This window comes from Microcaecilia unicolor, chromosome 4, assembly GCF_901765095.1.
Source record: "Microcaecilia unicolor chromosome 4, aMicUni1.1, whole genome shotgun sequence".
Lineage (NCBI taxonomy): Eukaryota > Metazoa > Chordata > Amphibia > Gymnophiona > Siphonopidae > Microcaecilia > Microcaecilia unicolor.
Genome location: NC_044034.1, coordinates 5,377,433 through 5,449,521, shown reverse-complemented (window position 1 = coordinate 5,449,521; position 72,089 = coordinate 5,377,433). Strand labels below are relative to the sequence as shown.

The window sequence follows — 72,089 nt, the reverse complement described above, 5'->3', positions numbered from 1 at the left end:
ACAGTATATCCTGCCATGACACATTCACTTAACTACTTCTTAGGCATTTATTTGCTCAAATATTTATTTGAATGATTTATTTTCCTGCATTCTTGTGTAGCTATGTACTGTTATGTTTCATACTCTGTTTCTCTCTTTATTTTATTATTATGGATTTGATGTATTAGCACTCTGTTGTTTTATATTACTATTTTTTTCTGTTTTGGAGGATAGGGGAGGAGGGGGGGTTGGGGGTTATGAGGGGTTGTAGATGAAAACGGTAATGGATGTTCACGAGTTACTTTTGTTTAACTGGATTATGTTGTATTTCCTTGGGAAGCATGGAGATCAGATTTGCATCACTTACTCTCTCCAACTATACATTTTGTTCATACTTGTATTTGTGGTGACATCCAATAAAGATGAATATTTAAAAAGAAAAAAAACTATGGGAACTTAGCTGCTCTCTCTTTCTAAACTAGCTACAGAAATCCCGCAAATTTCTCAACCTGCACTTCCCCAGCTGTAAAGGACTAAAACACAAGCTGATGCATGCCACCACCTTCTCTTACATGAACACGAAGTTATGGAATGCACTTCCTACAGACCTGAAAACAATCGACGAAATAACTATCTTTCGCAAATCTCTAAAGACATATTTCTTCAACAAAGCCTACAATGAGAACCAATAACCTCACTAATCCACCTCAACAACCCACTCAGTTATGAAAGTCCACCTTCTACATCTACCCTAATCACTCCCTTCCTTCTTCTCTCTTCCCTTACTTAATTTCTACACCATACTAACTATATCCGATATCCTGGATTGACAATGCTAACAAAACTATGTAAGCCACATTGAGCCTGCAAATAGGTGGGAAAATGTGGGATACAAATGCAATAAATAATAATAATAAAATAATAAATCCCTCTCCACGCTCCCTACTTGGCTTGTGTAGATCTAGCCCAGTCTCTTTCTGATCCTTCAGCACCTGCTGTCTCAGAGCTACAGCTTGTACCCTATCCTGCCTCCCCTACAACCAGATAAACCCTTCCCTGACCTCTGGCATAACCCACTCCACTCCATCCCCCGCAAACATATTCAATGGGTTGGATGATAACAAAAACTCATGGATAATAAAAATACAGAAAGCATTATCCTTTATAATTAAAATCTCACCTACCTGTAGAAGCTCTCTACTGTACTGATTACAAATCACCTGGTACAGTTGGCCACATAAGGTGTTTTTAAAGTGCACGATGACCACTTCACAGGAAGGCTTTAATTCTCAAAGAAAAGCAACTCGACAGAAATCCAAGCCAGTCATGACTGATTCTCAACACTGCAGAGATAAGGATGAGATTGTGCAGAATGTCCTCCGCATGAGTGCCTGAAACACAATCTCCGTCGTTTACTTGGTCTTCAGTTCCAGAAGTATTGATAATATATAATAACAGACAACTGGGGCGCTGACTCTGCAGGGAGTGTCCTCAACTCCCTGGATTTCTAGACCTAGAGGGATTTGCTTTCTATACTGACTGTTCGGTGTATTTTCCTTTCCTTACAGAAATTGTGTGCTTTGCTGGAAAGTTCAGTGTTTACAAAACCAACTTAAGGACGTGACACTGCAAGAATAAGAAATGTCCAGAGTGAATAATTTCTAGGACTACAAGCTTCAATCAGCCTTCCTCCCCCTCTCCCAATAGTCCAAAAATCTACTGTATATGGTTAAAACAGCAAAACTTCTCCCCATCTGGCTAATAACCTACCTGGACTATAAAGTTTTCTTTGCACAGATATAACTGGATAAGAAACAGGACAGGGTTTTTTAAGTTCATACAATTTTTACTGTCTACTACTACTACTATTAAACATTTCTATAGCGCTACTAGACTTACGCAGTGCTGTACAAATTAACATGAAAAGACAGTCCCTGCTCAACAGAGCTTACAATCTAAATTGGACAGACGAACAGACAGCTAGGGGTGGGGAAATTGCAGTGGTAGGGGTGATAAGTGAGGGTGTTGAGTAAGAGAGTCATGGTTAGGAGTCGAAAGCAGTAGCAAAGAGGTGGGCTTTAAGCCTAGACTTGAAGACAGCCAGAGACTGAGCCTGACGTACTGGCTCAGGGAGTCTATTCCAGGCATAGGGAGCAGCGAGATAGAAGGAACGGAGCCGGGAGTTAGCAGTGGGGGAGAAGGGGGACGACAGGAGACATTTACCCAGCAAACGGAGTTCATGGGGAGGAGTGTAGGGAGAGATGAGAGCGGAAAGGTACTGAGGAGCTGCGGAGTGGATGAACTTGTAGGTCAAAAGGAGAAGTTTGAACCGTATGCGGAAGCGGATAGGGAGCCAGTGAAGCGACTTGAGGAGAGGGCTAACGTGAGTATAGCGACTCTGGCGGAATATAAGATATGATACAGAAAAACATCTGATAATCCCCCAAACAGTTTTATTCCTTCAGTTAACCCCCACATTCCAAAACGCCTGCTCATAAAGCACAGAAAGAATTTCAAAGGAAACACAGCAATACAAAATGTAAAAACATAACAGGAGATGGATGCAGATGCAGCCAAAACCTTCATGAAGATTGTGTATACACCATTAATGGCTGCCATGTTTTTGTTACAAGAAACAAACTGTTCTTCTCTGCAGCAACTTTTTCATATTGATGTACTAAGCATACCGTGTTCCACCTAAAGGTAATGCTGAACATGCTAGCATCCTTCCAATTACCAAGGGCTTTTCCACATTATGGTCTGACTCTGTTGCCTTTTACTAGCATTACTCAGGGCTTAGTACCTAGTTTGTGGAAGAAGGCCACTGTTCGCCCATTCTCAAGAAACTCACTTTAGATCCATTAGACTATCCTGCTTATTTTTGAAGGAGAAGGGCGGCCATCTTCCGACACAAATCGGCAGATGGCCGGCCTTCTCCTAAGGCCGGCCAAATCGGTTTAATCAAAAGCTGATTTTGGCTGGCTTCAACTGCTTTCCGTCGCAGGGCCGGCCAAAGTTCAAGGGGGCGTGTCGGCAGTGTACCGAGGGCGGGACAGGGGCATGGTTAAGAGATGGCCATCTTCAGCCAATAACAGAAAAAAGAAGGCCGGCCCTGACAGGCATTTGGCCGACTTTACTTGGTCCCTTTTTGTTCACGACCAAGCCTTGAAAAGGTGCCCAAACTGACCAGATGACCACCAGAGGGAATTGGGGATCACCTCTCCTTACTCCCCCAGTGGTCACCAACCCCCTCCCACCCAAAAAAATATTTAAAAACATTTTTTTGCCGGCCTCTATGCCAGCCTCAAATGTCATACCCAGCTCCATCACAGCAGTATGCAGGTCCCTGGAGCAGTTTTTAGTGGGTACTGCAGTGCACTTCAGGCAGGCGGACCTAGGCCCACCCCCCCTACCTGTTACACTTGTGGTGGTAAATGGAAGCCCTCCAAAACCCACTGTACCCACATCTAGGTGCCCGCCGTTACCCTTTAAGGGCTGTGGCAGTGGTGTACAGTTGCGGGGAGTGGGTTTGGGGGGGGGGGGGGTTTGGGGGGCTCAGCACCCAAGGTAAGGGAGCTATCCTCCTGGGAGCAATTTGTGAAGTCCACTGCAGTGCCCCCTAGGGTGCCCGAGTGGTGTCCTGGCATGTTAGGGGGACCAGTACACTACAAATGCTGGATCCTCCCATGACCAAATGGCTTGGATTTGGCCGGTTTTGAGATGGCTGCCATTAGTTTCTATTATCGACGAAAACCAATGTCGGCCATCTCTAAGGGCGGCCCAAATGTTGAGATTTGGCCAGCCCCGACTGTATTATCGAAACGAAAGGTGGCCGCCCATCTTGTTTCGCCCATAATACAGTTAGGTACGCTGCTTTACGGGGCCGTCATTACAGATGGTCGCCCTTATAGATGGGCACCCCCATTTGATTATGCCCTTCCACGCTAGCTATTGCCCACTATCTAACTTCTGTTTACGATCGAAATTGACATAAAAATTGTATTCTCTCTGCTTTCCTCCCATATAGAAGATACTTTTGTCCTACATCCCTTTCAGGCTGGTTTCAGACCGAAACCTAGTACAGAAGCAGTTATAACCTATCTGCTTTGTGGTCATTCTGATCTCGATTCTAATCAGATTGCATTCCTTGTCTCCTTAAATCTTTCATCTGCCTTCGACTTTGTTGATCATTCTCTTCTTCTATCTCATTTGTCAGAAATTGGTTTGGGAGGAAAAGTCCTCAAGTGGTTTACATCCTTCCTTAGCAAACATTACTTTCCAGTCACTACCCCCTCATCTACTTCCCCTACGCTTCCCCTCCTTTTGCTATCTTGGTCTCACTTTTGATTTTTCACTTTCTTTCCATGCACAAATTTCTAATCTGTTAAAGGTGGGATTTCATGCCATGCGAAAAATTCATTCACTTCGCTCTATTCTTGATTTCCAGGCTAGTTCATGCTAATTTAAGATTCTCTGGCTAGCTTATAAAGTTTACTACCTTGGTGCCTCTACCTATTTGAGCAAACAGAAGAAAGACGTGGAAGAATGACCATGGACTCCAGAGACAGAAAGGACAATCTTGTACTTAGGGAGATTTATTGATCAAAGACTCGACGCAGACTGATTTATTTTGAATACACCAATTCTGAAGATTTAGAAATTCTTTTATTAAGAAGACCACTGATGCAGGCCTTTCAGGCAGAAACAAAGCGTTGTGTTGAGTCTTTGATCAATAAATCTCCCTAAGTACAAGATTGTCCTTTCCGTCTCTGGAGTCTCCCACTTCTTTCTTCTGTTTGTATACTTTTCGTGGGACTTTGAGTTCTCTGCTTTTGCGGGGTTTTTTATTGCCCCTATTTGTCATCACACAATCCCTTCTACCCCCACTAGAACGCTATGTTCCCTCGATTCCCATTGAATGGTTCTTCCTTTCCCCCATTTTGCTTGTTGGGAATCTACGAGGCACTCTGCTTTTATCTATCTTGTACCCTGTTTGTGGAATGACCTTCCCCCTGGTCTTCATTCTGAACATTCTTGTTCAAAATTTAAAGTGTTAATGAAGACTCATTTTTTTTAAGTATCTGTTGGCCACATGCTTTAGAGCCTTCTGTCCTCCAGCTGCTCTTCTATGAAACCCCATCCCATCCTTCCCTTACCCTTAACCCTATTTTAATCTCCAGACTCCGTTCCTTTTATCTTGCTGCACCATATGCCTGGAATAGACTTCCTGAGCCGGTACGTCAAGCTCCATCTGTGGCTGCCTTCAAATCTAAACTAAAAGCCCACCTTTTTGATGCTGCTTTTAACTCCTAACCCTTACTCGCTTGTTCAGTACCCTTATTTTATCATCCCTACCTTATCTCTTATTTGTCCTGTTTGTCTGTCCTAATTAGATTGTAAGCTCTGTCAAGCAGGGACTGTCTCTTCATGTTCAAGTGTACAGTGCTGCGTACGTCTAGTAGCGCTATAGAAATGATAAGAAGTAGTAGAATGTCACTTTCCTATTTTAATTTGGCATTTCTTTTCATGCTTTAAATCATTTTAATTTGTAATTTGTAAACCACTTTGTCCTACTAGTTAGTAAAAGCGGAATATCTGTGGGGACAAAACAGGCCCAGCTTAAGGCAACTATGCAACACTGTGAGCATGAGTTCCCGGTTAACAGACATAGGCCAATGTTAGTTCCCGAAATGGACACATGCCAATTTTGATTTTACCACACGTCCATTTTTGGCCTTTTTTACAGGCACGCTGAAAAATGGATCGACGCGCGACCAAAACCTGCGCCTACACTACCTCAAGTCATTTTTCAACGCGTCTTTGAACTGCTTTCGGCAAAGTCACCATCAAGGCCTCTTATCTGACAGTTTTCAATGGATGCTTGTTTTACATCATCCCATGACTTCTTAACCATGTAAATAATTTCTTTCAGATTCACCTTTTCCAGAAAGTCTGGAACGTTAGGATTTTCTGATGAAACAAGGGCTGAAATGACCTTGTGTTTGAAGCTCTTGATTATGCCCCGGTCTAGTGGTTGGATTTTAGATGTGGTGTTCAAGGGAAGGTAGAGAACTTGGATTTTCCCATCCCTTGAGATCAGAGAATCTGCTTGGGGAGGGGAGGGGGGGGGGGGTGCAGGGCAGTTATCAAAAAACATGAGTGCCTTTTGCCTAAGCTTCTTTGAATGCAAATGCTTTTGAACAGATGGAACAAATGACTGGTGAAACCATTCATTGAAGAAGGCATTTTTGCTGCTTTTATAAATTACAGGCAATTTTGATTTGTTTAGATGGCTGAAGCAGCGTTGGGTTTTCAAATCGTCCAATCAGCGACAGAGTAGCAGCGCTTGCGCTTCTTTTAAATCCATACTGAACGTAAAATATTCTGTATAAAGCAAAAAGTAGGACAGAAATACGTCTCGCCTCTGTCACACTTGGCCCAGAAAGGAAGCTTGTTGAAGCTACACCGCCAGGTCATTTCCGGTACAGCCTACTGTGTATTTTTGACTACCGCACATTAATTTTATAATTTTGGTAGGTCGGATATTACTGCGTATAAAGCGTACCAGCGGTGCGCCACTGTAGTTACTCCCAGTTTTGAAAACCACTTAAATATTGGGGTTTTTTTTATATAATATTATGAACAGAGTGATTGATTTTAAAGTGTAATTTTATTTCATGTTTACTATCAGTTTAAGTAATTTGTTTTTTTGTTGCTTTATTGTAAACCACCGTGATGCTTCTGGTGAGGTGGTTAATCGAGTGAAATAAAATAAATTGCTCACTTATAGAAATGAATATAATCTTGCCTAGCTCACTTGCAGAATTCAATAAGAATGTAGCAGTAAAAGGTAGTCAACTTCCTTGGCAGCCATTAATGGATTATACGCAGTCTTCGTGAAGGTTTTGGTTGCATCTCCATCCAAATATTATTTATTCTCATCACTAGCAGGTGAATTTTCGAAAGAGAAGGGCGCCCATCTTCTGACACAAATCGGGAGATGGGCGTCCTTCTCGCAAGGTCGACCAAATCGGCATAATCGAAAGCAGATTTTGGGCGCCCTCAACTGTTTTCCGTCGTGGGGATGATCAAAGTTCATGGGGGCATGTCGGCACCGTACCGAAGGCGGGATTGGGGCGTGATTAAGAGATGGGCGTCCTCGGCCGATAATGGAAAAAAGTAGGGCGTCCCTGACGAGCATTTGGCCGACTTTACTTTGTCCCTTTTTTTCATGACCAAGCCTTGAAAAGGTGCCTGAACTGACCAGATGACCGCCAGAGGGAATCGGGGATGACCTCCCCTTACTCCCCCAGTGGTCACCAACCCCCTCCTATCCAAAAACAAACTTAAAAATATTTTCCAGCCTCTATGCCAGCCTCAAATGTCATAACCAGCTCCATAACAGCAGTATGCAGGTCCCTGGAGCAGCTTTAGTGGGTGCAGTGCACTTCAGGCAGGTGGACCCAGGCCCATCCCCCCCACCTCTTACACTTGTGGTGGTAAATGTTGAACCCTCCAAACCCCCCCCCCCAAACCCACTGTACCCACATGTAGATGCCCCCCTCCACCCATAAGTGCTATGGCAGTGGTGTACAGTTGTGGGGAGTGTTTTTTTTTTGGGGGGGGGGCTCAGCTCACAAGGGAAGGGATCTATGGATTTGGGAGCAATTTGTGAAGTCCACTGCAGTGCCCCCTAGGGTGCTCAGTTGGTGTCCTGGCATTTGAGGGGGACCAGTGCACTATGAATGCTGGCTCCTCCCACGACCAAATGGCTTGGATTTGGTCATTTTTGAGATTGGCGTCCTCGGTTTCCATTATAGGCGAAAACCGAGGTCGCCCATCTTTAAGGTTGGTGATCTCAACATTTAGGTCGACCATCTCTAAATGTTAGATTTGGGCGTCCCCGACCATATTATCGAAACGAAAGATGGACACCCATCTTGTTTTGATAATACGGGTTGCCCTGCCCCTTCGCCGGGACGTCCTTAGAGATGGGCACCCTTAGAGATGGTTGTCCCTGTTCGAAAATGCCCCTCCACGTGTTATGCCATATGCAGAGAATATTGTGATAAAGTCGAACCTACCACTGAGTACGTGACCGTCCAAATTCTGTTTTATCACCATTGCTATTCAACATTTCCCTTTCCCCAACAGGACCATGGTATTAGTGGATTTTACTATGCAGATGATGTCTTGTTTGTAGTTTACACTGGCCTTATTCATCTTAGTTATCATTCTGCCTGATATTCAAAAGTATTTAACTGGCCAGGAACGGCACCTGGCCGGTTAAATAACCTCAAGCCCACTATCTGCCGATATTCAGCAGGAGATAACCAGCTATCTCGCACTGAATATCCTGGTCAGCGGCTAGCCCGGTCACCATCTATGCCACATGGCATAGCCAGTTATCGCTCATTTTCAGTGGCTGACCGGTTAGGTTTAGCGGCTAGATAGACCCGCATAAATAGCAGGTCTATCTTTGGCCACTAGAACTTAGCTGGTCAGCCGATGAATATTGGCATAATTGGCTAGGTTTCCGGTGCCAAAAATCCCTCAGAAATTCAATGTTGGTGGCCAGCCCCGGCCCCAGCATTGAATTTCTGGGTTTGCTGGTGACAGCGGGAGTTAGCCAGTATAAATCCCACTGTCTCAATATCAGGGCCATAGTCTTTAGATGTTAATTTCAACTTGGGCAGCCTTTCCCTTTCTTAGAATCCAACATATTTAACTATGTCCAAATAGGCCAGAAGCTCAGCTGCTACATCCTCCACCTCTGGGTCTTTCTCCTGCACTTCTTCTTCCTCCTCAGTTGGTTCATGTCCCCCTCATTTACTTAACTACATAAGTACATAAGTGTTGCCATACTGGGAAAGACCAAAGGTCCATCAAGACCAGTATCTTGTTTCCAACAGTGGTCAATCCAGGTCACAAGTACCTGGCAAGATCCCAAAACAGTACAATGCATTTTATGCTGCTTATCCTAGAAATAAGCAGTGGATTTTCCCCATCCATTTTTTTCAAATATATTTGTACCCCGCGCTTTCCAACTCATGGCAGGCTCAATGCGGCTTACATATTGTATACAGGTACTTATTTGTACCTGGGGCAATGGAGGGTTAAGTGACTTGCCCAGAGTCACAAGGAGCTGCCTGTGCCTGAAGTGGGAATCGAACTCAGTTCCTCAGTTCCCCAGGACCAAAGTCCACCACCCTAACCACTAGGCTTATGGACTTTTCTTTTAGGAAGCCATCCAAACCTTTTTTAAGCTCCGCTAAGCTAACTGCTTTTACCACATTCTCTGGCAATGAATTCCAGAGTTTAATTACACGTTGAGTGAAGAAATATTTTCTCTGAATTGTTTTAAGTTTACTACTTTGTAGCTTCATTGCGCACCCCCCAGTCCTAGTATTTTTGGAAAGAGTAAACAAGCGATTCACGTCTACCCACTCCACTCATTATTTTATATACCTCTATCATATCTCCCCTCAGCTGTCTTTTCTCCAAGCTGAAGAGCCCTAGCTGCTTTAGCCTTTCCTCATAGGGAAGTTGTCCCATCCCCTTTATCATTTTCGTCGCCCTTCTCTGTACCTTTTCTATTCCACTATATCTTTCTTGAGATGCGTAGACCTGAATTGTACACAATATTCAAGGTGTGGTTGAACCATGGAGCGATACAAGGGCATTATAACATCCTCATTTTTATTTTTCATTCCTTTCCTAATAATACCTAACATTTTATTTGCTTTCTTTGCCACTGCAGCACACTGAGTAGAGGGTTTCAAAGTATCGTCAAAGATGACTTCTAGATTCTTTTCCTGGTTGGTGACTCCTAACATGAAACCTTGCATCACGTAGCTATAGTTCGGGTTCCTCTTTCCCACATGCATCACTTTGCACTTGCTCATATTAAACATCATCTGCATTTGGATGCCCAGTCTCCCAATCTCGTAAGGTTGTCTTGCAATTTTTCACAATCTACTTGCGATTTAACAACCTTGAATAAATTTATGTTGTCGGCAAATTTAATTACTTCACTAGATATTTCCATATCTAGATCATTTATAAATATGTTAAAAAGCAGAGGTCCCAACACAGACAGATAGTGGAACCCCACTTACTACCCTTCTCCATTGAGAATACTGACCATTTAACCCTACTCTCTGTTTTCTATCCTTTAACCAGTTTTTAATCCACAATAGAGCACTACCTCCTACCCATGTCTTTCAAATTTTCTCTGGAGTCTTTGATGATGTACTTTGTCAAATGCCTTTTGAAAATCCAGATACACAATCTTGACCGGCTCACCTTTATCCACATGTTTGTTCACCCCTTCAAAGAAGTGTAGTAGATTGGTGAGGCAAGATTTCCATTCACTAAATCCATGTTGGCTTTAGTCTCATTAATGTATGCTTTTGAATATACGCTCTAGTTTTGTTGTTTAAAATAGTCTCTACCATTTTGTACGGAACCAACATCAGGCTTACTGGTCTGTAATTTCCAGGATCACCTCTGGAACCCTTTTTAAAAATCAGCATTACATTGGCCACCATCCAATCTTCTGGTACCATAATTGATTTTAAAGATAAATTACATATTACTAACAATAGTTCTGCAAGTTCTTTTTTCAGTTCTATCAATACTCTACCATCCGGTCCTGGTGATTTGCTGCTCTTCAATTTGTCAAATTGTCCCATTACATTTTCCAGGTTTACAGAGATTTGATTCAGTTTCTCTGGCTCATAAGTACATAAGTAGTGCCATACTGGGAAAGACCAAAGGTCCATCTAGCCCAGCATCCTGTCACCGACAGTGGCCAATCCAGGTCAAGGGCACCTGGCACGCTCCCCAAACGTAAAAACATTCCAGACAAGTTATACCTAAAAATGCGGAATTTTTCCAAGTCCATTTAATAGCGGTCTATGGACTTGTCCTTTAGGAATCTATCTAACCCCTTTTTAAACTCCGTCAAGCTAACCGCCCGTACCACGTTCTCCGGCAACGAATTCCAGAGTCTAATTACACGTTGGGTGAAGAAAAATTTTCTCCGATTCGTTTTAAATTTACCACACTGTAGCTTCAACTCATGCCCTCTAGTCCTAGTATTTTTGGATAGCGTGAACAGTCGCTTCACATCCACCCGATCCATTCCACTCATTATTTTATACACTTCTATCATATCTCCCCTCAGCCGTCTCTTCTCCAAGCTGAAAAGCCCTAGCCTTCTCAGCCTCTCTTCATAGGAAAGTCGTCCCATCCCCACTATCATTTTCGTCGCCCTTCGCTGTACCTTTTCCAATTCTACTATATCTTTTTTGAGATACGGAGACCAGTACTGAACACAATACTCCAGGTGCGGTCGCACCATGGAGCGATACAACGTCAGCAATGAATACCATTTCTGGCACCGGTATGTCTCCCGCATCTTCCTCGGTGAAGACCGAAGCAAAGAATTAATTTAATTTCTCTGCTATGGCCTTGTGAACCCTGAGTGCCCCTTTTATTCCTCGGTCATATAGCGGTCCAACTGATTCTTTTGCCGGCTTCTTGCTTTTAGTATACCTTAAAAAGTTTTTACTCTGCGTTTTTGCCTCCAATGCAATCTCCTTTTCAAAGTCTCTCTTTGCCTTCCTTATCAGCACTTTGCATTTGATTTGCCATTCTTTATGCAGATTCCTATTATTTTCAGTTGGATCCTTCTTCCATGTTCTGAAAGGTTTTCTTTTAGCGCTAATAGGTTCCTTTACTTCCCCTTTTAACCATGCCAGCTGTAGTTTGGTCTTCCTCCTTTTTTAATACACAGAATATGTTTCACCTGGTGTTCTAGGATGGTATTTTTGATGTAAATTTCTAGACCTTCACAGCTGCTCCTCTAAGTTTTTTTTTCACTGTTGTTCTCATTTTATCGATAGTCTCCTTTTTGAAAATTAAATGGTAACGTATTGGATTTCCTGTGTGTACTTACTCCAGAGCTTATTATCAAATCTGATCATGTTATGATCACTGTTATCAAAAGGGCTCAGCACCATTACCTCCTGCACCAGATCATGCGTTCCACTAAGGACTAGGTCTAGAATTGCTCCTCCTCTTGTTGGCTCCTGAACCAGCTGCTCCAGAAAGCAGTCCTTGATTCCATCAAGGAATTTCACCTCTCTAGCATGCACTGATGTTACATTAATCATGCTCTCTTGCATTTCTTGAACTCTTCTCTCCATCAAACCCAGTTCCCCAGGATCAAAGCCCGCTGCACTAACCACTAGGCTACTCCTCCACTAGCAACATTCATGTAGAATAATCTCAAATAGGGAAAGGGAAGTGGATATACCACCTTTTTTGTACCTGGGGCAATGGAGGGTTAAATGACTTGCCCAGAGTCACAAGGAGCTGCAGTGGGAATCGAACTCAGTCCCCCGGGATCAAAGTCCACTGCACTAACCACTAGGCTACTCCTCCACTAGCAACATTCCATGTAGAAACCTACCCTTGCAGATCACCAATGCGGCCGCACAGGCTTCTGTTTCTGTGAGTCTGACGTCCTGCACGTACGTGCAGGACGTCAGACTCACAGAAACAGAAGCCTGCATGGCCGTGTTGCTGATCTGCAAGGGCAGGCTTCTACATGGAATGTTGTAGTGGAATAGCAACATTCCATGTAGAATCTCAAATAGTAGCAACAGAATCTCAGATAATATCAACATTCCATGTAGAATCTCCAATAGTAGCAACATTCCATGTAGAATCTACAAATAGTTTCAACATTCCATGTAGAATCTCAAATAGGGAAAGGGAAGTGGGACTTGATATATCACCTTTTTTGTACCTGGGGCAATGGAGGGTTAAGTGACTTGCCCAGAGTCACAAGGAGCTGAGTGGGAATCAACCCCAGTTCCCCACATAAGCCAGAGGTGGGCACCTTTTTATCCTTTGCGACAAGCGGCCAGTATGTATCTTTCTTTTTCCTTCCTTCCATACTTATAGAGCAGTGTCGCCTTACTGACATTTGGTATCGATGGTATACATCGTGAAGGAATTCAGGAAGACTTGGGGAGAAAAAGTATTGCCTTCCCCTCTGAGATACACAATTCACTACTTCTTCCTATGACTTTTCTGTTGCGTTTTCCTTTCACCCTATATGTCTCTCGCCATATAATGCAGAAGCTGGGACTGCTTCTTCCATAGGAATACCAATTTTGTGGGGGACCTTAATTATCTGAAACTCTCAGTCTAATCTGGCCCATTTTGATCCTTAAAGGGTACCTTTCTGTGGTACAACCAAAACAGTTTGCATATTCTTTAAAGGTACTTTAATGTGTCTTTTCACCAGTTTTTCGTCCATGTCAAATTTGATCCCATTTCTTTGAAATTTTGGTAGTTTTTTCTGCTCTCAGGCAGATATGTTCAACTCCTGTTAAGTATAATTTCTTTCCAACATTCATTGGGTTGGAAAGAATTAAACACTTTATTGAATTTTCTTTATCACTTTAAGAACAGCACCAATTAAAAGCATGTTTCATTTGGGAGACTTAATAAAAATGAATGTTGCTTTTCAATTTTATGGTGTTTTGAGTTTGTAAATATATATTCTGCCAGGCAAAATGTTAATGTTCCTCTGTTGTATGATTTTTCCTCTGAACTTTGAAGCTCTTCAGCATTGTGGAACTGGAGGAATGATTGGAGCCCCTGGAGGAGTTGAAGTTGAGCTACCAGTGGGGATTTCCTCTGTAGATATAAAGCTCACAGCATTGTATTTCTTGTCCAATCGTTCCAGCTCAGAGAACAGAAATTTCCCAGCTCTCATGTCCATACACTGCGGGTATCGTAAGTCAGCCGATTGTTACAGTGATGTTCTGCTTTAATAATACCAAAGGAATCACTCTTCTCATATTTCATGAAAAGACATCCAGTGAAAAGGTAAACTGGGACTGATTGTTCATAAACTTCTTTCATGTTATTTTCTTTGATTAAATAGTAACCGTTGAACGATGCTGCTTTTTTCATAACTCAAGTCATGAGCGGAGCTATAACCCTCTGTTGACATGTTCTCAAGGTCTTGGTCTGAAAATACGGTCTGGTCCGCCCCTTCACGTACCCATTTTCGGAAATAGTCGCCTATGGAGATGGGCGTTCGCGTTCGATTATGCCCCTCCACGTCATCTTTACGACACCTTGTTCCATACTTTGTATCATCCATACAATACTTTGTACCATACTTTGTAAGCCGCACTGAACCTACTTCATGAAATTATGTCATCTCGTTGATACATTGTTCCCAAACCTGTATTACCTCCGTGATACGCTGTACCACACTTTGTAAGCCGCACTGAACCTGCTATTGAGCGGGAAAGAGTGGGGTATAAATGCCACAAATAAAAATGACAGATTTCACTATGGTTCATGCATGCTTCAGTTGCTAAGATTAGTTTTTGAGCTCCTACTCAGATAACACAGAGCAGGAAAAAGATACGGTTATGACCCTGCAGTGCAGGGCTTCCTTGTTGTCATCTAAGAGGGAAACCCCAACGGTCATTGGCTGTCATCCTACTTGTCTAACGGCTGTATATAGTGGAAAAATACATCCTGAGCTTGCTGGGTACAATTTCAAACACTTAGGGGGATCTTTTACTTAGGCGTGCTGGCGTTTTTAACGTGCGCTAAAAATAGGTGCACTAAATGCTAAAGATGCCCATAGGAATACATTGGTGTCACTAGAGTTTAGTGTGTGCTAAAAACGCCAGCGCACCTTAGTAAAAAAAAACTCCTTAGGATATACTTGTATACCTTTGATGGGTGGGGCATAAACCCCTAATAAACTTGAAATCTTATTCATACCTGTAGTCTAAGAAGACTTTGACACTGAAATCAAAAACAAGGAATTGGATTTTCTCTACACATTTGTAGTGACATCAGTGAGAGAAATCTCCTCGTGATTAGTGAAGGGATACTGACAGACTCAGTAATGTGAGCAAGTGCAAAGTGAAGCATGTGGGAAAGAGGAACCCGAATTATAGCTACATCATGCAAGGTTCCACGTTAGGAGTCACTGACCAAGGAAGGGATCTAGGTGTCGTCGTTGATGATATGTTGAAACCTTCTGCTCAGTGTTCTGCTGCGGCTAAGAAAGCAAATATAATGTTAGGTATTATTAGGAAAGGAATGGAAAACAAAAATGGGGATGTTATAATGCCTTTCTATCGCTCCATTGTGTGACTGCACCTCAAATATTGTGTTCAATTCTGGTCGCCGCATCTCAAAAAAGATATAGTGAAATTAGAAAAGGTGCAGAGAAGGGCGACGAAAATGATAAAGGGGATGGGACGACTTCCCTATAAGGAAAGGCTAAAGCGGCTCTTCAGCTTGGAGAAAAGGCGGCTGAGGGGAGATATGATAGAGGTCTATAAAATAATGAGTGGAGTTGAACGGGTAGATGTGAAGCGTCTGTTTACGCTTTCCAAAAACTCTAGGACTAGGGGGCATGCGATGAAGCTACAATGTAGTAAATTTAAAACGAATTGGAGAAAAGTTTTCTTTACTCAATGTGTAATTATTTTCTATTTCTATTTTTCTAAATAGAAATCGTTTTCTATTTCTGTTGATGGCTCTCTCATTCTCCCTGTCTCCTCAGCTCGAAACCTTGGGGTCATCTTTGACTCTTCTCTCTCCTTCTCTGCTCATATCCAGCAGATCGCCAAGACATTTCGTTTCTTTCTTAACAACATCCGTAAAATCCGCCCCTTTTTTTCCGAGCACTCTACCAAACCCCTCATCCACACCCTTGTCACCTCTCGTTTAGAGTACTGCAATCTGCTTCTTGCTGGCCTCCCACTTAGTCACCTCTCCCCTCTCCAGTCGGTTCAAAACTCTGCTGCCCATCTCGTCTTCCGCCAGGGTTGCTTTACTCATACTACCCCTTTCCACAAGACCCTTCACTGGCTCCCTATCCATTTTCACATCCTGTTCAAACTTCTTCTACTAACCTATAAATGTACTCACTCTGCTGCTCCCCAGTATCTCTCCACATTCATCCTTCCCTACACCCCTTCCCGTGCACTTCGCTCCATGGATAAATCCTTCTTATCTGTTCCCTTCTCCACTACTGCCAACTCCAGACTTTGCGCCTTCTGTCTTGCTGCACCCTACGCCTGGAATAAACTTCCTGAGCCCCTATGTCTTGCCCCATCCTTGGCCACCTTTAAATCTAGACTGAAAGCCCACCTCTTTAACATTGCTTTTGACTCGTAACCACTTGTAACCACTCGCCTCCACCTACCCTCCTCTCCTCCTTCCTGTACACATTAACTGATTTGATTTGCTTACTTTTTTTTTGTCTATTAGATTGTAAGCTCTTTGAGCAGGGACTGTCTTTCTTCTATGTTTGTGCAGCGCTGCGTACGCCTTGTAGCGCTATAGAAATGCTAAATAGTAGTAGTAGTAGTAATTAAACTCTAGAATTCGTTGACAGAGAATGTGGTAAAGGCGGTTAGTTTAGTGGAGTTTAAAAAAGGTTTGGATGGCTTCCTAAAGGAAAAGTCCATAGACCGTTATTAAATGGACTTGGGCAAAATCCACTATTTCTGGGATAAGCAGTATAAAATGTTTTGTACATTTTTGGGATCTTGCTGGGTATTTGTGATCTGGATTGGCCACTGTTGTAAACAGGATGCTGGGCTCGATGGACCTTTGGTCTTTCCCAGTATGGCAATACTTATGTAGACTCATGGAGGGTAATTTTCTAACAAGCTGCCTAGATTGAGAAGATGAAAGGTGCCTGTCTGCAGCCTACTTTTTAAGGACCACATAGGGGTCTCTGAGTCTTTATAGAATTGTAGTACAAATAATCATAGATAAATAGTGCCTGTGTTCATTTAACTTGCCAGGAGCAGGCGTAAATTTAAACACATACGATACACATCCATGTATAATTTACAACATATGTGCATAAATCACGCCTGTGTTCACACGCCACGTATAATCTGTCCTAGACCACGGTGAATTTATTACAGGCATTATATGTAAGTATATTAGCATATACGCATGAAAATGACTTCATACAATTACCCTTATAAATGACAATTCTATTGACTAGGTGCTCGTATTTGCATACATGCTATCCAGCTTATAATCGAACGAGAAAAACGCCCAAGTTCCGACCTAAATCGGGAGATGGGCGTTTATCTCACAAAAACGAATAACGCGGTATAATCAAAAGCCGAATTTGGACGCTTTCAACTGCACTCCGTCGCGGATGCGGACAAAGTTGACGGGGGCGTGTCGAAGGCGTGTCGAAGGCGGAACTGGGGCGTGGTTATCGGGCAAACAGAGATGGGCGCCCTTTCGCCGATAATGGAAGAAAAATATGCGATTTTAGCGAGAATTTAGGGCACTTTTCCTGGACCCTGTTTTTCCACGAATAAGGCCCCAAAAAGTGCCCTAAATGACCAGATGACCACTGGAGGGAATCGGGGATGACCTCCCCTGACTTCCCCAGTGGTCACAAACCCCCTCCCAGCACAAAATATGACGTTTCACAACTTTTTATTTTCACCCTCAAATGTCATACCCACCTCCCTGGCAGCAGTATGCAGGTTACTGGAGCACTTATTAGGGGGTGCAGTGGACTTCAGGCAGGTGGACCCAGGCCCATCCCCCCCTACCTGTTACAATTGTGCTGCTTAATGCGTTAGTCATCCAACCCCCCCAAACCCACTGTACCTACATGTAGGTGCCCCCCTTCACCCCTTAGGGCTATAGTAATGGTGTAGACTTGTGGGCAGTGGGTTTTGAGGGGGATTTGGGAGGCTCAACACACAAGGGAAGGGTGCTATGCACCTGGGAGCTCTTTTACCTTTTTTTTTTGTTTTGTAAAAGTGCCCCCTAGGGTGCCCGGTTGGTGTTCTGGCATGTGAGGGGGACTAGTGCACTACGAATCATGGCCCCTCCCACGAACAAATGCCTTGGATGTATTCGTTTTTGAGCTGGGTGCTTTCATTTTCCATTATCACTGAATAACAAAAACGCCCAGCTCACAAATTAGCGAATAACATATGGGCGTCTATTTTTTTCAAAAATACGGTTGGGTCCGCCCCTTCACGGACCCGTTCTCGGAGATAAACGCCCATGGAGATAGGCGTTTTCGTTCAATTATGCCCCTCCATATGTGTTAATCAATTTATTTATTAGGACTTATTTAACACCCTTTTGAAGGAATTCTTTCAAGTTGCTGTACAGCAAGAATAATTCAAACATAAGCAATAGACAATTACCGCAGTAAAAATATTTAAATAACAGTACAAAGTATGGCATAGTATACTACTTACAACGTCAACACAATACACAATAAAATATTTTAATGGACAGGGTGTAAGCAAGGATGGAAGATAGAGTAACAGGAGTAAGAAAGTAAGGGGAATCGTTTTAAAGAAAGTTGTCAGAAAGGTGCTTGAATATTATCTTAGCTAGGGTGGGACTGGATAAACATGTCCCGCTGCAGTATGTGCAGCCTGAGTCAATCTTTGTGTGCGTGAGTGAGACTAACAAGTTAGTTACTTCTTCCATTAAAGGCTTGGTTGAAGAGCCAAACTTTCACCTGCTTCCTGAGGTAGAGATAGTCTTGTGTTGAGCGAAGCCTTTCAGGGAGTTCTTTCCACTCCCTTTATTAATAGCACTCTTTAGAAAGTCATTGTGTCATTAGAACTAGGGTTCGTATCATTACCTTATTATGACTGTGAAGTGCCCTACTGTTCTTTGTATCCTACATTCTGTGACGAAGTACCTCCTTATATTACTTCTGCTTTGACTCATCATTGTTGAAGAATTTTCTTTCAGTTGGCATGAACTGTGCTCATGTGCTTTCTTGACACCTTCCAGATATGTAAGAGAGTAATTTTGTAAGATGTAGTCAAGGTTTATACTTTTAAAATGATAGTGTAGGTGCTTGGAGGATTTGAGGAAGGAAAGAAGTCCACTAACCCATCAATGAATTATGGGTTGGGGGGAGGGGTGTGAAGAGGCACAGCTTAAGTTTTTTATTCATTACTTATGAAGGGTCACTCTTAGAGAAATGTTTCATGCATGCCCAAGGCTAAGAAAGTGCAGAGTTACTGGTCATGGCAACAAAAAAAGCTACGGAGGCTATCGAGTTAGAAACTAGCTGAATGGGAATAGGCAAAGCATAGAGGTAAATGGAGTGCCCTTGGCCTGGATTGGCCGCTGTCATGGAAGGCGGTTAGCTTGGCAGAGTTTAAAAAGGGGTTAGAAGGTTTCCTAAAGGACAAGTCCATAAACCACAATTCCAGGAATAACATGTATAGAATGTTTGTGCATTTGGGAAGCTTGCCAGGTGCCCTTGGCCTGGATTGGCCGCTGTCGTGGACAGGTTGCTGGGCTCGATGGACCCTTGGTCTTATCCCAGTGTGGCATTACTTATGTACTTATGGGGTTCATTCTGAGGAAAGAGGTGTTTCGGTGGCATGCTTCAGGGATCAGTCCTTGGTCTGGATCTTTACAACAGTTTCCTAAGCAATAATGGAAAAAGATTATTGGGAAATGTTTTCCTTATTACAGATGATACCAAAATCTGTAACAGGGCAGACACTACTACTACTACTTATCATTTCTAAATGGACTTGGGAAAAATCCCCAATTCCAGGAATAACATGTATAGAATGTTTGTACGTTTGGGAAGCTTGCCAGGTGCCCTTGGCCTGGATTGGCCGCTGTCGTGGACAGGATGCTGGGCTCGATGGACCTTTGGTCTTTTCCCAGTGTGGCATTACTTATGTACTTATGTACGCAGCGCTGTACACTTGGATATGAAGAGACAGTCCCTGCTCGACAGAGCTTACAATCTAATTAGGACAAACAGGACAAACAAGAGATAAGGGAATATTGAAGTGAGGATGATAAAATAAAGGTTCTGAACAAGTGAATAAGGGTTAGGAGTTAAAAGCAGCCGTCACTAGACTAGACACATGGGAAGGGTTTAATGAAGGCTGAATGGTCTGGAATTTAGCTAGATTTAGGGGTACAGTTTCTAACATGTGTTATTGTTAACATATGTCATTTTACAACTAACCTGTGCTATTGTAGCACAGATCTCATTTTATGCAATGAGACCTAGTTACTAATAACTGGAGTTAACAGTAAAATAACCCCTCTTAAAGGTAGTCCACATTGATAACTCCCTTCCACACCCACTCCTTGATTAAAGAAAAAAATGTCACTAGAAATTGAAATCACTGATATATGTAATACTACTAAAAAAGGCCCGTTTCTGACACAAATGTGTATGTTTGAGAGACTGTGTGTGAGAGTGACTGTGAGAGAGAGAGAGAGAGTGAATGTGCGAGTGTGTGTGTGTGACAGAGAGTGAGACTGGGTGTGAGTGTGTCTCTGAGAAAGAGAGAGTGTGTGTGTGTGAATGAGAGTGTGTGCCAGGGGCCCCCCTCCCTCCCTCCCTCCCAGTTCCACGGTTGTCCCCCACTCCCTCCCTCCTTCCAAGTTTCAGGGTCATCCCCTCCCTCCATCCCTCTGAGTTTCAGGTTCCCCCTCCCTCCGAGTTTCAGGGTTCCTCCCTCCCTCCCTCCGAGTTTCAGGGTCTCCCTCCCTCCCTAGGAGTTTTAGGGTCCCTCCCTCCGAGTTTCAGGGTCCCCCCTCCCTCCCAGTTCCAGGATCGTTGTCCCTCCCTTCCTCCTTCCCTCCAAATTTTAAAAGTCATCTTCACTTACCTCATCGTGTCGTGTCTCATCACTCATTATCCGGGAGGGCGGCTAATTCACGAGGCAGGCAGGCTTGAGCTACTGCGGTAAGTCAAGAGGGCGGCTGTTGAGCGCGTCAGAAAGGAAACGGGCACTAGCAAGGTTTCAGGGCCCCCTCCCCCTTCCTCTTCCCCCCTCCACCCCCTCCTCATCACCCCCCTCCACCCCCTCCTCATCACCCCCTCCTACTCTCCCCCTCTCCCTCCTCATCCCCCTCCTTCCTCCCCCTTCTCCCTCCCCCCTCCCCTCCTCTCTCTCCCCCACTCATCCTCCCTCCTCCTGACCCCCTCCTCCCCCTTCCTCCTCCCCCTCCTCTACCCATCCCCCTCATCTTAGACCTCCCTGTGGTCTCAGGACCCCCCTCCCCCCTCTCTCATCTCAGGACCCCTCCTCATCTCAGGACCCCCCCTCTATCCGGGCCCCCCCCCAACCTTGGGCTCTGGCTCCCTCCCACCACGAGGCCTAGCTATGCACTTGGCTGGTACACTATAAGCAATGTAGTCAAATACTGTATAAGATACTTCAACCACACCCAAAATGTGTGTGTCCTAAAGTGGTGTCTCTGTTTCATTTAAATCAAACCATAATCCTTCCAGCATTCTGTCCACCTGCTCAAACTGATGCTAACCACCATCGACTGCATACTTTAAACTGTGTGCGAGCACTTATTCTATTTAACTCGCACAACATCCCCAGGCCACCCATCTCAAGTTCCTCCTTTCCCTACAGGAGTGGAATCTGCCCCAACCAGTGGCAATGGATAGAGGGTTGTACCTTTTTCTATTATGGCTAGTACAAAACTGCATCTTCACCAAGTTTCCCTTTTACAACCGATAATACTACCTCGACAACTGACGTGCTGCCACTGCACAGTACGCACTCCTCTGATGCAACTTCCTGTTTCCGGCAAGGTAGGATGCAGAGGGGGATTGGAGAGAGAAGTTGGGTCTTGTGTGTATTACAGAGGACGGGGCACCGTGACCAGAGAAGGAAAGCTATGGGATTGTTACTGGGCGACCGCAGGTATGAGTTTGACAGGGGGAGAGGTGCCATATCGCGGAGAAAGAGGAGAATGGACATATGGCAAATCATGGGGACAAGAAACTGGTCCCCTGAATGCGTGTGAGGAGACCAATCCCCCGGCGTGTTGAGAGTGACATCATAATGGCTACAGTGACGTCAGCCTGTGCTACGGAGCCTAGCACACCAACTCCGAAGAAGTCACGAACACAGGCAGCAAGACCCATAGAACGTTGGAGGTGAGAATTATTATGTAGGAAAAGTGAACCAAGCACAGGGAAATCAAACCATTGTGACATCACTGATGAGGTTGGCTCTTGTGGAATGAGGCATTATGACATCACATTATCAGTTCTGGGGTTACTAGAAACTGAAACTCCTCACACTAAGGGGGGAAGTTATCAATGTGGGCTATCATTAAGACGTGTTATTTTTCTACTAACTTGTGTTATTTTAGCACAGGTTCAAAAGAGACCTAGTTACTAATACCTGGGCTTAACAGTAAAATTGCGTGTCTAAACGGTAGCCCATATTAGTAACTGTAAAAACCCAAGGGAGCAGAACAGCATAGGGGGTGAAGTACTTCCACTCTTCTTTTCTCCCCAGGACTTGGGATTGATCATATCTGATGATCAGAAGGTGACCAAACAGGTAGATAAGGTGATGGCAAACATTAGAAGGATGCTTTATGGAATAGGGAGATGAATGGCCATCAGGAATAAGAAAGTCATAATGCCTCTATATACGTCTCTGGTGAGACCTCATTTAGAATAAAATTAAAATAATACTTTGCTTAGTTTAGGAGGCCACACCTTCAACGGCATATAAACAGGATGGAATCAGTCCAGAGGGCAGCTATGATCAGTGGATTTTGCCAAAAAGCAAATGGCTATAGATTCAAAGATCTAAGCATGAATATTCTGGAAAAAGCCCGGAAAGGGAAGATATGATAGAGGCATTTAAACAATTCCAAAAAAGACCTAAACATGAATATTCTGGAGAAAAGGCCGGATAAGGGGGATATGATAGAGGCAGTGTATGTAAATCAAGTTCATGCATATTCATTGTGGATATCCTGAAAACCTGACTGGCAAGGGGTACTCCAGGACTGGGCTTGGGGAACACTTGGTGAGGGTATGCATGCAGATTAAGAGGTGCAGATTCACATATTTCGTAAAGAGTGTGACTCCTCTCACTTCTATTAGAAAATAATCCCCTTCTATTTGTGGGTTTGCCTGCTTAAGTTGGTGTGTACCCACCTAGGTGCACTTAAGAGGATTATCCTCTGTCTTTTCTGCTCCTTTAGGCTTCCAGCTTAACTGGGGCACAAGCTGGAATCTGGTGCCAGGAACCTTTATTTCCAACTACCTGGGGATTTTATCCTCACCTCCCAGTTCATGTTGGCCCAGTCATTGCAGCAACACTGCTCAGCCCGGGTCAATGCATCTTCCCCTACTTCATTCACCTCTCCTGCCTCTTGACCCTGCTCAATTGTGTCCATGAAATTACAGAGGAGGAAGACATCCATCTTCTCTTCTAAACTCCTCTGAGCCCATTCCTACCCATCTCCTCAGTTCTTTTTTCTCTTCAGTCATCCCTTCCATCTGTTACTTTCTCATTCGATCATTTACCACTGCAATTGTTCTCTCTTCACTCCAACATGCTGTGATCACACCACTCTTGAAAAAGTCCTCACTGGGCCCTAACTGGCTTGCTAACTAATGCCAAGCACAGAAGACAGTGGAGATGACCAGTAATCTTCAAAAATGAATTGACATAAGAGTAGCCATACTGGGTCAGACCAATGGTCAATCTAGCCCAGTATCCTGTTTCCAACAGTGGTAAAGCCAGTCACAAGTACCTGGCAGAAAACCAAATCATGGAGGAGTGGCCTAGTGGTTAGTGTGGTGGACTTTGGTCCTGGGGAACTGGGTTCAATTCCCTCTTCAGGCCCAGGCAGCTCCTTGTGACTCTGAGCAAGTCACTTAACCCTCCATTGCCCCAGGTACAAATAAGTACCTGTATATAATATGTAAGCCGCATTGAACCTGCCATGAGTGGGAAAGCGTGGGGTACAAATGTAACTAAAATAAATTCCATACTCAAATCCCAGGGCAAGCAGTTGCTTCCCCATGTCTGTCTCAATAGCAGACTATGAACTTGTCCAAACCTTTTTTAAACCCCGATATGTTAACTGGAGGTACCATATCAGCAAAGAGTTCCAGAGCATAATTATTCGTTGAGTGAAAAAATATTTCCTCCTATTTGTTTTAAAAGTATTTCCAGGTAACTTCCTTGAGTCTTTAGTCTTTGTATGAGTAAAAAATTGATTCACTTCTACTCATTCTACACCACGCAGGATTTTGTAGACCTCAATCATATCTCCCCTCATCCAACTCTTTTCTAGGCTGAAGAGCCCTAACCTCTTTAGCCTTTCCTCATACCAGAGGAGTTCCATCCCCTTTATCATTTTGGTTGCTCTTCCTGGAACCTTTTCTAATTCTGCTATATCTTTTTTGAGATATGGCTACCAGAACTGAATGCAATACTCAAGGTGCTGTCGCACCATGGAACAATACAGAGGCATTATAGTATTTATTCACCATCCCTTTCCTAATAATTGCTAGCATCCTGTTTGTTTTTTTGCCGCCGCCGCACACTGAGCAGAAGATTTCATTATGTACAATGCCACCTAGATCTTTTTCTTGCATGCAGACCTCCAAGGTGGACCCTAGCATCAGGTAACTATGATTTGGATTATTCTTTCCAATGTGCATCACCATGCATTTGTCCACATTAAATTTCATCTGCCAGTTGGATGCCCAGTCTTTCAATTTCCTAAGGTCTTCTTGTAATACTCCACATGGGTTATGTTTCGGCGGTATGGCCTGCATCAGGTGTCTGCACTCATATTTGAGTGGTAGCTACCAAAACACTATAAATGACCTTGTGGATCCAAAGAACAACAACAACAAAAAAATCACCAATGAATAAAAAGATGTATGAAATGGTTTCTCTATTACGAGAAAATCGTATGTTCTGCTCAACTGTGTAGCCAGTCTTACACTATTGACTTTACTTGTCTTCTCCACTGTCTTCTGTGGAGGTCAGTTCTTTTTTTCTTTGTGGTTCTGCTAACTAATGTCCCATCTCCCTCTTTATATATCCAAACTGCTCGAATGTACCCTTCATATTCACTGCCTTGACATTCATCTAAAATGGCTCTAGATCAACTCCAGTCTTGCTGTATACATTGCACAGAAACTGGTTTTCTCAAATTCTCCAAACCAGTAACCTCCTTATGGCCAAGGCTAAAAGCCTTTAGTACATGCTTGACCTATCCACATTACCAGCTACTCCTTGACATACTATACTCAATTGACTTTTGAGTCTTTGCTCTGTCTTGGTGTTTATCGTTATCTCTTCCATCATGGCTTCAGTGGATTCTCTGGTCCTTCCTCTATTACTACTCTGCTATTGGTCAGTGTACCTCAAAGTTTATACCCTTAGCAGCAATTAGAAGCAATAAGTTGTACTAAGGCTCTTTTTGGAGCCCTGCATTCATTAGTCCTGAATCTGACCACTAGCTGCCACTGTTGCTCCATGACTGGTACTCCCTCTGCAGAATTTCTGAATAGTCAGCCCATGAAGCAAAAAAGCAGACCAGGGACTCAAGCCCAACCCTCTACATGGTAGTTTGTAGCAGTGTCACTGAGTCACCGGGAAGGCCCTGGATGTATCATATCTTCTTCATTCTAGAGTACATATTTTTGAGCCAAGTTCTGCTCTATCACTAATTCTCTCTGATCCTGGGATAATCATCCTTTTTCCTGCATCTCTGTGATCCAAGTGAAAATAATCTGCTTTTCCCATTGAACACATACCAAAAATATTTGTATATTGTCAGAAAATTAATCTCTTTTTGGTCTTGTATTTGCCATTTTAGGGAACTTTTTTTTTGTATTGGTTAACACATCGAGAAAAATATGGAAGTGACCTAATGAAACCAAAACACTGGCATGGGAGTTGGAGTCTGGGTGAGTGGGAGGGAGGGAGGATCTGAGTACAGTTGCAACTACTCAAGCATTTCTGCACTTTCAAAATGATCTACTTTTCTCATGTGATGGTCGTTGTGTGCCTGTTGCAGCAGAGAACACATGATGTTCTAAGCAAAGAGTGCCCAAAGATAACTCCTGAAGGTGAAAGTACGATATATGAACTCCATGACCCTTTACCCCTTAAACCTTTGGCTCAGGGTATTATTTTACAATCTATTCAGAGCTGGATGAAGGCAAATCATCTGAAACTAAATATGGCCAAAACGCAGATACTTTTCTTATCAAGCTTTGAGAGTAACGATGTGCCTTCTGAATTTGTTTTTGGTTCTATTACGATTAGTATTTCGAATAAAATTTGAAACCTAGGGGTGGTGATGGATTCTGCTTTAACTTTAAAATACCTTTGAATCTTATTGGTCCCAGATATTCTCTCCTATATATTTCTCCACCAACCTCCACAACTTTTAAAAGTTGTCAAAATACAATTATTTGATTGTTCAATTTTTCAATTCTATCATTTTGCCTCAGTGGTGCTTAATTGTCCAATAATGATTTTTTGGCAATTTCATTAGCACCAAACTTGTCATCGGCTTCTACAGTATATATTCATTTTAGTATATTCAAAACACTTATCTTAAGATTATTCGGACCAGGGGCTCAACGCTGTCCGACATGCATGTTTCATAAGTACATAAGTAATACCACACTGGGAAAAGACCAAGGGTCCATCGAGCCCAGCATCCTGTCCACGACAGCGGCCAATCCAGGCCAAGGGCACCTGGCAAGCTTCCCAAACGTACAAACATTCTATACATGTTATTCCTGGAATTGTGGATTTTTCCCAAGTCCATTTAGTAGTGGTTTATGGACTTGTCCTTTAGGAAAATGTCTAACCCCTTTTTAAACTCTGCTAAGCCAACCGCCTTCACCACGTTCTCTGGCAATGAATTCCAGAGTTTAATTATGCGTTGGGTGAAGAAACGTTTTCTCCGATTTGTTTTAAATTTACTACACTGTAGTTTCATCGCATGCCCCCTAGTCCTAGTATTTTTGGAAAGCGTGAACAGACGCTTCACATCCACCTTTTCAGAAAAGTAATTCAGAGTTATCATTACACCATGTTTTGACTACTGTAATGGGCTGATGCTTGGTTTGAAGAAAAAATATGGACGGGCATTGCGAGTAGCACAAAATGCGATGGCAAGAGTTTTGACTGGTAAATCTAAATTTGATCATATTACTTCAGTATTGAGAGAGTTATATTGGCTTCTGATAGAACAGAGGATTAAACTTAAGATTTTGAGCCTGTTTGAGGTACAATATAGACAGGTTTCTTCTGTATTGGCATCAAAGTTACACATATTGTTAGACAATTATTGAGATCTGGTGGCCAATGTTTATTTGATATTGCATCATATCAAGTCCTATTCCGAAGCGGTTAAGAGAGCTTCAGAATCTAATGGAATTCATGAAAGGAATAAAAAACCTTGCTATTTATTGTGGCTTCTACTGGAGTCTGAAAAAGATGTGAGCAAATCCAAAGAAATAAAATTATGAGCAGAGCTTGATGATATATATGTAATTGGAGCACTTAGAATAATGATCTATGAAGATAAATTTTGTGTGTATTGAGTATGTCTGTATTGTTGTATAATATGTATGAGCTTTTACTGTTGTGCATGTGATTATGTAAATCCGCCTAGAACCTTTGGCAATAGAGCAGAATATAAATTTGTAAATAAATAAAATTATAGTCATGACAGTTATTTTATAGAATGCTGTGATGATTGATAACAGTAAGGGGCCCTTTCATCAAACTGTGCATCCTTACGCAGGTCATTCCCGCATGCTGAGGCCATTTTTACTGCTTGGGTAAAACTGCCGATTTTTCTATTTTTCCCATTAATGGCCATGTTCTACTTTTCCCATTATGTAGGTGGTAAGGGCTCACGCGCTAAGCATGTGATAATCAGAGTGTGGCACAGAACATGCACCCAGTGCTAAAAAATACATTTGTTGGTAGCGAATTGTATATTCCTTCCTATGCTAGGCCTGTTACTAAGGGCTAGGCCCGTACCTTGCTCAGTTTGGTTCTCACAAGTTGGCCTAACAAGTTAGCATCTTTTTTTAACATACAGTGCTTTTCTCTGGAGCTGAGAACAGACACTTCACAGATGCACATTTGGCTGCAGATGAGTATGCCTTTCATATAATATGGATATAACTTTGGGAGCTGCTGATAGACTGACTTGGGGTGAGAGGACACAAGGGTATTGTTCTATGTAATTTTTTGCTCTGTGACTACCTACACGCTGTGCACGCAGAACTGATAGCTAATTAGCCAATGGCCACCACCTGTCCACGTGAACCCACATCAGGAGAGAGTGATATAATAAAGGAATATCCATATATGGCACAGGCTAGTTTCTGATTTCTAGTTTGGGAGAAATCACATGATTTATGAGAAACGCAACTTACTAAGGCTATATATGTAATTGCTGGGACAGTGTTAGCTGAGCAGTCTTTGTTATTCAGGATTCGCGTCTGGCATTTCTGTCTGAGAACCTGCTCCAGAGAGAGAGAGAACAATTATTTGTATTTGGCTTAGTGATATACCATAATAAAGATGTTTGCTGGTTGCGTCTATATCTGAGTCTGGTTGTCTCTCTCTTATTATTATTCAGCCTATGAGGCTGTAGTGTTTCCCCTCCCTGTGGGTGCAAAGGGATTGGGAAACAACAGAATGCACATACAAAAATTATTGCAGGATGCCTGAGCGCACCCCACGGTAAGCCCTTTTTAGCTATGGTAAGAACACATTAGTGCTTTCTGCAGCTTAGTAAACGAACTCCTATATATAACTCGTTTCTTTTACTCTTTCAGGGGATGAAGCTCCTCAGAAGATGAGTCATATCGCAGCGAGTCATTAACAATGAACAACAGTAGCTGCTTCACTTTGTCAACCTTCATTCTGAGCGGCATTCCTGGCCTGGAAGATGCACACATCTGGATGTCCATCCCTTTCTTTTTGATGTACGTTATGGCCCTTGTGGGGAACTCTGCCATTATAATTATTATCAAAACTGAATCCTGTCTTCAGGAACCTATGTACATGTTCCTCGCTATGCTTGCGACCATTGATATGGTTCTGTCCACTACCACCATCCCTAAAATGCTCAGCATCTTTTGGTTCAGTTCTAGAGAAATTGCTGTCAAAAGCTGCCTGGTCCAGATGTTCTTCATTCATTCTTTGGCTACCATGGAATCTGGAATTTTCTTGGCTATGGCCTTCGATCGTTATGTTGCTATATGTGACCCTCTGCGACATACAACAATCTTGACCAATCCTGTTGTAGCCAAAATGGGATTAATGGCTGTGTTGAGGGGCGTGGTCTATATTCTACCTTTGCCGCTCTTAATTATTACAAGGTTAACGCGCTACAAAACTAATGTCATTTCTCATTCCTACTGTGAGCATATGGCTGTGGTGAAGCTCTCATGTGATGACATCTCCATCAGTAACTTCTATGGCTTCACTATTGGGCTCTTTGTATTAATACTGGACTCAATTCTCATTATCGTGTCTTATTTTAAGATTGTTCGAGTGGTTTTAAGCCTCACATCCTTGGAAGCTCGGCTTAAATCTTTCAAAACGTGCAGCTCCCATATCTGTGCCATCTTGGCCTTTTACACACCGATTACTATTTCATCTTTAACTCACAGGTTTGGTCACAATGTTGCTCCTTCTGTGCACATTCTTCTGGCCAATTTCTACCTCCTGGTGCCCCCTGTCTTGAACCCAGTTGTTTACGCCGTGAGGACAAAGCAGATTCGAGAGAGGATTTTTAGAGGTTTGTGCTGAAATAAAGTGGAGACTACCATAGACTCAGTAATACTGATGTCTCCAAGAGAGCAGTCATGATGTACTCTCCCTCTGGATGTGATCATTTCTCCTACTCACTAGTACAGTTCCTGAGAATTAAAGGTGTAGCGATCCATACAGTGGTGAGATATAGCTGGCTTAGTCTAGATGAATTACATATACAGAGATCTCCTGCCTAAATTCTTAAGTGAGGCAGGCTGTAATAAGACACAATAACTCTCACTCCTGACATTCCAATATTGAAGAGAACAACAAAGACTAGAAGTGAACCCCCTCCTTTCTCTGACATCCCACTGTTGAAGAGAATCTTCCCTACCCTAGACTCTGAGAGGAAATCCGCTGGCAAGCGGAGAACTTGAACGCCCCATGGTACCCTAGACTCTGCCATGAGCTCCTTCCCAGACCCTTCAATGCCATCACATCTTGTCCTAGCCCATCTAGCCCCACTTCTTGCAGCCAGATGGACTAGGGCTATTTCCTGCTCCAGTCCTGAGCTTGCAATGAGGCTGGACTGGTAGGTATGCATGTTGTACAAGGGGTCAAGGAGCGGCTTCTGCCTGCTTAAACCACACTGTCCACTGATATTTAGTGGCAGTTAATGGGGGAGTGCTGCTGAATATCAGAAGAACATAAGTGTAGCCATACTGGGTCTGACCAAACGGTGGCCAAAGCCAGGTCACAAGTACCTGGCAGAAACCCAAATCATGGCAACACTCCATACTACACTCGTTACTCATCATCGCTCTGGTACATTCTGGGCAGTGCTGGAGTGGTCTGGGGCAGCCCCAGAAGATACGTGAGCACCAGCGATAGTCAGTGTTGGTTCCTGCAGTCCTTCCTTTGTCTGGTAAGTTATGTGGATACTGCCTAGCTTCCAAGGGCATTGATGACCCAGACGTGGCTCATCATTGAATGTCCAGCTCTAATTTACCCAGTGGCAGTGAGTGTTGTAAGTCAATATCTAACAATTCATAAACAGGGGTTTCTGCAGAAACTTAATTCAACCTCATTGGCTTCAAGGGAACCAGCTGGAGGTTGGCACAGAAAATCTACAAAATGCAGAAGAGTATAGACCTGTTGGCTTAACATCAATGGTGAGCGAAGTAATGGAAGCCCTGATGAGAGCCAACTTTGAGACCCAGTGGGTTTCAGGATTCTGGATAACAATACAGTAGTTTCACTAGCAAAAAAAAAATGTCATCCAAAAACTTGATTGTATATTTTTTTAATAAGGGAGGGATGTACATTTGTTTTTGGATGAATGGCAAAATGAACTGTATGGGGGAGGGGTCAATTAGTGCCCTCATTAGTACCATTTGTGCTCAGATCAAACTGTACCAGGAGGGGGGTAGGAGAAAAGCAACAACCACATTCTTGCACTAGTCCTAGATGGGGTCACTGTAAGAATGTGGTGCAACAAACTGGCTCAGTGGTTCCGAAACCTGGTCCTGGAGGCACCCCAGCCAGTCAGCTTTTCAGGATATCCACAATGAATATTCATGAGATAGATGTGCATGCAGTGGAGGCAGTGTATGCTAATCTCTCTCATGAATAGTCATTGTGGGTATCCTGAAAACCTGACTGGACCAGGTTTGGAAACCACTGCTTTAGCTAAATATTCTCAAGATTGCCAATGGTACATAGCTTTAGACAGTGCATTTTTTCTAGTGGAAAAGGTGCCGGTACTCAAATGCCAGGTCACCCTTCAGGGGTGGGGTGATCACTGAGGGACCCACCCCACAGTAGCCAGGCTCCCTGCAACCAGTCACAGAATCTACGATAAGGCAGAATTGGTGTGTAGAGCCCAGGGGCGTAGCCAGACAACAGATTTTGGGTGGGCCTAGGGAAGACGTGGGTGGGCACTAAGTGTTCTCCTCCCCCCCCGCAACCACCACCCAAAAAATATCTCAGCTGGTGAGAAAACGCTTCTTTCCATCTTGGCAGTCTGCAGCAGGCATGCACTGAAAACTGAGCATGCGCAGGTGCCGTTATTGTGGAAAGTAGCGTTTTCGTTACCATCAGGGGGAAATCTTGAGCTGGCTGAGCTTGGGATCCCCACCAGCTACCGCTAAACGTGTGCTACTGTTGGGCGGGCCTGAACCCTAAGTGGGTGGGCCCAGGCCCACCTGTGGCTACGTCACTGGTAGAGCCTGAGCTCTTTCATTAAAACTTGGGGACCATGAGTCAATTTTAGCAGACAATGAAAAAGGTGCCGGTACTCAGTACCCTCAAGTACCCCCTCAAAAAAAGCCCTGGCTTTAGAGCACCTAATTCGGATAGCTAAAAGATACAGGTAGAAGTATTCATTTACCTAAGGTGGTAAAGGGTTCTGCCTTTTTGTGGTACAACCAAAGTGGTTTCCATATATATATTATAGGCAGGTACTTTCTCAGTCCCTAGTGGGCTCACAGTCTAGGTTTTATACCTGGGGCAATGGAAGGTTAAGTGACTTGCACGGGGTCACAAGGAACTCCAGTGGGAATCAAACCCAGTTCCCCAGATTCTCAGGCCACAGCACTAACCAATAGGGCTTCTCCTCCCATATGAAAAACTACTTTTATAAAATTGCCCAATATTGTCCTCAGAAAAGCTTGCATGGTGACAAAGCAGCCTTGCATATTGGTATGTTCTGAGGTGGAGTTTGGGAGGAAAGTGGGCGGAGTCACAAAGTGTATGTATTCTTTATAAATGACGTGTGTATGCACTTATACCTTTTCCTGAGCTGGTATAAATGTGATTTCAATCTAGCCATGATTTCTGCCACTTTATCCTCGGTATTTTATGAACAACTGGCCTTGCATTGCAATCAGTAGATTACTTTGCCTACTACGCCAATGACCTGAATTCAGATTCCACACTGAGATTTCTGTTAGCTGGTTGGCTCTGGCCAACTCAGTCGTCCATACACTTTCAGTTGGTAAATGAATAGACAATCTTTAGGGCCCTGTTTAAAAAGGCACATTAACGATTTTAGTGCATGTAGACGCCCATAGGAATATTATGGGCATGAACAGGTTAATGCAAACTAATTTTTTGCACTTGTCAAAAACGCTACCATGCCTTTGCAAGCAGGGCCCTTAGTTTCAGGGGGGGGGGGGGGAAAGGTAATGGCAAATCACCTCATTAAAAGTCTGTTAAGAAACCATCTTGTATGTGGCGATCCCTATAAGTCATTCGTGACTTGTAAGTGCGTACAGGGGATTGCATTTACCTTTATTTTACAAAGACACATAGGGCAGCCATGTAACTTTCTAAAAGAGGCTGAAAATAGATGCCTGATTACCCTCCAAACCTAGGTGAATTGTTGTAAGATTACCCTTTACCTATGTTTTGTTTGAATTTCCTGTTAATGCTGCAGAAGTTTAAAATGTAGAGCAGATCTGGTGGCAGTAGGTGGCTTCTTTATCTGTCACTGGTGTTATTCCTGGATATTTATTGTCAGGCACTTCACCATTTACACCACACCACATAAAGATAGCACTGTGCTTTATGCGGTCTGATACAGCCACTTAACTTAGGTGGTTAAGTGGTGAATATCAGTGCTTAACCACACAAGTGCTGACTCCACCCACAAACTGGCCAACTTTCACTTTAGCAGTCTGTGGTGATACGCAGCGGCACTAACTGATTTACAGGCTTATTTTCGAACGAGAAGGGCGCCCATCTTTCGACACAAATCAGGAGATGGGCGTCCTTCTCCCAGGGTCGCCCAAATCGGCATAATCGAAAGCCGATTTTGGGCGTCCTCAACTGATTTCCATCGCGGGGACGACCAAAGTTCATGGGGGCATGTAGGAAGCATAGCGAAGGTGGGACTGGGGCACGCTTAACACATGGGCGTCCTCGGCTGATAATGGAAAAAAAGAAGGGGGTCCCTGACGAGCACTTGGCCGACTTTACTTGGTCCATTTTTTCTTGCGACCAAGCCTCAAAAAGATGCCCAAACTGACCAGATGACCACCAGAGGGAATCAGGGATGACCTCCCTTTACTCCTCCAGTGGTCACTAACCCCCTCCCACCCTAAAAAAAAACTTTAAAAATATTTTTTGACAGCCTCTATGCCAGCCTCAAATGTCATACCAAGCTACCTGACGGCAGTATGCAGGTCCCTGGAGCAGTTTTTAGTGGGTGCAGTGCTCTTCAGGCAGGCGGACCCAGGCCCATCCCACCTACCTGTTACACTTGTGGTGGTAAATGTGAGCCCTTCAAAACCCACCACAAACCCACTGTACCCACATGTAGGTGCCCCCCTTCACCCCTTAGGGCTATGGTAGTGTTGTACAGTTGTGGGTAGTGGGATTTGGGGGGCTCAGCACCCAAGGTAAGGGAGCTGGACCTGGGAGCAATTTCTGAAGTCCACTGCAGTGCCCCCTAGGGTGCCCGGTTGGTGTCCTGGCATGTGAGGGGGACCAGTGCACTACGAATACTGGCTCCTTCCATGACCAAATGGCTTGGATTTAGTCATTTCTAAGATGGGCGTCCTCAGTTTCCATTATCGCTGAAAACCGGGGACGACCATCTCTAAGGTTGACCTAAATGTTAAGATTTGGGCATCCCCAACCGTATTATCGAAACGAAAGATGGACGCCCATCTTGTTTCGATAATATGGGTTTCCTTGCCCCTTCCCGAGGACGCCCTCAGGAAAACTTGGGCGCCCCATTCAATTATGCCCCTCTTAACCATCCAGAAGCCATTTCTGGCCAGTTAAATCATTTTGAATATCAACCCCAGTGTTTTAAAAACATTTTTTACTTATAATAATTTCCAAATATACACTCCATGAAATATCAGCAGTATTGTCCAGCATGGCCTCTTTGGTTTCAGAGTCAGGGACTGTTGGATGTCCCTTTGTTCCATCGTGTTTGTTTACAGGTGGTTCATTCTCTGGGTTTTTCTGTTGACCCGAGTTTGTGGAAAGCCCTTCCTTCCACTTTGCGCCAAATTGTTTCTTTTTTATCGTTTAGAAAGCAGTTGAAGGCTTTGTTGTTTTGCAGAGCATTTGCTGGATCATTGGGTTGAGGGTTAGGTTTTGGTTTTATTGTGGGTGTTTATGTTATTGCTGTATGTTTGTTATTGATTGCTTGTTTTGTTTATTTTATAGTAACCTGTTCAGATGGTTGTATGGGCGGGCTATAAGTTTTATTAAATAAAAATAAAGAACTATTGGAAATAAAGATAATATACTTTGGAGCTCATTTTTAAGAGAAAAACATCCAAAAAGTGGCAAATCTGCATTTGGATGTTTTTCTCACAAAAAATGTCCAAATAAGTATTTTCAAAAGTACTTTTTAGACATTTTTCTATGAAGTCCGTCAGAAGTGTGTTCAAATCACAAGAAAAAAATAACTTGAATTTTTTCATTATAAATAATTTCTGTAAGATGTTACAGCTCCAGTATACCCAGTGCAAAATAAGACAGCAGATGTAAATATTCCAAACACTAAAATGAAAATAAAATGATTTTTTTCTATCTTTGTTTTCTGGTGACTTTGTTTTCCCTGATCATGTCGTCCCAGTCTCTGATTCTGCTGCTCTCTATCTGTTCCCTTAACTCCGTTTCCAGGGATTCCTTTCCATTCATTTCTTTACTTTCCTCCTTTCTTCTTCATTTCTTGTTCTACATCCGTAGGTAAAAGCTGGGTACTCCGCAGACATGACTGGAGGATGTATAGAGTAAATCCAGTTTTTGCCTATTTTCTCTATCCATGTGCAGTTTTTCTTTACTTTTCCCTTTCCCTCATTTCCGTCAATATGCATCGCCTTCCTCTTTCTTCCCTCCCTTCCATCCGTATATATCTCCTTCCTCTCTCTTCCCTCTCCTCCATACATGTCCAGCATTTTTCCTCTCCCCCCTCCACCATCGTTTTTGAGATGCAGTGACCAGAACTGCATACAGTATTCAAAGTGAGGTTGCGCCATGGAATGATACAAAGGCATTACTAGGGTTACCTGCCATCCTGCATTTAAAACTTTTATTTTATCTCAAGCCGCAGCAGCGGCGGCAGCAGTGAAAGCAGCAGGCTCACCTCCAGCCTTCCCTTCCCTCTCAGTGTCCCACCCTCCCCTGATGTAATTTCCTGTTTCCACGAGGGCGGGACACTGAGAGGGAAGGGAAGGCTGGAGGCGAGCCTGCTGTTTTCACTGCCACCGTCGCTACGACTTGAGGTAAAATAAAAGATTTAAACACAAGGCGGCAGGAAGGAAAAGGGGGATGTTGTGGGAGAAGAGGGCGGGCAGGTGGGACTGGGGTTGGAACTGGAGCTTGGGGGCTGAAAAGGGAGGCAGGTGGGGGCTGGAGCAAGTTGCTGGACATAGATGGGAGGGGAGGGCAGGGGAGAGAGGAGAAATTGCTGGACATGGATGGGAGGGGAGAGAGGAAAAATCGCTGGACATGGATGGAGAGGGCAGGGGAGGGAGGAGAATTGCTGGATATGGATGGAGGAGAGAGGAGAGTTGCACACGGAGGGGAAGGGAGAAATGCTGGACATGGATGGAGGGGAGGGAAGACAGAGGAAGTAGGTGCACATGGATGGAGGGGAGAGGAGAAATGCTGGACATGGATGGAGGGGAGGGAAGACTGAGGAGGAGATGTACATGGATGGAGGAAGAAGACTTCGGCTGGCGGGGGTTGGGTCCCCCGCCAGCAAAGGTACAGACGGGTACGGCGGGTTGGCGGGGGGTTGAGAGGGGCATCGGCAGAGGGGTCCAGGGCAAATTTACGGGGCCCAGGCCCCCGTGGCCCCATAGCAGCTACGCTCCTGCATTAAAGGGAAAAGGTAGTGGTGTGTATTTATTTGGTGCTGTAATCCGTGAAAATGCAAGTAGTAGGGCAATTAAGTTTTAGCAGCAGGGACGCGAAGTAACAATTGGAGGTTGTGTACATGTTTGGGATGTTTTGTGTTATTGCAGAAGTAGGGTCAGGGTCTTGGTAACTGTAATTGTAATTTTGTACATCTTATTGCCTTTGTAACTTATTGCAAAGTATTTAACACCTTGTGTTCTGTCCTTTGACAGCCTTGCACTAACATAGTAACATAGTAGATGACGGCAGAAAAAGACCTGCACGGTCCATCTAGTCTGCCCACGATAAACTCATATGTGTATACCTTACCTTGATTTGTACCTGTCTTTTTCAGGGCACAGACCATATAAGTCTGTGCAGCAGTATTTCCCGCCTCCCAACCACCAGTCCCGCCTCCCATCACCGGCTCCGGCACAGACCCCGTATAAGTCCGCCCTCCCCCATCCTAGCCTCTCAACCACCAACCCCTCTTCCCCCCGCCACCCAATTTCAGCTAAGCTTCTGTGGATCCATTTATAGTGTGACCCTAAAATGTGTTTAATGCCTTTACTGTTATTCTCACTTCTAAGGATTTTCACTGCTGCAGTTCTCACTGCAAAGATATGTGAGCAATGCATTGTGCGTAATGTAGTCTCACAGGTAATGCAGCCACACCTGCCTGTCTGTATAAGGGCTGTTACTATTGGCCCATACTGCTGTCAAGACCTCTTCTCTTTCTCAGCCAAGCTTGGATCCTTTGTCTACCTGCTATCATTTCCTGGTCATTCTTACTATCTCTGTCCTGAGAGGTCAGCCAGGTATGACCTTTCCCTCCGATCGAGGGCCATCCTCTAGGCAGTGGCGTTCCTAGCCTCGACGGCACCCGGGGCGGATCGCCGATGCGCCCCACCCCCCGGGTGCAGCGCGCCCCCCCTGCGAAATGACACCCCCCTGGGTGCACGCTGCTGGGGGGGGGGGTGCCGAAGCACACGCCTGTCTTCTCCCAGTTCGCTACGCTTGCTAAATTCTCTCGTTCGCTGCAGCTCCCTCCCTCTGCCCGGAACAGGAAGTAACCTGTTCCGGGGCAGAAGGAGGGAGCTGCTGCAGCGAACGAGAGAATTTAGCGAGCGTAACGAACTGGGAGCAGAGAGGCGCGCGCTGCGGCACCCCCTCAGCGGCGTGCACCCGGGGCGGACCGCCCCCACTGCCCCCCCCCCCTTTGGTACGCCACTGCCTCTAGGACCACCCTTGCCACCTGATGACAGGCTCTGTCCCCATTGGTCTCTTTACCCCCTCCTCCCTGGGCCTGTGTGAACCCTTCTCGGCCTCTCTCTCGCCATGAGGCATTCTCCATCTTGCTTCAGACAGCACTTGTCCTGCTTCACTCCTTGGAACGAACTTGGTTTTTTACCTTGAATATGTCTTCCTAATGAGATATTGCACTCTCCAGTCACCCAGCTCTGAGCTACTTCTACTCGTTCAACTATTTTCTCACCTCTGCAATAAAGCTGCCTCTCTTCAGATTTCTATCTCCAACCACTGATGCAGCTCTCAGAATTACGGAGTCTCTGTGCCCTGGGGCAACACTTCTGAACATCTGACTGTGAGTAAATCTGTCTTTATTCAATAAAAGAAACTTCAGAAAATAAAGAGATTTCAGGTGTGTGCTGGTGTGTCAAGGTTATACTTCAAGATATTGAGACTTTACAGTTAACAAGTCTTAAGAGGCTTGACACCTTGTACTATTTTTATTTAATTCTATCAAACTTTAATAATTGGTACCGACTTAAAGAAACATAGCCAAGTGTTTATATTTACTAATAAATATTTAATATTTTTCTTGTCAAATCCCTTCAGTCAGTCTCAGTTTGGCAATACTTAAGTTCTTAGGTTCTTTATTTTTAAAGTCAGTATGACTCACAGTGTGAAACAGAAACTCAATTCTTGCTTTCATTTCCTATGAGAATCATGGCTGCTGCAAACCCTGCTGAGAGTCTGCGAGATGAAGCTTCTTGTTCTATCTGTCTGGATTATTTCACAGATCCAGTAACTACGGACTGTGGACACAACTTCTGTCGCTCCTGTATCACTCAGACCTGGGAGGAGACAGACACAGACTTCCCCTGTCCCCAGTGCAGGGCAATGTCTCCGCAGAGAAACCTCAGATCTAACAGGCAGCTGGCAAATGTGACAGAAATAGCAAAAAAGCTCAATCAGTTCTCAGTGAAACCAAAAGAGGAAAATCTGTGCGAGAAGCATGAAGAGAAGCTGAAGCTGTTTTGTGAAGAGGATCAGAAAATGATCTGCCTTATTTGTAGAGAATCCAGAGATCACAAATCTCACACCGTGGTCCCTATAGAGGAGGTTGTGCAGGAATACAAGGTGTGTTTCAGTGTCTTTATTATCACACTGGGTCCCAGGGTCACAGACATAGGCGTAGTTTGACTGTTTCATTTGGGGGGGCAAAGAATGGGCGGAGCATATTAACATATCATTTGCATATATACATATGCAAATGAATATGCTAATATGGAGGAAGGAAAAAAGAGCTGTGATAGAAAAAAAATCCAGGGAAGATCAATAAAAAATAACACTATAAGCCTGTACTCTATTATGCTGCACAATGAAAACAAATTCCTTACAGGTTTGCTTGCTTTGTTTTGAGTGAATGGCGACAGCTGCGCGGGGGAGTGGAAAAAATGAGATTTACCAAATGATGTCTTCTTCCTTCTCTGGACTCAGGACGCTCAGGCTCAGTCACTTCACTTCCACTACGGACAAGGGTTGCAGCGGCGAACTAGTCAGTCAGTAAAAGCACCGACAAACAGGTAGGCTCGACTCCGTCCTTCACTTCTCTGCCCTCTCAACGTCCCGCCCGCCCGAAAGGAAATGACGTCAGAGGAAGGCGGGACGCAGAGAGGGCAGAGAAGTGAAGGACGGAGTCGAGCCTACCTGTTTGTCGGTGCTTTTACTGCGACTTCGGGTGAAAATTAAATAAAAGTCATAAGTCGTTTCATTTCGTTTGGGGGGGCACTGCCCCCCCTTGCCCCCCCCCCCAGTCTACGCCTATGGTCACAGATCTCATACTGTGATCCCCAAAGAGTACGGGTGGGTAACCACAGTCCTTGTGAGCCACAACCCAGTTGAGATTTGAAGATTTCCACAATGAATATGCATGAGATTGATTTGCAAGTACTGCTTCCATTGTATACAAATAAATGCCATGCATATGCATTATGGCGATCTTGAAACCCTTACTAGGTCGTGGCCCCTTGAGGACCATGGTTGTCCACCCCTGCCATAGAGGAAGCTGTGTATTAATAGCAGTGTGTGTGTTTAATGAAGTTACTAAAAAAAAAAGGGGGGGGGGTTGAATTAGCAGAGCTTTGAAACTTTTGAGCAGACATGTCAATATAAAATAATGAGTGGAGTGGAACAGGTGGATGTGAAGCGTCTGTTCACGCTTTCCAAAAATACTAAGACTAGGGGGCATGCGATGAAACTACAGTGTAGTAAATTTAAAACAAATTGGAGAAAATGTTTCTTCACCCAACGCGTAATTAAACTCTGGAATTTGTTGCCGGAGAACGTGGTGAAGGCGGTTAGCTTGGCAGAGTTTAAAAAGGGGTTAGAAGGTTTCCTAAAGGACAAGTCCATAAACCACAATTCCAGGAATAACATGTATAGAATGTTTGTACGTTTGGGAAGCTCGCCAGGTGCCCTTGGCCTGGATTGGCCGCTGTCGTGGACAGGATGCTGGGCTCGATGGACCCTTGGTCTTTTCCCAGTGTGGCATTACTTATGTACTTATAACAAGGCTTGAACCCTGGCTGCTCTCTGTTCAGGCATCTTCCATATATATTCAAAATTAACAACTGTATATATTGCAAAACATATAAATTTTATTTTATTCCTTACATAAGTACATAAGTAATGCCATACTGGGAAAAGACCAAGGGTCCATCGAGCCCAGCATCCTGTCCACGACAGCGGCCAATCCAGGCCAAGGGCACCTGGCGAGCTTCCCAAACGTACAAACATTCTATACATGTTATTCCTGGAATTTTGGAGTTTTCCAAGTCCGTTTAGTAGCAGTTTATGGACTTGTCCTTTAGGAAACCGTCCAACCCCTTTTTAAACTCTGCTAAGCTAACCGCCTTCACCACTTTCTCCGGCAACGAATTCCAGAGTTTAATTACATATAGGGATGTTCTAAAATATATAAATACACATACTATCCATCTTCACTCATCCATACCATTCATTCAAACCTTATTCTCATATAACAGGACTATTATCCTGGTGGATATATGCTAATTCTTATTTCAACAACGGTAATAAAAATGGAACAATACACTGTATTCCAATAAACGACTATCACATTGAGGGGGAATAATCGAATGGCGCCGGCGAAATAGATTGCTGGCGATCTATTTTGGCGGCGCCGCAAACAGCTGGCCGAACCGTATTATCGAAAAAGATGGCCGGCCATCTTTTCTTTCGATAATACGGTTTGGCCCGGCCAAATGCCAGAGTTTGCCGGTTTTGTTTTTCGGCGATAATGGAAACTAATGCCGGCGATCTCAAACCCGGCGAAATCCAAGGCATTTGGTCGTGGGAGGAGCCAGCATTTGTAGTGCACTGGTCCCCCTCACATGCCAGGACACCAACCGGGCACCCTAGGGGGCACTTCTAAAAAGTTTTTTAAAATATACAAATACCTCCCAGGTGCACAGCTCCCTTACCTTGGGTGCTGAGCCCCCCAAATCCCCCCCCCCCAAAACCCACTCCCCACAACTCTACACCACTACCATAGTCCTTATGGGTGAAGGGGGGCACCTACATGTGGGTACAGTGGGGTTTTTTTGGGGGGGGGTGGAGGGCTCAACACTTACTACCACAAGTGTAACAGGTGAGGAGGGGGGGTGGGCCTGGGTCCGCCTGCCTGAAGTCCACTGCAACCAACAACAACTGTTCCAGGGACCTGCATACTGCTGTCAGGGAGCTGGGTATGGCATTTGAGGCTGGCATACAGGCTGGCAAAAAAAGTTTTTATTTTTATTTTTTTAGTGTGGGAGGGGGTTGGTGACCACTGGGGGAGTATGGGGAGGTCATCCCCCATTCCCTCCAGTGGTCATCTGGTCAGTTGGGGCACCTTTTTGAGGCTTGGTCGAGAAAATAAAAGGACCAAGTAAACCCGGCGAAATACTCATTAACGCTGCTTTTTTTTTTTCCATTATCCGCGAAAGCCAGCCATCTGGTAGCCACGCCCATGCCCACCCATGTCCCGCCTTCGCTATGCCGCCGACACGCCCCCTTGAACTATTGCTGGCTCGGCGACGAGAAAGCGGTGATGGTGTCAAAAAAGCAGCTTTTGATTATACCAATTTCACCGCTTTTGAGAGATCGCCGGCCATCTCCCGATTTATGTCGGAAGATCGCCGGCGATCACTTTCGAAAATAAGCCCGATAGTGTCCTACTTGATTAGAACATCATATTTCTCCCAAAGCTTGGAATCCTTCCAAGTAGCAACTGCATCTCGGTTTGGATCTCGTGTTTCTCAGTCAATTGAAGTGAAAGTCTCTCAAATAACAGTTCTGTACTGGTAAAGTATCTTAAATCACCAATCCTCTGATACACCGTCGGATTAGAAGCTCCACTTTCCAGATAATGTCAACTGTTAATACTCAGTCCATGAGAGTCCCAAAACAGAGTAATATCCAATGTAGAATCAATTGGCCTCAAAAGGACCCGACGTGATCATGTTTCGCTATCAAAAAGCGTCCTCAGGGGTCTTTTATATCAGCTTTTCCAGAGAGTTGGGTGCTCAACATTTTGCAGTCTGCCGGTGAGGCTACCCCGTAGGACGTCCACCGTAACGCATTTATTTTAGAACATTGTGTTTTAATAGGTATATATATGTAAGGTATTTCTAAGGAATAAAATAAAATTTATATGTTTTGCAATATAGACAGTTCTTGCTCATTTTGCATATTTAATTCATACAACTAGTTTTTGAACCTAGAATTATATATTTTGGCCATATATATTCAAGGGTCAACATTGAGCCCCCAGCAGTCTGTGTGTTTTTATCCGCTGACAGCTGTGGGCTGGTTTAAACCCAGCTCCTCGATGCCAGTCCATGCCCAGGGCTCCAGCTTGGTGAGCAGAGGGTATGGCAGATAATTCAGTGCTACCACCTAAGCCAGTTTGAAAACGAGCAATTTGTCTTGCAGTCCTAATATAAATGTATGTATTTAATTCAAATGGGCCTCCAAAGCCTCCTAGTGAGATAATTCCAGATAGAATTCTTGCCCCCGAAATGGGTGCTTCTCAACTATAGTCGGGGCAAATTTCTATCACTGGTCCTTATATAAATAAAGAGGCTAAAAAATGAAATCAATGTAAAAAAAAAACTCTCAATCAATCCAAAACTCTGCTGGGCGACTCATCTTCCGCCAAAGTCGCTATGCCCACATTAGCCCTCTCCTTAAGTCACTTCACTGGCTCCTTATCCGTTTCCGTATTCAATTCAAACTTCTCCTATCCTATATAATAATTCTCACCTCCAACAGGATGTGCCTGGGACCGTGCCTGCCGGAAGTGGTCTGCTAGGCAGGCACGCACTGACCTCAGTGACATCAGTGACAGACAATTTGGCAAAGCAAAACAATCTGAGTGCTGGCCATTAGGACACAGGGTTGATAGGAGAGTTTTAAAAGACTGAAGGAACCGAAAGTGTTAAATGGGGGGAGGGGGGAGTTCTGAATGACTGAAAGACATGAAGATTTGGGAAAGGAAAACAATCTGAATGCTGGCCATTAGCACACAGGGTACATAGGACAGTTTTAAAAGACTGAAGAAACCAAAAATGTTCGGGGGGGGGGGGGGGGGGGGGAGGGAAGTTCTGAATGAATGAAAGAAATGAAAATTTACAAGAGGAACACAATCTGAATGCTGGGCATTTGGACACAGGGTAGATAGGACACTTTTTTTTTTTTAAATGAAGGATGTGAAAGTATTACATCTTGGAGGAGGGGTGAGGAGGAAAGCGGTGGGGTATCTGGATACTGGGCGTTAGGGCCACGGGGGTACATAGACTTTTGAAAGCCTTAAGGAACCCAAAGTGTGAGAAGGAGGAGGAAAAGGAGGGGAGGGAACGGGGTGAGGGGCATTAGGAACAGGGGAGGGGGCCCTGTCACACACTCTCATTCTCACACACACACTGTCACACAGACAGTCTCACTCTGTCACACACCCGCACATTCACTCTGGCTCTCTCACTCAAACATACACACTCCCAGGAAAACCTTGCTAGTGCCCGTTTCATTCGTTCCAGAAACGGTCCTTTTTTACTAGTTAACCTATAAGTGCATTCACTCTGCAGCTCCCCAATACCTCTCCACTCTTGTCTCTCCCTATGTCCCCCCTCGAGTACTCTGTTCTGTAGATAAATCTCTCTTATCCGTCCCTTTCTCCTCTACTGTTAATTCAAGACTCCGTTCCTTTTATCTCGCTGCACCTCACGCCTGGAATAGACTTCCCGAGCCTGTACGTCTAGCCCCGTCTTTAGTCGTTTTCAAGTCCAAACTCAAAACCCACCTCTTTACCTCTGCTTTTGATTCGTAACTCACTTGCCCTGTCCTTTATCCTCACCTCTTTTTCCCTTGCCCTTAATTGTTCTGTCTGTTTACCTGTCTTATCTAGATTGTAAGCTCTTTGAGCAGGGACTGTCTTTTCGTGTATGGTGTACAGCGCTGCGTATGCCTTGTAGCGCTATAGAAATGATAAGTAGTAGTAGTAGTAATGTAGAAGCCTACCCTTGCAGATCAGCAACACGGCCGCACAGGCTTCTGTTTCTGTGAGTCTGACGTCCTGCACGTACGTGCAGGACGTCAGACTCACAGAAACAGAAGGCTGCGCGGCCGCATTGCTGATCTGCAAGGGCAGGCTTCTACATGGAATGTTGCTAGTGGAGGAGTAGCCTAGTGGTTAGTGCAGCGGAACATGGGATGTTGTTACTATTTGAGATTCTGGAATGTTGCTATTACTTGAGATTCTACATGGAATGTTGCAACTATTGAAGATTCTGTTGCTACTATTTGAGATTCTACATGGAATGTTGCTACTATTGGACATTCTGTTGCTCCTATTTGAGATTCTACATGGAATGTTGCTATTCCACTAGCAACATTCTATATTTAGATTGTAAGCTCTTTGAGCAGGGACTGTCTTTTCATGTATGGTGTACAGCGCTGCGTATGCCTTGTAGCGCTATAGAAATGATAAGTAGTAGTAGTAAATGGAGAGCAAAAACATTGGCTTCCAAAAAACTCCTCTATATAGTTAAATATAGTGATTGCAAGAAGGAGTGCTTAAAAAGTGAAAAAGGAAAAACTGTAATTCAATCGCTACCCTATAAGCTAATGTACAGAAATGAGAGTCCTATCTGTAAGACGACAAATGGATCTTTCCCTGTTCTGTTCTCGCTTCACTGTCTTCTCTCTGTTGTAACGCAATTTCCATCCACTCTCTTCGGTTCCTGCTCCCTCATTGCATGTCCATCAACGGTGTTATAGAGTACAGTCACCGCCCGATGTGTAGCCACTCATTAATTTCTTTACAAATTCTTAATCCGATCTTCTACAAGAGTGCCTTGTCTCGCTGGAGCTCGCAGCTTCAGGAAGATCTATTTTTTTTTACAATTTTCAGAATGTAATCATCTTGAAGAAATGATCTAAAGTGGAAACTATACCTCACTTTTACCATTGAAGCTGAAATTGTGGTTATAAAAATAATCACATGCTAATCAAGGATGTTTTAATATTCACAGGAAAAGCTTAAAATACACCTGGAGCCTCTGAGAAAGGATCTGGAAGATCTTCTGAAGTTTACATCTACTGAAGAGAAGAAAGCTGAAGAGCTGAAGGTGGGTGTCTGTGTCTCCTTCTGAGCCAGTTTCTGCAGGGATTTGTTCCTCTCGCTACATCAATCCTCTGAATCACAGAGTCCACATAGCTATTTTCAGCATCCTTCAGCCTTACAATTCCATTCCTAGCTTTTCTCCTTTCCCCAAAAGATCTGAAAAACATCTTGTCACCTCTCTTTACACCTTTAGCCATTTTTCTTCCGCCTGCACTTTTGCTAGTTATATTTCTCCCTTTTTGCTTCTTTGAGTTTAATCTGGTTGTACCTGAGACAATTTGAATCCTGGCTTCTCTGGTAACTCAACAATATACTAAAGGCCAGAATATCTGAAGCCTGATGGTCGTTTGGTAAACTACCAAAAGTTGATAGACAAATCATTTATGGTTGCCAACAGGGGCATAGCTACCATTGAACGAGCCCTACAAAATACCCAGGGTCGCCTGAAAATAGAACCCCTTTCCTCCCCAGGTCTGGTGTATCCCCCCTGGTCACCCACACAGGTCCAGCATCTGCCTACCTGCATTCCCCTGTCCTCCAAACGCTGGTGGGTCATTGCAGAGGCAGTGCAGAAGCTTTCTCTGCTGCATCCTGCCCACATGAAGTTGCATCAGAGAGGGGGGACTTGGCAGTGGAAAGGCCCCGCTGGACAGAGGGAAACCTTCAGTGCTACCTCTACTGCACCAGTGTTTGGAGGACAGGGGGGATCAAGATACACAGATGCCGGACCCACGCGGGTGCATGGGAGGGAGATGCCAGACCTGGGCACATGGGTGGGGGGAGTGGAGAGAGCCTGGATGAAAGAAGGGGAAGAGAGGGAGAGAGTGCTGGACATGGAGTGGAGTGGGGGCTGAGGAAAGAGAAAGAGACCTGGAGCAAAGGGAAAGAGAGAGTGAGAGATGTTGATCCTGGGGTGGGGTGGAGTGGGGTGGGGTGGGGGGCTGAAGGAAAAAAAAGAGAGAGAGAGAGACCTGGAGCAAAGGGGAGCTGGAAGAGATATGATGGACATGGGGTGGGGGGGCTGTGGAAAGACAGAGGGACTTGGAGTAATGGGGAGGAGGACGAGAAGATAAGAGATGTTGAACCTGGGGTGGGGTGGGGCCTGAGGGAAGAGAGAGACCTGGAACAAAGGGAAGGAGGTAGAGAGGGAGATATATGCTGGACCTGGGGTGGGAGTGGGGGCTGGGGAAAGAAAGAGGGACCTGGAGCAAAGGGAAGAGGGAACAGAGGCAGATACTGGACTGGGAGAGACACTGGCCCAACAGGAGGGAGAGAGAGAAGGGGGGAGACAGAGAAATGTCAGACTACAAAAGGTGTGTGGGGTGGGCAGGAGGATGGAAAGAAAGAAGGAAGGAAGAGAGAAGCCGGTCATGAGGAGGGACAGGGATACAAAAGTGATGCTGGCTCTGGAGGGACCATAGGGACAAGAATACAGACACAGAGGGGAGATACTGAACAGGATAGATAGAGACACATGAGAAAGATGGACGGTGGACATCAGAAATGTCAAAAGGACAGGAGACCCTGGAAAAGAGTTAAGAAAAAAGCAGAAGAGAGACACTAGATACTCTGAATGTATCAATTGTACTATGTCAGCTGGGTGGGCCTGAATCCAAAGTGAGTGTGCTTGTACCCATACGGGTCTACTCATGGCTATGCCTCTGGTTTGGGGTGCTCACTACTCTTGTACTGGCCCTGCTGATAGTAGAAGAGATTTATGTGCAACACAGCCTCTCTGGTGTTACTGAGAATTATCTCTCCTTGTTTAATCCAGAGTGAGACAGAGATCAAAAGACAGAAAGTAGAGTCTGAGTTTGAGGAGCTGCACCAGTTTCTGAATAAGGAGAAGCAGATCCTTCTCTCTAGACTGGAGGAAGAAGAGAAGAAGATTCTCCAGAGAATCAGGGAAAATGTGACCCAACTAGAACAGCAAAGCTCCTCCCTCACGCAGTTGATTTCCGAGCTAGAGGAGAAGAGTCAGCAGCCGGCTGCAGAGTTACTGAAGGTGAGATTAACAGATATATTTCGAAGGAGATTACAGATCTTCCATCAGGGAATCGAGAAGCAGATTAAAAGTATCTTAAAATAATGGGGGGTTGATTTGTCAAAGCATCCTGAAGCTGCCCAGACTGCATCAGGACTTTTTAAAAAATTTCCTGGAGCTTACACGTCTTAATCTTCCCGATAGCAAGACCAAACCATCCATCCTAGTAAAGAGTTGAGAACTATTTTGCCGCTTCCTCCTCTTCTGAGACGGTTCAATGGTTCTGTCTGTGTCTGAATAAGCTGGTGACCACTGGTGTTAAGTGTTGAGTTTTTGTTCGTCTCATGGAAGATGCGGTTCTTGCCTACTTGTTCTTTTAGGGCCTGATTTTATAACTGGATGTCTATGTGAGAAATCTGAAATGGCTCAAATGCTGATGGCCACATTTACGCCTGCTCTGAAGAAGCAGTAAATTTGTGCGTGTGCTCTGACTACACGCATCACAACTCCACCTTCACTCCACCTAGACCAGGCCCATGGGAATGTCTACATGCAGATCATCGACCAGAGCCACTAAGGAGGTTTCAGTGGTCTACCCTATCCGAAAGGTTGAGTGATTGGGATGAAGGGCCGGTGTTTTATCTAAATACTTGGAAGATTGCAAAGTAACCGTTTTTCCACAGCTTCGTAGATAAAAGATTTTATGGTTTTAAATAGGCTGATAGTGAGTCACATTTAATGGGTCTAGATTAGGTTTGTTAAGAAGTGGGTGAACCCCTGTCTCCTTCCAGCAATCATGGAAACAATCCTCTGCCAAACTAGCATTTATTACTGAGAGAATATGAGGAAGGAGTCTGAGCTGAGTATTTTGTAAATATCTGCCCCTATCAGATCTCCGACCACCCTCCAGCCCTTGTGAAGAATCAGGCAACACCTGTAAACTTCCCCCCCCCCCCCAATGCTGCTAGGGGTAATGCTGTCCATTCCCTATTTTGGCAACCTGATCTCAAGGGTCCTGGCAGTGCCGTAGCAAACTGCTCCCTGACTGTGGGAAGCAGGAGGGATAATCCTGTTCCGCTGCTTAAAGTGTCTTTTCTCCCTACACAGGCTGTTATGTGACCGCACAGAGCTGTGAGTGGAAAATCCTGAAGTGTATAACGTGTTCTCAGAAACTGTGAAATCTAACTAGAAATATTCTCTGTTTCTCTTTTCTCCTCTAGGATGTGAAGGACTCCCTGAGCAGGTACAAGTTAGTTTTCTCACGTGGCTGGATGATTGCTTGCTTTTGAGTGGGGTAGAAGGTGAGAAGGAGAGAAAAGTGGGATTGAGAAGAGAGGGAGGTGGGATTGAACGATGAGAGTGGAGGAAGCACTGAGGAACGAAGGGGAAGAGATGGAGGAGAATCACAGACCTTCCCTCTCTCTTTCTCTCTTTAAGGCTGATACAGTTACCTCACCTCTGGTAGAGGACAGGCAATTAGGGGACGTATACTCTAAGTATAAATGATGGGAAAGTATGAAAACGTAGCACTCTGGAATGTAGATTAGGTTTAATTAGATCCAAATGCTACAGCCTGAAATACTGATAACAACTGACACAAGGCTCAAATATTATTATAAAAATGGAAGGCAATTTATTATCGGCAACAGGAAAAAGAATATGCCAGTGACAATATACCAAACCTGAATTAGCTAAATTGATGGTAGAGTAATGAATAAGTCTATATACCTGTCAAGACATGGTAAAGAGAACACACACTTTATACCCTAAGACCTAAAGTAGATGTGAAGCGTCTGTTCACGCTTTCCAAAAATTCTAGGACTAGGGGCATGCGATGAAGCTACAATTTAGTCAATTTAAAACGAATCGGAGAAAATGTTTCTTCACTCAGCGTGTAATTAAACTCTGGAATTCGTTGCCAGAGAATGTGGTAAAGGCGGTTAGCTTAGCGGAGTTTAAAAAAGGTTTGGACGGCTTCCTAAAGGAAAAGTCCATAGACCGTTATTAAATGCAGTTGGGGAAAATCCATTATTTCTGGGATAAGCAATATAAAATGTTTTGTACTTTTTGGGGATCTTGCCAGCTATTTGTGACCTGGATTGGCTACTGTTGGAAACAGGATGCTGGGCTCGATGGGCCTTTGGTCTTTCCCAGTATGGCAATACTTATGTACTTATGACTACTGACTTCCCAGCACTATGATAAGACAGTGTACAACCTGATTAAAGATGAAGGGGCCTCTCTCCTTCACAGATACCGGAGCTGGAGGTCAGCAGGGAGCTGTCTAGTTCTGTCTCTCTGGATGATGATGCAGACAGGAGTAGGCCACAGGCAGGCAGGCCGTAATTTATGAGTTCAGGATGCTGGGCAGACATATACGGTCTGTGCTGGGGCTGGTGGTGGGGAGGCGGGACTAGTGCTGGGCAGACTTATACGGTCTGTGCCGGGGCTGGTGGTTGGGCGGCGGGGATAGTGCTGGGCAGACTTATACGGTCTGTGCCAGAGCCGGTGGTGGGAGGCAGGGGATAGTGCTGGGCAGACTTATAGGGTCTGTGCCAGAGCCGGTGGTGGGAGGCAGGGATAGTGCTGGGCAGACTTATAGGGTCTGTGCCAGAGCTGGTGGTTGGGAGGCGGGGTTGGGAGGTGGGGATAGGGCTGGCCAGACTTATACGGTCTGTGCACTGAAGAGGACAGTACAAATAAAAAAGTAGCACATATGAATTTTTCTTCTTGGGCAGACTGGATGGACCGTGCAGGTCTTTTTCTGCCGTCATCTACTATGTTACTATGTTTTGTTGGTATGGCAGGCTCAGACCTAGCTATCATCTGTTCCCCTATCGGCAGTTCTTCAGATAACTGCTCCAGATAACGTCCAGATAACTTCATGTTTTTTTGCAGAGGCTTCTTATACCATTTCTTGGGTAAAAATGAGCCTGGAACAAGATTCCCAAATGTTGTGATTTGGTGCGTCATACGGCAGGGTCATTCTGTCTGTGAAGTTATTGTTCCAACAAACAATGACCAGTTGTTATTCTTTTTGTCCACCTGCCACTGTGGCACCTCTTAGCAGTGTCCATCCTCCTGACTGCACACAAATCTGAGGCCTAGTAGGGCACAGACCGTTGAAGTTAGCCACAGTCTGTATTTGTGATGTTATGTTGATAGTTCTGAATAGTGCTGTGTCGGGCTTTTAGCCCCACATCTCCCTGTACTGGAAGAACTTCTCTCCCACCAACTCCTCTGATTTCTTCTCTCCTCACTTTCTATTTGTCCCTCCATGAATTCTCTCTTCATCATCACCAAACCCCTCCCTGTGAGTCTTTTTTCCACTTCTACCCTACCACAGTGGCGTAGCCACAGGTGGGCCTGGGTGGGCCAGGGCCCACTCTATTAGGGCTCAGGCCCACCCAACAATAGCACATGTTTAGCAGTAGCTGGTGGGGATCCCAAGCTCCACCAGCTGAAGAGTTTCCCCTGATGTTAACGAAAATGCTACTCTCCATGAAACTAGCACGTGCACATGCTCAGTTTTCAGTGCATGCCTGCTGCAGACTGCCAAGGTGGAAAGAAGCGTTTTCCCACTAGCTGAGATATTTTTTTGGTGGTGGCGAGGGGAGGGGGGGAGAACACTTGGTACCCACCCACTTCTTGACTAGGCCCACCCAAAATCTGTTGTCTGGCTACGCCCCTGCCCTACCAGTGTTGCTGTCCCCTCAACCCTAGTGCAGAGGGAGGAGTTGGTAATGGTCTCCGTCTGTTACTGACCATAAAGGGGTAATTCTATAACAGGATGTTTATGTTTAGATGCCCGTAGGGGGCCTGTGTGGCGTCTGTTCTATACAGGAAAAGTAGGCACCTCCTTTTCTTTATTTAATACTAGTAAAAATGGCCCGTTTCTGGTGCTGATGAAACGGGCGCTAGCGGGCACGGGACTCCCTTCCCCTCCCCTTCCGGTACCTGTTCCGTCGGCCCAGGAAAGAAAGAGCCCCCTCTTTCCTCCCGTAGCGGTGGCTTCCTTGCTGCATGGTGTGGGAGTCGGGCTCTTGGCGTTTCAAAATGGCCGCCGAGAGTTGAAGTCTCGCGAGGCAGCTTGAACTCTTGGCGGCCATTTTGAAACGCCGAGAGCCGGACTCCCACACCATGCAGCAAGGAAGCCACCGCTACGGGAGGAAAGAGGGGGCTCTTTCTTTCCTGGGTCGATGGAACAGGTACCTCTAGACCACCAGGGAGACACGCGTAAGGGGAGGGGAGGTGACAGGAAGGGAGGGAGGTTGGTGAGGTTAAGCGTGTGCAACCGTGGGCGGGGCTATGTGGCGAAAGGGGCGAGGTTGATGTGCACGTCAGGGGCGGCTGGGATTTCTTGGAAGGGGAGGAGTAGGGAAACACGACTACTGCTCCCCGTGCGTTAATTTGTTTTCGTGTTCCGCCCTCGACGTCATCACGTGTGACACGAGGGCGGGGCATGAAGATGGTGTGGTGGCTTCACCACCATGAAACCACGAACCGGTGTGTGAGTGACTTCAGTGACGTCAGTGTCCTCAGAACATTGAGGCTGCGTTTTATTATAGTAGACTGGCATAACTGGGTGCATAGGTACATATGCAAGTAGTGCGAGCACATTTTTCAGTCCTAGAGCGGATGCAAGTGTTTGTGACAAAAATGCTGGATATGTGCGTAACTTACACACTTGTGAGTCCTGCCCACACGGACTCTTCCTCTGTGTACACCTACCTGTAAAATACACTGCTCGCCCATGGAAGACCTTTGAGGACCTCACCAGATACTCTCTCTCTGTATGCAGAGTCAAGTGACCCATGCGTCCCCAAATTACCACAAAACGCGAGTGTTATTTAAAGCTGTTCTTTAGTGGTGTTTGTGCCTGGGGCGCATGCCAACGGAGCACGAATAAGGAGCATGTCCTACTGCTTAGACCAGCTCCTTGGAGTGAGCGATGAGGAGGAGGGGGGTACGGTGTGATGGGCGGTTGACTCATTTCTGACCGGTTTGGTAAGTTCTTTTCTCTTACTGTTATGGTCTTGGCACTGGGAGCACTTGATATCCTTTCTTGTCCCCTCTATTGTGATTGTCCATCTGCTTTCTTCACTCCTGTGGGTTTGTTGGCCCCTTCCTCTATTATGCCACCTGACTCGCTCCCTTGATGGGGCCACTGTCCTCCCCCTAGAATTCATGCCCATCCCGCCCAGGTTAGAAATTTTATTCCATGTCAAAGCCACACCCTGGTAATTGATTCTGCTCTGGAATTATCCTTTGCTCTTCTTAATTGCTGCTTGATGAAGCACGAATCTACTCTCATTCGGGATTTACTTCTCTCCAATTGCAGTGATTTTTTTCTCCTAACAGAAACATGGCTCCTCTCTGGAGAAGTAGCCCATTTATTTTCAAGTCTTCCAGCGAATTTCTTTGTATACTATTCATCTCGGGTAGGCAAGCGTGTGGGAGGCCTGGCGGTTATCTTTCTTTCATTTCTCCAGGTTAAAGAGACGCTCTCCCATGGCCTACCTTTCTCCGAACTCCTCTTATTAGAGGTGGTAGCCAATCCCCATGTGCATCTTCTTCTTTTCTACTGCTCCCCCTCTTTAAAATCTGAATACTGGGATAGGGCCTACCAGTCCTTAGCAGGTGCCTCAACGAAATTTCCAAATCTTCTTATTCTTGGAGACTTTAACACTCATGTAGATAACCCATCTCATCCGCGTACCAGATGTTTTACTTCTTTATTGGCAGATCTGGGTCTTACACAGCATGTCACCATTGCGATTTATTCCGCCAGTCATACTCTTGATCTAGTTATGATGGATCTCAATTCTTCCATTCAGGTCTCTTCATTTAAGGACTTTTCCACTTTCATGGTCAGATCACCTTTGTTTATTGTTTCAGATCTCCCTAATTCCTCTTCTCTCACCTTCAGCTTCTGCAAGGTATTATTCAAGGGTCAATATGACCGTAGGTCGTATTGACGCTTTTTCTCTCCCACGACTCCAAGATTCCTTTCCTGCTGATTTCTTTGAAATCCAAGTTGTTGAGCAAGTTTCCACCTGGAACTCTTCTTTACAACAGGTCTTTGACCAGGTAGCACCCTTAACTTTTGTTCAGAAGCATGTGAAAAATCAACAGCCTTGATTTCATCCTGATCTACATCTATCCAAACATCAGGCAAGAAGGGCTCAACGCTTATGGCGTAAGAAAAAGCCAACAGACTCAGCGATATTATTGTCCAGACCCATGCGGCTAAGAAAAACTTATCTAAGCAGATTCAAGATGCAGAAAATTCTACCAAGCAGCTTTCCAGATCTTTAATACTCTTATCTCCCCTCCATCTGATGGTTCTCCAACTGTCCATCTCACTTCTGAAACGTTGGCCTCATATTTCACCTTCAGAATTGAGAGGCTTCAGGCGGCATTTTTGCTGCCATCTAGTTTTATCCCCTCTCCTGCTCTCCCATCTTGTACATCTCCCCCTTCGTCCAATACAGCATCATGGACAGTATTCAATATCCCATCTCCCAAATCTCTCTTTGATCTGTTATCCCATCTCAATGTGACTTTCTGTTCCCTTGATCCCTTTCCATCAACCTGGCTAAGATAGCCTTCCTTAGGACTATCTCCATTTCTCCTTTCCCTGATATCTCACAGTTTGACCTTGGGTATAGTTCCAACATCATTCAAAGATGCACTCATCAAACCCATTTTGAAATAATTTACTCTAGATCCACTACAGCCAAATAACTACCGCCCTGTTTCTAATCTCTCTTTGTTTCAAAGATACTCAACTGTAGTCTTCCAGCAATTCAAGCTTACATCGAGTCAATAAATGCCTTACACCCCCACCAGTCAGGCTTCAGGGCAGGCTACAGTATCAAAACTGTCATTAATTCACTCTTAAGCAAACTTCACTGCAATCTTGAGTAAGGTAGAATTGCACTAGTGGTATCTGTAGATCTCTCGGCTACTTTCGACCTTATTGATTACACTCTCCTTCAACACTTAATCTCCTTAGGAATCTCAGGAACATTTCTGAAATGGTTCACTTCTTTCCTGGAACATCACTCCTTCATGGTTGTCCAATCTACCTCTACCTCTCACACACTTTCTTGTTCGGTCCTTTTGCCAACTCTTTTTAACCTCTTTGTTAGCCCTTTGGCATTACTTATCCAGATTTTCGACATTAGTACCTACTCATGTGCCAATGATTTCCTCTTAGTTTATTACACTGATGCAATGTCTATCAATGTACACCCCCTTCAGGATTGCCTGCAGGAAGTAGCAATTTGGCTGGAGGAGCATCATTTAATTCTTAATCCCGAGAAGATGGCAGCCAGCTGGATCACGGGTTCCTTTTCTACTCCTTGTATGATGCCCATGCTTTTCAATAGACAGCTCACTCCTGTCATTTCCTTCAGATATCTTGGAATAATTCTTGACTCAGCTTTATTCTTTACACCTCATATCACAGGTCATGAAAACTGGTTTCTATTTTCTCCGTATCTCAGATATATTTTAGATTGGTAGATTCAACTTTACTTTGCTCTCTATTTTATGCATACATCAATTCTCATTATGATTATTGCAATTACATCTATGCAGGTATTACTAAAGCTAATTTGAAGCACTTCAAAATACTGCTGCCCATATAATCTGTTATGCAAAACGCTACGATCATGTTTCTCTGCTTCTACAACATCTTCACTAGCTACCTATCGAGTTTCGAGTAAAATACAAAATCCTTGTATTAACACATAAAATACTATACACTGCCACTCCTTCCTATTTGGCTTCTTTGATCATCCCTTAAACATCCTCTCGTACCCTTTGTTCACTTACTGATAATTGGCTTGTTTTACCTCCTCCCTCAAAGGCACGATGGGAGTCCGCCTGGTCATCTGCTTTCTTCTTTCTTGCCCCCATCTTCTGGAACTTTCTTCCCAATATTTGCAAGTTGATGACTCCTATAGCTCCTTTCAAACTTCACTGAAAGCTTATTTCTTTAAAACAGCCTTTGGCCTTTGATGTTCATTCTGGTTAGATTTCCTGTGGCAAGGGGAAGAAACTCAATTTATAATAGACTGCTTCCCGCAGGTTGTATTGGTTAACTGTCTGATAGGTCTTGAGTGATTGTGCTTTCCGATTTATTTTATGACGTTCCTTTTCCAATTTTAACTTTGTTTTTATTTATTTTTTTTGCAATGTAAACCGTTTTGATTTGGGTTCAAGAGAAGCGATATAGCAATAAATGATAAACAATACACACATATTTATTTACAGTATAACACTTTTGGCATTTATGCACGTGTGTATGTGTGAGCGCCATTAGTCTAAACATGTACGTGAGCAATTGGGCCTAGTCCCAACTTCTCCCCTTACTGGCAAAGAGACCAGTCAAAACACCTCCCCCCACTGGGAGAAAAGAGGTTGGCCCCACATTCTCCCCACTCTAAAGGGATTAATGTGGAGCAAAAAGGTTTATGACATCAGATATAAGGAGTAGCAAGTTGGGTTGGGTCAAGGCCAGGCAGTTCTCTGAGGACCTGCAAATTCTTTGATAATAACCAGAGTTTCAGACCTTACTTCAGTCACATAATCACAGAAAGAAAAGGCCTCATGGCATATCTCCTCCCCTCCACCTCTCTCATCTCTGTCCCTTGAGGGTGAACATCTCCCAAAGTAATCCCAGTAATTCTCTTACCCCTAGGTGTCAGGAAATGAAATTTCCAAACCCAGAGGCTGTTTCAACTGATCTGAAAATGGATTTTGATTTGAGCTACCCTAAGCAGCTGAAGAAACTGATCACAAAATTTGGAGGTGAGGAATTGTTTTCTTTTTAATTTGGTTTCTCTTGTATATTTTTAAATCATTAGCAGATTTGTATTCCTGTCTTTTCAAATACTCTAGATGCATTGTAATAAAAAATGTGCAGAAATAAAAGTACATACAAATAGCCATACTGTTTCAGACCAATGGTCCATCTAGCCCAGTATCCTGTTTCCAATAATGGCCAAACCAGGTCACAAGTACCCAGCAGAAACCCAAATCGTGGCAACGTTCCATGTAGAACCCCAAAGAATAGCAAGATTCTGGAACCCTAAAAAGAGTGACAAGATTCCATGCAGAAACTCAAAACGTATCACCATTCCTTGTAGAACCCCAAATAATAGCAATATTCTGGAATCCTAAAGAGTAACAAGATTCCATGCAGAATCTCAAACAGTAGCAACATTCCATGTAGAACCCCAAAGAATAGCAAGATTCTGGAATCCTAAAGAGTGACAAGATTCCGTGCAGAATCTCAAAGAGTAGCCATATTCCATGTAGAACCCCAAAGAATAGCAAGATTCTGGAATCCTAAAGAGTGACAAGATTCCATGCAGAAACTCAAAGAGTATCAACATTCCATGTAGAACCCCAAAGAATAGCATGATTCTGGAATCCTAAAGAGTAACAAGATTACGTGCAGAATCTCAAAGAGTAGCCACATTCCATGTAGAACCCCAAAGAATAGCAAGATTCTGGAATCCTAAAGAGTAACAAGATTACGTGCAGAATCTCAAAGAGTAGCAACATTCCATGTAGAACCCCAAAGAAAAGCAAGATTCTGGAATCCTAAAGAGTAACAAGATTCCATGCAGAATCTCAAAGAGTAGCCACATTCCATGTAGAACCCCAAAGAATAGCAAGATTCTGGAACCCTAAAAAGAGTGACAAGATTCCATGCAGAAACTCATTCCATGTAGAACCCCAAAGAGCAACAACATTCCATGCTACCAATCCCAGGGCAACCAGTGCTTCCCAGTGTCTATTGCAATAGTACACTATGGACTTTTCCTCTAGGAACTTGTCCAAACCTTTTTTAAACCCAGACATGCTAACCGCTGTTACTACATCCTCAGGCAACAAGTTCCAGAGCTTAACTATTGATTGAGTGAAAAAATATTTCCTCCTATTTGTTTTAAAAATATTTCCATGTAACTTCATTGAGTGTCCCCTGCTCTTTGTACTTTTTTAAAAGAGTAAAAAATGGATTTACTTTTAGGGGGCAATGGGACTTGATATACTGTCTTTCTGTGGTTACAATCAAAGTGGTTTACATATTATATACAGGTACTAATTTTGTACCTGAAGCAATGGAGGGTAACAGTGACTTGCCGTGAGTCACAAGGAGCTGCAGTGGGAATCAATCCCACTTCCGCACTAACCACTAGGCTACTCCTCCACTCCGCTTTTACCTGTTTTATACCACTTAGGATTTTGTAGATCGTAATCATATCAGAGATACAGACACCACAGTGAAATACAGTATCACATTGTTGACCCCCAATAAGATACTGTTACACTGTTCACCCACCACAACTGCTTTCCAAGGAGTAAACCCCAATACTCAGCCTAACAAGGACCCTTCATCTTATATTTCAAAAAAGGAAAGTCCCCTTACAGGAAACTTACTCCAGAACCTCAGAAATTGAATGCCTAAGGAAATAAACCCCCCTAATCCAGAACCTTAATGCACATTTACACCTGGGTACACCAGCACTAATCTGGGTACCAGCGAGATTCTGACTGATACCAGATAATTGCTCAGACAAAGGTACAACATCCTCTTTTTGGTCCTGATTTTATGCAGATAGTTATGCGGTTAATGGACTGAGTAATCAGGGGCATAGCCAGACTTCGGTGGGAGGGGGTCCAGAGCCCGAGGTGAGGGGGCACATTTTAGCCCCCCCCCCGGCGCCGCCGCCAACTTTGATGACCCCTGCCAACGACCCTCTTGACCCCCCTACCGCCGCCAACCCTCCCCCGCCGTCGCCTACCTTTGCTGGCGGGGGATCCCAATCCCCGCCAGCCGAGGAGGTCCTCTTCTTCCTGTGAAGGCTTCGTTCTGTTTCTGACGTCCTGCACGTTGTACGTGCAGGATGTCAGACTCACAGAAACAGAACTAAACCTTGCGCCGGAAGAAGAGGACCTCGCTGGCTGATCTGCAAGGCTTCGTTCTGTTTCTGTGAGTCTGACGTCCTGCACGTACAACGTGCAGGACGTCAGACTCAGAAATAGAACGAAGCCTTGCGCCGGAAGAAGAGGACCTCGGCTGGCGGGGGTTGGGGTCCCCCGCCAGCAAAGGTAGCCCAAGGCGACGGCGGGGAAGGGTTGGCGGTGGGAAGGGGAGTCGAGAGGGTCGTCGGCAGGGGGGTCCAGGGCCAAGTCTACGGGGGTCCGTGGCCCCACGTAGCTACACCACTGGTATTGCCAATAATAAGGTAACTTCTGACTCTACCCATGTTCAGACCCAGTCCAGATTATCGACCCCCTATGATGTTACTCTCAGTAGGAATTTTCTCATTTACTGTAGTGGAGATATTAGACACTTATCTGTGTGCATGTCCTCAAGCCATTCCAGGAATCCTTACTATCCCAACAGGTGCCTGTTTCGCTCTTACTGAGAGTACATTGGTCACATTATTGAATAAGGTGAAATTTAAAGATTGATACAAAAGAAGTAAAAAGGACACTATAAGCAATTAAAATATATAAAAATTGGTATGGATGGCAGGGGGCCGTCTATGATTATAATTGTCACGTTGATCAGGCATATCAGATTGGTTGATAACCTACTTGCCTTGGTGACTGTATGAGACTCCCCCATATCACATTTATTTGGTGACCAGTTGACTTCATTTCTACCATTTGGTTGGTCATTTCTAGGATAAGCAGCATTAAATCTGTTTTGGGATCTTGCCAGGTACTTGTGACCTTGGATTAGCCACTGTTGGAAACAGGATACTGGGTTTGATGGACCTTTGGTCTATCCCAGTATGGCAATGCTTATGTTCTTATGTTCTTAAATCTTCGTACTGAAGCAACTTCACATACATCTGTCCCAAATCATGGAACACGTTACCAAAGGCCCTCAAAGGTATGAACAACTACTTGGCATTCAGAAAATATATGACCCCTCGTAAACAAAGACGACACGCAAGATCTCGAACAAGAACTGAACTAGACAAGCACAAACACATAACAACTATGAGCTGATTCCATATTGGAAAATGTGGGGTACAACAGTAGCGTAGCTACGTGGGGTCACGGGGGCCTGGGCCTCCCTCAAATTTCTTCTGGACCCCTGGTTTTGCTGGTGGGGGTCTCCAAGCCGGTCTCTGGCGTGTTGCCTGCCCTGCTCTGTCTTCCCCCTTACGTCCTGCACGCTCCTTTTAGCAAAATTCAGTTTTACTAAAAGGAGCGTACAGGACGTGAGGGAGAAGAGAAAGCAGGGCAGGCGGCGCCGGAGCAAGGCTTCAGCTGGCGGGGGTTGGGGACCTCCGCCAGCCAAGGTATTTGCTGTAGCAGTGGGTGGGGAGCGGCAGGGCAGCAAACCAAAATTGCCCCCCCCCCCCCCACCTCGGGCTCTGGCCCCACCGTGAGGTCTGGCTATGCCCCTGGGGTACAAATGCATAAATAAATAAAGAACATTGGGGTATTTTTTTATGCCAGTGATATCATTTACCCTGGAAACTCCTGCCACCTACAAAGTAAAGAGCGGTGGAGGAAGGGTTCTGAGGCTTCCCCCCCCCAAAAAAAAAAAAAATTTCATCATGCTCCATTGTGAGATTGTTTTAGTACTAGAGCTGAAAAACTGAAAGAGTTACATTTGAGAATTACAGACGGTCTTTTACTACCCTTTATTGATATTTTTTGTTACTATGACATTTTTGTAAACCAAAATTTCTAACATTTCTCTATTTCTACATTTTTTTTTCTCTACAAAAAAATATCACATCCTGCAGGACTTGGTAAGTTTCATTCAAAGTTACAACAATATACTTATTTCTCTTTTCTGAGATCTGATCACTTTTCTTTCTGTTAATGCAGATTGGTGGATGAAGTGCAGCAGATATATAGGTAACTAATTATATCCAAGAATCAAATCTAGTAATTTATTTTATTTATATTTATTTATTGCATTTGTATCCCACATTTTCCCACCTCTTTGCAGGCTCAATGTGGTTTACAATACATCATGAATAGTGGAATTATATAAGAAAATAGACATTTAGTGATACAGAAGGACCTTGGGAACATGATAATGATAAAACATGATAGTGGTATAACAATCAGATATTATAAGACAATGCTGAATATATGTGGAGGAGTTGTGTATATTCACATTGGATTATCTTTGTGGTATGCCTTGTTAAAGAGATGGGTCTTCAGTAGTTCGTTAGTTCGTAGATCTTTTTTAAGTTGCGCGGTAGTGCGTTCCATAACTGTGCACTCAAGTAGGTAAAGTTTGACGCATGTGTTAATTTGTATTTTAGACCTTTGCAGTTAGGGAAGTGTAGATCTAGGAATGTGCGGGATGATCTTTTGGCATTCCTGGGTGGTAAGTCTATTAGGTCTGACATGTAGGCTGGTGCATCTCCATGAATGATTTTGTGAACTAGGGAGCAAATTTTGAACGTGATGCGTTCTTTAATTGGGAGCAATGTGACCTGTGACTGTAATTTCATAATATAGACAGTGTTAGGGATCATTTTCTCTGATCATACACTGCAGGGTCGAGGAGTGATCCCTCTGTTAGGGAGAGAATAGGGGACAGAATATTTGTCTGCTATGACAGGGGAGAGTGTGGGAGGAAGTGATATCATTTATTTATTTATTTGTAACACTTATACCCCATGCTTTCCCGCTTATTAGCAGGTTCATTGCGGCTTACAAAATATAACAGGTTTACAAGATATCACAGATTGGATTACAGCGATAATATAGTGTATGAAGAGGTGGACAACAAAATGTGGATGACTAAGATGGGTAAGGGAGGAAGATGGTAGAGGCAGAGAATGGGAAGGGTATATATTGGGATATTGTGTTGTTGATTAAGGAATAAAGTATAATGAGGGTTGGAAGAGGGATGAATTCAGAAAGGATTAAGTAGGGAAGCGTATTTCAGGTTCTGCCATAGTCTGATCTGAGTAGTGCAGATGGACTCCTGATTTAAGTCAAGTCATTTGTATAGGCTTGCTTGAAGAGGTAAGTTTTTAGAAGCTTCTGGAAGAGTAAGTAGTCATTGACTATTCGAATAGATCTAGGTAAGGCGTTCCAGAGCTGGCTGCCCAAAACCAAGAAGGTAGATGGCCGCTTGAGCCTGGAGTTTGGTACTGCTCGAAAGATAGCTTAAGCGCCTCTTTGCCATACTACATGCTATGCCTTCTAAAAACACAGAATCATCTTGGAATCAATTCAATTCTTTTAAACTGCTAATATCCCCCTTTCCAGGGTTCAGTGCGGTTTACATTCTAGGTGAGACAAAAGCAGATAGTGTTAGTGCGAGGTATGAGAAACATTAGAGACCACTGGTGTAATGCACGAGACTAAAGACATTAAAGGAAAGGATAATGGATGATACTACTACTACTACTACTACTATTTAGCATTTCTATAGCGCTACAAGGCATACGCAGCGCTGTACAAACATAGAAGAAAGACAGTCCCTGCTCAAAGAGCTTACAATCTAATGATACTAGGAAGTAGAAGTCATTATGGATTACTATGAAGCAGTCGTTGGGAAGAGAAAGGTTTTTAGCCTCTTCCTGAAGTTGAGGTAGTTGTTTTCTGTTCTGATGGGAATAGGTAGAGAGTTTCCATATCTGATGTCGAATTGTCTCTTGAAATGGCGATGCTAGCATTAGTTGTTATTTCAGTCTGTTAGACTGGACCAAACATAGCAAAGTGGTCTTAATCATCAGTTCAGAGGTGAAGCCACTATAAGATAATTCCGATCGCCTCCCTATGTCTCAGCCAGACCAGAATTGCTTGGATCTGGCATCCGTTGCCCGCAGCTCCTGGAATACGGAAAAGTAGAGAAGATAGCGATGGCAGGTGGCGGCACTAACCACGGTGAACTCTTCCCTCAGTGCAGAGCTCATTGATGCCTACACTTGATTTTGCTCTTTTCTGCTTACTGACAGGCATGACCCATGACCTACATAGCTAAAAGCTCAAACTTCATCTTTCTGTATTTTTGCTGAGAGCTGTAAATGCAAGGTCACACTGTACCAGCAAAGAGTGCTCTTCCCCCTCCCCTTACAGAAATGGTGCCACTGACTCTAACTCGGAAGAATACGTTTACAGTTTGTGAAGGAAGAAGTGTTGGGGACTTAGATAAGGAAACAACAAGTCAAGCGGAAGATATTCAGAAGGATCAGACTGAAGTCACAGATGTTAACAGTCAAAAATGATGATTTATTAAGACCCTACACGGTCCGTGTTTTGGCCAAGAGGCCTTCTTCAGGGGTCTAAAACAAAAATATATAAATACAAATGTAAATAAAAATATAACTATATATTTAAATAAAGATGAAACGTGTTCCATATATAGTGCGATGTGTAAAGTTAAAAAGTGACATAAATGTAAATGACAAAAGTTACATATGATAGCAAGCAGATTATGCAAATAAATAGTAAACACATATGTATAACATCAATAGTAGCAAGATACATAATTTTATTTTTTATTTATTTTATTTATTGCAATTGTATCCCACATTTTCCCACCTTTTTGCGGGTTCAGTGTGGCTTACAATATGAGTTAAATATTGGAAATTCAATTTGTTACAGATTGGTTATGGATTACATTTTTCAGAATTATGCGAAACAGTTGAGGTGTCGTTAAGGAATGTAATACTGGAGTATAAACATTGAAACATTGGAAGGAAACAATGGGAGCTTAGAGGGCGATAAAAAGGCATAAGAACATATGATATATATCTTTCTGTGATTGAAGGTAAGAATGATGTGATGTTACAGGAATGAGAGTTCAGAGGTGAATGTGTGGTGCATTCGTGAACAGTAGGTGTGGTCTTTATGTGTTTTTGTCCTTTCCGTAAATTTTTTCGAAAAGATGGGTCTTCAATGATCTGCGGAAGGCAAAGAACTTAAAAACAGCAACAATTTATTATAAACCTAAACATAGACATTAATAAAAATAAAGATAAAACACATATGTAAATATATATGTATATATATACTGATACTTAAAGGCAAGATGTGATTATAAAAATGATAATAAAATTTGGTAAATGCAAGCATAAGCGATAAATGGTGATACCAAAATAAAAAGACATTGCTGAGATATCATTGAAAATGTTTTGTACCTTCAAATTGGCAAACACAGATAATCCAATCAAAAGTGCTTATGTGATAAACCTATCTGGATGGGACTCAGGATAAGAGCTATAAAAAGCCTTTAAGTATCAGTATATATATACATATATATTTACATATGTGTTTTATCTTTATTTTTATTAATGTCTATGTTTAGGTTTATAATAAATTGTTGTTGTTTTTAAGTTCTTTGCCTTCATTATGTATCTTGCTACTATTGATGTTATACATATGTGTTTACTATTTATTTGCATAATCTGCTTGCTATCATACTGTATGTAACTTTTGTCATTTACATTTATGTCACTTTTTAACTTTACACATCGCACTATATATGGAACACATGTTTCATCTTTATTTAAATATATAGTTATATTTTTATTTACATTTGTATTTATATAACCATGTAGGGTCTTAATAAATCATCATTTTTGACTGTTAACATCTGTGACTTCAGTCTGGTCCTTCTGAATATCTTCCGCTTGACTTGTTTCCTTGTGTGTTTTTGCGGGAGAATTGGACTCTCTTTGTTGTTCTGGGGACTTAGATAACACAGTGATAAGACCCGGGTCCGAGGGAAATTCTTGTAATGGAATAGCGCTGCAATCTTCAGTAAAAGAACCTTGAACTTATTTTAAGATGCTGAGTTTTATGGAACGCATAGTGACCAAATAACTGCTAGAATACATCACCAAATTCTCCGTACTGCACGAATCTCAATCAGGCTTCAAACCTCACCATAGTACAGAAACAGTACTAATCACACTCCTGGCCAAATTCAAGCAGGAAATCGCAATAGGCAAAAGCATCCTCCTACTCCAGTTCGACATGTCGAGTGCATTTGACATGGTACTACTACTAATTAGCATGTTTATAGCTCTACAAAGCGTACGCAGCAGACCACCACATGCTACTAATAATACTCGATAAGATAGGAATTGGAGGGAAAATACTTACTTGGATCAAGGGATTCCTGACAACCAGGTCTTATCAAATAAAATCTGAAATCTCCCCACCTTGGAAAGCAGAATGCGGAGTGCCAAAGGGATCATCACTCTCGCCTATACTATTCAACCTAATGATGATTCCATTAGCCAGGTCCCTATCCAAACAAGGCCTCAACCCATTCCTACATGTGGATGATGTCACAATTTATATCCCTTTCAAAAAGAATCTATCAGAAATCACTGCCGAAATAACGAACAACATGAACACCACAGAATCCTGGGCATCAGTCTTCAAGCTGAAACTCAATAGAGAAAAAACACACTGCCTCCTTCTCTCATCCCACTGAACATCCCACAACCATCAATGCCTTGGGCTCATCTCTCCCAATCTCAACCTGAAAATCCTGGGCATTTCCTTAGACCATAACTTATCACTCGAAAACCAAGCCAAGGCCACTACAAAGGAAATGTTCTACACAATGTGGAAACTCAAACGCATAAAACAATATGGAGTGGAGGAGTGGCCTAGTGGTTAGGGTGGTGGACTTTGGTCCTGGGGAACTGAGGAAGTGAGTTGGATTCCAACTTCAGGCACAGGCAGCTCCTTGTGACTCTGGGCAAGTCACTTAACCCTCCATTGCCCCATGTAAGCCGCATTGAGCCTGCCATGAGTGGGAAAGCGCAGGGTACAAATGTAACAAAAATAAAATAGATACTATTGGAGATTCTACATGGAATGTTGCTACTATTGGAGATTCTACATGGAATGTTGCTATTCCACTAGCAACATTCCATGTAGAAGGCTGAGCAGGCTTCTGTTTCTGTGAGTCTGACGTCCTGCAGAAGCCTGCGCGGCCACATTGGTGATCTGCAAGGGCCGACTTCTACATGGAATGTTGCTAGTGGAATAGCACGTATATTTTTGATCACTTTTTGAGTGTGTTCGCAACAGCACCATAAAATAGTTAATCAAGGGATGACCCAATGAAGAGATACTATGCCACTAGGCAAGAATTTATGATGTCGCCTTTAAGTGGTATCTTCTGAGGGTTCCCAAACCAATATACATGTATATGTATTTCAACATAATATAGGGTGTTTGGGATTTTGCAATAGTCAAAGTAAAAAAACATCCCATAGGTAGGCTGTTTGCAGACATACAATTCTTTTCTTTGGATTTGTGAAGTGTGTGGTTGAGTTTACCAAAGATTTTTTGAAGTTTGGAGATCCTAAGTGGTTTCAGCTAGTGGAATAGCAACATTCCATGTGGAATCTCCAATAGTAGCAACATTCCATGTAGAATCTCCAATAGTATCTATTTTATTTTTGTTACATTTGTACCCTGCGCTTTCCCACTCATGGCCTAGTGGTTAGGGTGGTGGACTTTGGTCCTCAGGAACTGAGGAACTGAGTTGGATTCCCACTTCAGGCACAGGCAGCTCCTTGTGACTCTGGGCAAGTCACTTAACCCTCCATTGCCCCATGTAAGCCGCATTGAGCCTGCCATGAGTGGGAAAGTGCGGGGTACAAATGTAACAAAAGAAAATTTCCCAAGGGACATATTCCGCAACATGATCCAAACAATGGTTGTAGCCCATGTGAACTACTGCAGTGGAATCCACGCAGGATGCAAAGATCAAATCTTAAGGAAACTACAAATGGCACAAAACACGGCTCATCTATGGAAAAAACATGATTTGAAAGTGCGAAAACCCTCCTCCAAAAAATACACTGGCTACCGATCAAAGCACATATAGCCTTCAAGATATGTTCTTTAGCACACAGAATAATCTATGGCCTAGCAGGAGGCTACATGACTGAACTAGTTGACTTACCAATTAGAAATACAAATAAATCAGCGAGATCGTACCTAACCCTTCACGTCCCCAGATGTAAGGGCCTGAAGTACAAATCAACATTTGCCTCCAGTTTCATCTTTTTATGCACCCAGCTATGGAATGCATTGCCAAAAGACCTGAAACTCAAGAACAATTACCTAAACTTCCGAAAAAAAAAAACCTGAAGACCCATCTTTTCAGGAAGTTCATTCCCACAGAACCAATTTAAACATCCAGACTACCCAACCCAAATAATCACGAACACGGACAACAATAATATACCTTTTATCGTCCAATCCGCCCTATTCAAACTGTTAATGTGGACTACGCAATCCATAACCAATTGTACTATGCCCTGTATTCGATTACTCCAGAATCTGTAACCATCTCTCCGGAACCGTGTAAGCCACACTGAACCTACCAATAGGTGGGAAAATGTGGGATACAAATGCAATAAATAAAATTAATTAATTAATTAATTAAATAAATTAGAGTCTCCCTTTCATTACCTCATTCAAGCATGGTTTGAAAACAAGGAGGTTTAATTACAGGAGCTGGCATGATTCTGTCTGGCCTATTATCTGGGCTGAAGCCAGTGGGTGGAGCTTGCCACCATATTAGTCAGAACAAAACATTAGCAATTGCTAATGAAAACAATAGCATACATGAGGTTTTATTAAACCTCCTAGGTTTTGCATTCTCTCAATTAGGATGGGATTGGGGGTGGGGGATGTAAGGGAAGTTTGGGGGGGGGGGGTTTGGGGCATTTTCAAGGGGGTCTATGAAGGGAGGGAGGGTTATATTCAAATGTATTTGTCAGTGCTCCAGGACTCCCAAATCCCTCAAACTCCCATTACATCCCCTGCCCCCGATCCCCTCCTAACAGAGAGAATGCAAAACCTAGGAGGTTTTTGCTATTGTTTTGTTCTGGCCAATATGGCGGTGATGGGGGAGGGGCAGCTTCAACTTTTTTACATCACGCGGACTCCTGTCATTAAACCTCCTGGTTTGAATAGACTAGTAGGGTGCACTGAAAACATGATGTCCAATCGGTGGGATGTGACGCATCCAGTGAAAAATAACCAATTGCAGAGCTCCTGTCATAGAATAAGTGAGTGACTGAAGAATCAGCCAATGAGAATTAGAGGTGGTTGTATGACGAGCCAATAAGGGTGTGCGGGAAGCCAATGAGGGTTAGAAGTGGGTGTGTGGGGAGCTAATGAGAAGCGTTTGCTCATGTTTATTAATGTGTCTCCTCTATACAGTAAATGTGACTCTGGATGCTGAAACTGCTCATCCCTATCTCGTCCTGTCTGAGGATCGGAAAAGTGTCAGGAGGAGAAACACAACACAGGAATTGCTGGATAACCCCCAGAGATTTGATACTGATCCCTGTGTGCTGGGGTGCGAGGGCTTCACCTGCGGGAGACATTACTGGGAGGTGGAAGTGGTGCATGTGACTCACTGGATACTGGGAGTGTGTAAAGACTCTGTGTTGAGGAAGGGAGGGATCAGACTGTCACCCGGGGAGGGATACTGGACAGTAATGTTGTCGGATGTACTTAGATACTGGGTTTTCACCTTCCCTGTGACCCAGCTCCCCCTGAGTGAGAGACTCCTGGCCGTGGGGATTCTGCTGGACTATGAGGCGGGAAAGGTCTCGTTTTATGATGCAGATAATAAATCTCATCTCTTCACCTTCACCGACACCTTCACAGGGAAACTCCGACCTTTCTTCTGGACTAATTCTGAATTTCCTTTGAGAATCCGCCAGGTACCAGCCTGGGAATTAAACAGCCAAGCTCAGATTAACATTCCCGGACTCTTTCTCTCTGACAATTTGACGACTGGTAGCGCTATAGAAAAGATTTGTAGTAGTAGTAGCATTTGACATCTCTTCTCTCTCCATCTTCTATTTCTGTGTCCCTGATTACCAAAGTGTTATATACAGTGATCAGAAAATGCAATTAGATCTGGGAAGCTCTGCTGCCCTTCCTTATGGTTTTGTATAATCCAGCTTCTTTCCTGATATATTTCCTTAATCTGAAGTCTCTGGCAGGATCGTGAGAGGTGAAAGATTTTACGGATTTTTGTTAAACACGTTCAAATAAAACACTGTGACAGAAATGTTCATGTTTCAGGATTTCTTCCTTGCACACCTATAAATTGGCGCCCTCAGAAAATCATGGAGAATGACACAGGGTCAAAGTTTGTCCCTGCCTCCGCCCCGTCCCTGTCAGCTGCACAAGCCTCAAATAGTTATGTAGTACAACACCAGATATATAGAAAGAGATGCATTTACTCCTGCGTTGTGAAAAATATAAAGATGGCACGTGCCAGGGATGGTTTGAGGGGACAGTGTGACAAGGGCAACTGCCCTTGGTCCCTGACATGGGAGATGCCCAAGCCTGCTGGAAGCTGAAGAAAATGCAGCCTGGTAGTGGGCTTTGGGTTCCCCTTCCAAATTTCTACCCTGGGCCCCAGCCATGTCTAACACTAACTCTGGCAAGATGTACATTTCAAATCTGACATACTCTAATCACAAAATAGAAAAAAAAATGATATTTTCTACCTTTTGTTGTCTGATCATTTTATTTTTTAAATCAGGTTGGTCTCAGACTCTGTTTCTGCTTCTCTCTGTCTTCTCTTAACTCATTCACCAGGTTCTCCTGTCCACTGACATTGCTGCCTGGATGTCTCACTGCCACCTGAAGCTCAATATGTGCAAAACTGAGCTCCTTATCTTCCCACCTAAACCAACCTCTCCCCTTCTCCCACTCTCTATTTCTGTCGACAACTCGCTCATTCTTCCTGTGTCACCTGCTCCTAACCTTGGGGTCATCTTCAACTCCTCCCTCTCCTTCTCTGCACATATTAAACAGACTGCTAAAACCTGTCGTTTCTTCCTCTATAATATCGCCAAAATTCGCCCTCTCCTTTCTGAGCACGCTACCAGAACCCTCATCCACACTCTCATCACCTCTCGCTTGGACTACTGCAACTTGCTTCTCACAGGTCTTCCACTCAGCCATCTCTCTCCTCTTCAATCTGTTCAAAATTCTGCTGCACGATTAATATTTTGCCAGTCACTATGCCCATATCAGCCCTCTTCTGAAGTCACTTCACTGGCTCCCTATCCGTTTCCGTATACAATTCAAGCTCCTCTTATTAACCTATAAGTGCATTCACTCTGCTGCCCCTCACTACCCTCATCTCTGCCTACACTCCTTCCCAGGAACTCCATTCACTAGGCAAATCTCTCCTAATTGCACCCTTCTCCTCCATCGCTAACTCCAGACTCCGTTCCTTTTATCTCGCCGCACCTTATGCCTGGAATAGACTTCCTGAGCCATTACGTCAAGCTCCATCCCTGGCCGCCTTCAAATCGGGGCTAAAGGCCTACCTGTTTGATGCTGCTTTTAATTCCTAACTTGTCACCTGCTCGTAACCTTTATCTTGTCTTCCTCTCTTCAATAGTCCCTTTCCCTATGTGTCCTATCTGTCTGTCCTACCTTTATCCCTTATTGGTCCTGTCTGTCTGTCCTGATTTAGATTGTAAGCTCTTTTGAGCACGGACTGTCTTTTCTTCATGTTCAATTGTGAAGCGCTGCGTACGACTGGTAGCGCTATAGAAAAGATTTGTAGTAGTAGTAGCATTTGACATCTCTTCTCTCTCCATGTCAACCATCCATCTTCTATTTCTGTGTCCCTATTGCCCCCCATGTTCAGCATCTCCCTTATGTGTTCCTATACTTTCCTGTCCAGTATCTCCCCTGTGTTCATATCCTCACATCCATCATCAACTCTCCCTATCCTCTCTTTCACTGTGTCGAAAAAAATCTCCCTTCTGTGTCTGCAATGCCCCTGTGTCCATATACTATCCCCACACAGCATCTCCCCTTTGTGTCCCTGTCATAGTAACATAGTAGATGGTGGCAGATAAAGACCTGTACGGTCCATCCAGTCTATCCAACAAGATAAACTCATTACATATGGTATTTATTTAATGCATTTGTACATTTAATACAGAAGTACATAAGTATTGCCAGACTGGGACAGACCAAAGGTCCATCAAGCCCAGCATCCTGTTTCCAAGAGTGGCCAATCCATGTCACAAATACCTGGCAAGATCCCAAAAAAGTACAAAACATTTTATGCTGCTTATCCCAGAAATAGTGGATTTCCCCCAAGTCCATTTAATAATGGTCTATGGACTTTTCCTTTTTGAAGCCGTCCAAACCTTTTTAAAACTCTGCTAAGCTAACCGCCTTTCCCACATCCTGTGGCAATGAATTCCAGAATTTAATTACACGTTGAGTGAAGAACCGTTTTCTCCGATTCATTTAAATCTACTACTTTGTAGCTTCATCGCATGTCCCCTAGTCCTAGTATTTTTGGAAAGACTAAACAGACGCTTCATGTCTACCTTTTCCACTCCACTCATTATTTTGTAGACCTCTATCATATCTCCCCTCAGCCGCCTTTTCTCCAAGCTGAAGAGCCCTAGCCGCTTTAGCCTTTCCTCATAGGGAAGTCGTCCCATCCCCTGTAGCATTTTTTTTTTAATTTTAATTTTTTTATTTATGAAATTTTCAAAGTTTACAGTTATACAATAAACATAAATATTGAATATTAGAAAAATACAAAAAAGAGGAAAAAAAAATTAAAGGCAAATTAAGTCAATAAATTTTAGTCCACAATAATTGATCCAAGATCTAGGAAAACATAATCTTCAAGTAAATTACGAAAATATTATAACCTTTAAGCAGAAGGAACATAGATGTACGCAGCCGAGGATAAGCGCTAGTGATTAAGGACTACTACAACTTCATTCTTTAGAGGATATAAATTCTAATAATTTCCGTGGGTCAAAAAATATGTAATTTATAGAACTCAAAGAAACATTACATTTACATGGAAATTTAAGAAGAAAAGTCCCCCCTAATTGGAGGAGCCTTGCTTTTAACAACAGAAATTCTTTTCTTCTTTTTTGAGTATCTCGTGAGAGATCTGGAAAAATCTGAACTTTTGATCCCAGGAATAGAGAGTTTCATGTGGCGAAAATAAAGTCTGAATATATTGTTACGATCTGGTTCCAGAGCAAACGTAACCAATAATGTTGTTCTTTCGGTTACAACCTCTATAGAATTTTCAAGAAACACTGTCAGATTTAGATCAGGTTGAGGAGAAACTGGCAATTTTTTCATCCGTACCCCCCCCCCCCCATTCCCTTTATCATTTTCGTCGCCCTTCTCTGCACCTTTCCTAATTCCACTATATCTTTTTTGAGATGCGGCGACCAGAATTAAACACAATATTCGAGGTATGGTCGCACCATGGAGCGATACAAAGGCATTATAACATCCTCATTTTTGTTTTCCATTCCTTTCTTAATAGTACCTAACATTCTATTTGCTTTCTTAGCCGCAGTAGCACACTGAGCAGAAGGTTTCAACGTATCATCGACGACACTTAGATCCCTTTCTTGGTCGGTGACTCCTAACGTGGAACCTTGCATGACGTAGCTATAATTCGGGTTCCTCTTTCCCACATGCATCACTTTGCACATGATCACATTAAATCCCCAGTTTCTAGTTTGAAAGCTGCTGTACCTTCTTTTTAAATGCCGATGCCAGCAGCCTGGTTCTACTTAATTTCAGGTGATTATAAACATGATTTGACTTCATCCTAAAAGAAGCCAAAAATAGATAACTAATATCAATTGAAATGAATCCATTTAAAATTCTATACAAT

The 72,089-nt window shown here is 43.8% G+C and overlaps 2 protein-coding genes across 2 annotated transcripts; both read left to right on the top strand.

The window, feature by feature from the left end:
- Positions 1 to 28,739: 28,739 nt before the first annotated feature.
- LOC115468189 (olfactory receptor 52M1-like) lies at positions 28,740 to 35,369 on the top strand. Its single transcript, XM_030199727.1, has 3 exons — positions 28,740 to 29,652; positions 34,279 to 34,301; positions 35,322 to 35,369. Exons 1-3 carry the CDS (start codon positions 28,740 to 28,742, stop codon positions 35,367 to 35,369), a joined length of 984 nt encoding a protein of 327 aa, XP_030055587.1.
- A 3,072-nt stretch (positions 35,370 to 38,441) lies between these two features.
- On the top strand, positions 38,442 to 68,238 carry LOC115468257 (E3 ubiquitin-protein ligase TRIM39-like). The gene is made up of 8 exons (XM_030199821.1): positions 38,442 to 38,855; positions 45,308 to 45,403; positions 47,174 to 47,404; positions 48,604 to 48,626; positions 56,094 to 56,203; positions 60,175 to 60,180; positions 60,260 to 60,289; positions 67,601 to 68,238. The coding sequence occupies exons 1-8, from the start codon at positions 38,442 to 38,444 to the stop codon at positions 68,224 to 68,226; spliced, it is 1,536 nt and encodes a 511-aa protein (XP_030055681.1). The 3' UTR covers positions 68,227 to 68,238.
- Positions 68,239 to 72,089: the final 3,851 nt, after the last annotated feature.

What these genes read in the sequence shown, in the direction of transcription:
- LOC115468189 (XM_030199727.1), top strand. Translation starts at nt 28,740, where the DNA reads ATGAACAACAGTAGCTGCTTCACTTTGTCAACCTTCATTCTGAGCGGC. An exon ending in GCAGATTCGAGAGAGGATTT is followed by an intron (nt 29,653 to 34,278) that starts TTAGAGGTTTGT and finishes GAAAGATGGACG; the next exon opens with CCCATCTTGTTTCGATAATA. An exon ending in ATCTTGTTTCGATAATATGG is followed by an intron (nt 34,302 to 35,321) that starts GTTTCCTTGCCC and finishes CTACATCCGTAG; the next exon opens with GTAAAAGCTGGGTACTCCGC.
- LOC115468257 (XM_030199821.1), top strand. Translation starts at nt 38,442, where the DNA reads ATGGCTGCTGCAAACCCTGCTGAGAGTCTGCGAGATGAAGCTTCTTGT. An exon ending in CGGCTGCAGAGTTACTGAAG is followed by an intron (nt 47,405 to 48,603) that starts GTGAGATTAACA and finishes TTTCTCCTCTAG; the next exon opens with GATGTGAAGGACTCCCTGAG. An exon ending in GAAGTGCAGCAGATATATAG is followed by an intron (nt 60,290 to 67,600) that starts GTAACTAATTAT and finishes TCCTCTATACAG; the next exon opens with TAAATGTGACTCTGGATGCT.